A 60,948-nucleotide genomic window follows, 5' to 3' on the forward strand; every position below is an offset into this window, starting at 1 on the left:
ATCATGGCCGACCCCGCCCACCCTGGGCACAAACTCTTCAAAACACTCCCCCTCGGCAGAGACTGAGGTCTGTCAAGACCAGCACCTCCCACCACAAAACAGCTTCTTCCCAACCACCATCGGCATCACCAACAAGGCCCAAAAGCCCCTTCCACCAAGGACCCCACCAACACTCCCCACCCTACTACCTCCTCCTGAACTCAGCTGAACCCCCCGCCCCCCTCATCAAACGTCAACTTGCAGCCACAGCAGTTGGACGTCACTCACTACTACCTAAAGTATTATAGCTGCTTCCCCTACCACAACTTTACACCATTAGATTACTCATCACCATCATCGTGCACCGCTCAGACTGTAACTCATATTTAATTTATAAACAAATATAAATATACTCGGACTGTAAATTCATGTAAATTCACTGCCTATTTAACATGTCAATTCAATGTCAATTCATATTTAATGTCTACTGAACACTCCTCCACTCATGTATATATTGTACATATATTGGATTGCACTTGCAATGTTGTGATTGCCTTTGAGCTATTTTTCCTACTTCTTTATCTCGGAATATTGACATGACCGCTACGCTGCATACAGACGCTAATTTAAATTCCTTGTATGTAATTTGCATACTGTGGCCATAAAAGTGATTCTGATTGGAGTTTCAGCAGGACGGGACTGTTGAGGTTGATTTGCACAAGATCACCAGATCACGATGACAGAACAAATCCATCTTGCCAAGCTACAATCTGTTGGTTTTAATCCGAACCACCAGTGGTTCGCACCAATCAGCATCCAGAGGCAGCTACGGGGGGGGATTTAGGTGTGACGACAGCGAGAAGCGAGCCCGTGATAGACAGATAGTTCATCCAATCACCTGCCAGGTATTTTTTAAACAGTTTCGCCTAGCGTGTTCCCAGATGGTAATGGGAAACAAACCATCTGGCAGTGTCAGGTTAGGTTAAAGGGACTTTACTGGGAAGAAAAGCAGCTGAATTTGATAGTCTTCTCTGTCATTCCCAAAGAACGTAACGGCAAGACTACTCTGCAGCTGTTCTCTGCATCTCAGAGGATGGGTGGAACAGGTGACACGGCTCCTGAAGTCTCTGTGTCTTCTTGTGTTTGGGGAATATCATGAGAGGACAGCCTTCAGGACATTGCCATCCATCTCTAGACTGTAGACGTCCTCCTCTCCTCACAACTCCTGCTATCACACACTGTCTTGACACGTTGAGACTGCCTAGGTGGTGCTGGACAAGGAGAGAAGACATGGCTGTAACATTTTGTGTGTATGAGTTTGTGTGTGTGTGTATCCGTGTGTGTGTACCCGTATGTGTACATGTACTGTATGAGTGTGTGAGTGTGTGTGTGTGTATGTGTCTTTCTCTATGTGCCCAGTCGAGAGTGATTGATTTTGAAGGGTAGAATCTTGACAGAGTGTTCGACTATCCCAGGAGGCACCCGACCACAGGGCCGAAACAGACGAACAGCCTTCACTTTCTCTGCTCCTCTCTTTCTCTCTCTCTCTCTCTCTCTCTCTCTCTCTCTCTCTCTCTCTCTTCCCATTTTTCCCACCTCTGCCCTCTCCACCTATTCTGTGCTGCTCCTGTCTGTTTCTTTCAATCTACCTCCCTTTTCCCCTCCTCGCTGTGCCTCCCCTTCCCTCTGAAGGTTTTATTGATATGTAACACTGATATTTATTGCCGGCTAAAATGAGCTGCTGTCTTGCTGGTGGTGGGTGGGGATTCCTTATGTGGGTCAATAAGAGACAGCCATGCCTCGTGATTTGCTTTCAGGGAATTCACTGCTGAGATATAAAGTATAGCTCGTGTCAAACTCTCATCCATAGGAGAGACAGAAATGAATAAAAAAACAACAGAAATAGAAGGGTCTCTGGGAACGTCACAGATTTTCAATATTGCTCAAATAGAATAGCTTATATCGCACGCTGCAGTTTCTGCCCACCTATCACGTACTCGTACTAGCCAGAGCTATAAGTATTTACTGTATATAGGTACTGTAGGTGGATGGGAGTGTGGAAATAGCAAGGTTCAATTTCATGTGCGATACCGTGTGCTCCTTCTGCCGTTGAATCATATCAGTGTCAACTATTGATATATGTGTGAAAATAAGGACTTTGATTTACACGTCTCCACACAAATTAAATATTCTGTTTTTCAAGAATGTTCCCTGATATTGATTGCCGCCGATTGACAGCGTATTTCCTCAGTAAAAGGAGGATAACTGTAAAAATAAGGAACGATCACTCAAGTGAGATCGTAGCAAACTGACACCGCAGCTGTCCAAAACTTCCGATTTGAATTCTTGAATATTGTACGATATCTTCAACCTGCTTCTTGTCACAAGGAATAAGGGTAACAAAACAGAGGCAGCGCGCGCCTCTCTGCTCCGCCATTAGTGATGTGGTGTCACCCACTCCTGGGGCTGCGGCTTTGTTTTGCGATCATGCCCTCACTGCCTGCTGGTTGGTTTAAACAAGCAGTATTCTTCTTCAGCCTTTCAATTATACCATGCCCCGCAGCAGCACCCTCCCCGACGCTACACACCGAGAGGGGAGCGGAGAGAATATCGAGGGGGATTTGAATTTGGTGAATTTAATGGGGGTTTTGGTGTATCCATTTGTTGGCATTAACATGGCTTGGTTTTATAACTCCTCGTGACTTCTGTTCTGTGGTAGAGGTACTAGTGACATCCCTACACGGGAAGTGGAAAATTCGAAGGTTAACCGTGGAAGCCCTACGGTCAACATGGTCCATGTGTGGTCAAGAATGTGATTATCATTTCAACAATATGATGATGATCACAAGTAAGCTGCACTGGTAAAGTGGCAAATTACATATTTGATCAATTTCAAAATTCCCTCTGGTTCACTTGGGATTTTAACACAAATGTCACCCCCCCCTGCCCAACACCCCCCCCCCCCCAATAAGTCATTGAAAGTAATTCCAGATCTCTTCTATAAATTCCAGATCCAGATCTATAAATGCCTATAAGCTGACTTCATGTCCTGCCCCGACACCTCTCTTGCTGTCCCACTCTCTCGTCCCCGTCTCTGTGCCCCAGTCCCATGGCGGCGAGACACGGGTCAAGCTCTCCTATTCAAAGGGTGAGATGGCGGCTGAGACCCCGCAGTCACAAAAGCAGGCCGTCTAGACGTGGCCCCACAGGCCTGACCCCAGACTTAGACCCTGTCCCCCAAGGGGCCTATAACACCATTGTTTCCACGTTGATAAATTCTATTTCCTGTCTCATTGGCACCACAACAAACACGGTTACATCCAAACTTCCAAAGGACGCCCTTAAACGTGGACTGCAGGCATGCACATCACAGTGAGTGACTCAGTGACTTGGAGTAGAAGAAATTAAGGCCATGTTTGGCAGACGGACCATCACACCACTCACTGAGAAGATCGTAGGATTAGTACAATTAAAACAAAGCAAGAAAAACAGACTACAGTACATAGTGAATGTTTCTCGAATTAAATTTTACTTTAGTGTACAAGCATTTTGGAGAAGATTATCACAATGATAAATGTTGATATTGAAAAAAACAATGTGGTTAAAATGTTTTCATTTGTTCAATTATAGTCAGCTGAGTAGATTTGCCTTGATTTGGGGATGTGAACATGTCTGGCTGTGTTTTGGGGTTCTTCAGTTATGTTGTCTTGGGGTTGGGGGTTCCCATAGAAACATGTCTGGTTTTGGGGTTGGGGGGTGCAGTCTGGTGATAGGCGTGAATTATCATCTAGTCACACAGCATAAATTAACATACAGCCTTGGATGGAGTACACAGGAGTAGGCCACTTCTATTCAACAGCCCACAAGGGAACATGGTCTGCTAGCCTGCGCCTCCTCACACTGTCTGTGTTAGCACACAGCCTGCTCATGGCTAGCTGGTATGCTAATCAGGCAGCTAGTGTTTGCAGATACATGTGTGCACTGTGCTAAGACATAGCATTTTCCCATGCTTTTCACTATACAGCGCTTTGTTGTCACCGACCATACCAGCTTATCTGAGGCCCGGGATTGGGAACGAAGAGTTTAAGAAGACATGGTGAACAATAAGTTTACAGCACAAAAGCATGAGAACAAGTGGAGAGAAAAAAACGGGAGGAGTCCCAATCCACGTATTATATGCCGCACAAATAGATCAGTCTGAAACGTGTAACAAACGCGGTTCATAATAAAAAGTCTATAAACATGCATGTGACCTTTTTTCTTTGTTTCTCATAACCATCTAACCTAGTGTATGTTATCCATCTTTGTTGAAGGCAATAATGTGAACACAATCACACAATGTAGGAATCCTTGTTTTATTCTTAATGAGTAAGTCGCTCCACCCGGGTCTCCTACCGCACACCAGCCATCCCAATATATATTGCAGGCAACCCTATTAGCTCCCTGTTCCTTCTCCTCCAGCCTGCCAACACCTCTTGGCTGCGCTCGGAGCTAAAATGTACACATTGGCTAACTTGCGTACATCTCCTCATCCGCCTGCTCCATCTCTCGCCTCCCAACAGAAAGCCATGAGGAGTCTGCGTCATCCTCGATTACAGTAGTATTTATAGACAGCGGAGTCAGGACCTGGGCCCTCTGTGTGTGTGTGTGTGTGTGTGTGTGTGTTTGTGTGTGTGGGTGTTTCCGGCTAACACTGCCTAAAAAAACTAGGGCCCAGAGTCCGATGATTCACCTCATACCGGACACTGCTGTCACCAGGGGTGCTGACATCACCTGTCCTGAGCCCGAGAGTTACTGCTCACAAAGATGACATCACCCTCGTCCAGGTTAGATGACATCACCCTCGTCCAGGTTAGGGAGGGGAAAAAAACTGCCAGAGATTAGTCTGTCATGTCAGAGATCGTCCGTCATGTCAAGACAGTGCGCAGCAGAAGACACTGCCTCATTTGCGCATTTTCTGAGCACAGGTCAAAGTAATGAACGTGATCTCGTACTTGCTGGGGTAGTTGCAGTTGTCTCGGCAGCAAGATGTGCAGCAAAATTGTGCATTACTGTATCTCTCTCTCTCTCTCTCACACACACACACACACACACACACACACACACACACACACAGACACACACACACACAGACACACACACACACACACACACACACAGACACACACACACACACACACACACACGCACACACACACACACACACACACACACACACACACACACACTTCCGTTCACTTGTGCATTTGAGTGTGTTGTGTATGTGTGTGTGTGTCTAGATTTACACACGGATGAATGGTCTTTCAGGTTCAAGTTTGGAGGAAAGACAGAGAACCAGCTCACGAGCCCCCCCCCCCCCCCCCCCCCCTCCCACACACACACACACACACAACTCTGGAGGCCTCAGCGTTGTTGATGTTTGAACATTTCAATTGAGGAGGCTATAAGACCTGCAGCTGCCTGTCTCGCCTGCTTCAATAGGGGGGCCTTTTTTGGGCGGGAAGGCGAGAGGCCGGTGAATGCTTTCCCGATGAGAGATGAGGCATATTGAAAACTATATTAAATTACCCTGATTAACAATTTAGCCACGATCAGGCTAGCCGTGGGGGCACTCTATGGGGAGGCCCGGAGACTATTCATCCCCACAGCGCCAGGGTCGAAAGGTGCCCCAAGTTCACAGGCTCAGGCCCTTTGTTATGCTAACACACTATCCCAAATCAGCTGCCTGCTCCAGCGCCAGGCACAAGCACTTCCCTGAGAACTTTCAGGGAGTCGTCATTCTACTGTGTTCATCTTAACACCCCCCCCCCCCCCCAACGCACGCACGCACACACACACACACACACACACACACACACACACACACACACACACACACACACACACACACACACACACACACACACACACAGACACACACACACACACACACACACACACACTCCCTCTTACCAAAATCCATGCACTTTTTTTTAAGGTTTGTAAGTGGAAAAGAGGCGGGGTGTGGGGTCTGTGTGTCCTCAAGACAGGGCTATGATTGAAAATTTGTACCATGTCTTTTTTTTTTTTATCTCTTGCGTGCACAAAGAAAATCCACCCAGAAAATTCTCATCGTTTATTATGCTATAATGTATTATCCACGTCAAGGATGCAAAATTATGAAGGAAAGGGGGAAAATAGATCCCAGATTAAACTATTCTGTGCTAATTATTTAATGTATGCCACCCGCAAAAGTAAAACAATATTATGCATATTACACTGCTATGCAAATTGAAGGTAAATAAACGAGTGATGCTGTGAAGAATAGTCTGAATATGATGATAAACAAAAGAAACATGGAGACATTTGTCCATATTGAATTTGTCATACATACAACAATGTATTATTTTTATTCATTATTGTTTAGTGTTTGCTTCAACCTTTCTTTAGCACGTACATCTCTGAACTGAGAACGCTTCCAGCTTCCCACTTCACTCTAAGAATAATGTTCTTTTCATTCTCTCTCTCAGGGGACAGATGATCGATACACATTAACAGGCGGGTTGATAAGACAACATGTACTAGAGGTCAAGGGTCAAATGCTGGTCAAACACCCTTGACCTGAGGTCAAAGTCTTTAGTGAGAAAACGTTTGTCATTGAGCAGAATCACATGTGTGTCAATTCTTGTGACTCAGTGATGATAATAATACATTTATTTGCACAGGAATTTTGACAAACAAATGGTGAGGTTAGACTTTTATTTTTTATTTATCAACACAACTTTGTGATGTAATAGGATTAAACACATTTTGAATCAAACACGTCACATTAAATTCCTGAGAGCAATAATCATAGTTCATAGACCTATACATTTTTTAGCCCAAAAACCATAGATGGCATATTTAGTCAAAATGATATGATTTTTTTTTACTGAATTGTGTGATTAAAACAATCAGATTTAATGCAGACTTAATAGGGACACACACACACACACACACACACACACACACACACACACACACACACACACACACACGCATACACACACAAAACCGAGAACAATCATAAACAATACATACAACATAAAAATGAATAATAAGTCTCAAATAAACATGCAATATCATTATATACCACTGCCTGGAAGACACTGATTGTGTACGGCCATGGTCCTGAGTCAACAGCGCCCTCGCCCCTCACTCACTACCGCTGAGACAAAAGCTAAAAAAAAAAAAAAAAAAAAAATCCTCATCAATGCAAATTTGAACTCAGAACCTGGGGAGCCTTGCTTGACTCACCGGTTCCCCAAACCTCCAAAAGCATGCAGGCTTTCACTTCCAAATCTTGTTGTCTTACAGACGGCTACAGATGCTCCGTATGAAGACAGGAGAGTCAGTCATATCCATGGATTAGTCTGCAGTCACTTAAAAAAAACGTCCCCACACTCAGGCTGCCACAAGAGAAAATAAGGACACTTCTAATTCTGCCAGCATAATTGCCTGATTATAATGAGCCTCTCTCTCTCCCCCCTCTCTCGCTCTCTCATTTTCTTTCTTAGTGTCTCTTGCTCTGTGCGTACACACACACGCACACACACACACCCACACCCACACCCACGGCACACGCAGTAACCTAATTCTAATATACAGTAAATCAGTCTTCAATTGAATAGAAAAAAGATCTGCATTTATAATTCCTATGTGCTGCGATGCATTGCTGCCTGATGCTTTCTTGTGCGTTCAGACCGGCCAGAGTTGTAGAATGCAATGAAAAACAAAAGAAGAAAATGGAGATGCTAGGTGTCACCTGACCTGACAGCCAGAACAATCAATGTACTTTGTTTTTTAGGGAGGTGCTCACATTGCCAGAGGGATGCGACGCCAAGCCATGTGCCACCTCTGAACATGCTTCATATGCAGGGTGACTTTACTTACACCTTCTTTGTGTGAGAGGAGAGACAGATTTAGGGATAACATGTGGTGGATCTGACCCCCTGGTCCACCGCAGAACTGAGCTCAGGTCTACTGCTGCACCTGCTTTTGATGTATTCTTGAGAGGCCTAACAAGCGACATGTCAGCTGAAATAAATAAAATAAGTTTGGATGTCCCAGCTTGCAGAAATGTTACCGCAATCTGTCTTTATAGCTCATTGCATGGTGGTAGGCTACTTGCTGCAAAACCAATTGCCCGCTTCGGGGACATAATAAAGTTGACGTTGAATACAAAATATGAAAATCTTGGGACAAGTGGAAATGAGGGCCTTAACAAAGATAGAACCTTGTAATTCTGCAAAGTCAATGTGGGTCTGGTTCTATAAGGTTGTGTCTGACAGTTTCCAATAAGGAAACCTCGTTTTCAATGGGGCACAAGATTAATATGATTTAATGGTAAATCTAACTATCAAGTCAGTTTTGAAACACATTACGGCATAGACTGCAAATCAATTTTGAGATCATGTAAAATTGCATTTACTCTTCATTTTCAAGTCGTTTGTAAGCTAAATTCATGTAAAAATTATAACAATAGTATGTAGGCTATAATTTATTTTCATGGTGATTAAACAATTTCCCCTCTCACCCCTGACAAAATACTGATCCAACACTATAAGGTACGCCCATGTTGGTTAAGCCCATGTTAATTCAAGATGCAGCTGGCGAACTCAGTGTGTCCTTGGTAGGCTACATAATCACTGGACAGGAGTTAGTTGACCCATATGCATGCAGTAGATAAAGATAAATAATTTGTTAGGAAACAACAATGATTGTTCTAGGCTATCTGATATTGAGCACAGAAGCTATATTGAACCAGCTAGTGTTAGGTACCGCATCATAAAGCTAATGATTTAGTTGGTGAAGCAGCAATTAGCCTTGTTAAGCCTAAAATGCTAGCTGCTGCTGAACCATCACTGTTGCCACGACTATGTGAAATGATAACGTCACTAACTTGAAAATATATATGTATATATATATATTATATATATATATATATATATATATATATATATATATATATATATATATATATATATATATATATATATATATATATACAAAAACGTTCTTAAAAAAAGTTGATAAAAAAATGCACAAGAATAAAGTAACATTCAAAGATTAAGAATATGTGGGTAACTTTCAGGCTTGTGATTTGTCATTGTGGTAGGCAAGTTTATTATATGCTAAGTCTTTACAAAGAAAAAAAAGAAAAAAGAAAAAAAAAAGTGCACTTCCCATGAAAAAATATATAGGCCTACCATATGTTTTAGACTACAGAATATCACACACACACACACACACACACACACACACACACACACACACACACACACACACACACACACACACACACACACACACACACACACACACACACACACAAAACTTTAGGAATACTTGTTATTCTATCAGCAGTGTTTCTCTGTGATGATACAACTGCCTTGTTCCACCAGGATTTGTTCTCCCATCCCTCTAAAGCTGTCTAAGCCCAGACACTGGCTAAATGAGCATGCCCACTCATGAATGCTGTTGCTTAATTACAATCCCTGATGGAAAAACGGCTGAGGGAGAAGCCTGAACACAGCCGTGTGGTAGGATGGAACCGTGAGCTTTTTGGGGAGGGGGGAAGGGGGGGGGGGGGGGGGGGACAAACTGTATGTGTTTGAGTGTATATGAATCCCATTAATTGTAATAGGAGTAATTGTTTTGCTGGCACTAGCACAAAAGACAAAGGCGGGGTGTATTTTCTCCCATTTCAATTACAGAGATCAGATCTACGGATTGAACAAAGACGTTGTAAGGCCCGTGTTACTGTGTTGGATGCAAAGGCACAGTAGTCTATCTGAGGATGAGATCTGTAATGTCAACAGTGGTTTGGACTGACATTTACATATGTAGGAGGAATTTAAATATCAGCAGCAGTGAACATAGGAATAATTGAATGTTGAAATGAAATGATTCAACCACTGTTATAACCTACAGTAACTTCTAGCTCAAGGGAAATTCATGCAGTTCACTATTCCATCGCAATTCCAGCAGGCCAGAATAGGGCAAACCACATAACATCCTCCAGCGAAGAGCGATCATGGATGTGAAAGTAGATGCAGTGTTTTAACTAATAAGCCAAAGAAATAGCTGTTGATTGATGTGTCCAGTTCCAGTCACTGTATCAAACATTCAGCAATATGGCATACCTGCACAGTACATAGAATCCTGTATTGAAGATAATATAATTCAGACATGCAAATTGTGTATCTTGAATCCTGAATAGCTAAACTATATTCCTGCAAAGCCTGGGCTAAATAGTTGTACAAAATTTTACATAGTGAATTTCTATGGTGTATTTTTGTGGTTAACCAAATGTGTGCCCCAAATGCCACATTACTCTATTTAAGCAAAAGGCTCTTGGTGCTCTACACATAAATTATTCAATAGTATTTGCATTTGCATTGTAATTTGCATTGTTGTAGATTACAGAGAATGGAGGAGGCGCTGCACCAAAAAGAATGACATTCTGAACCATTTTCAGTCCTGCTGGTGAGAGGCTGACATGGATTTTTGTTCTATTTTTCTCCTCTGCTTCAAGGTCTACTGCTGAGATCAGTGACACACATTTCAAACTGTTGTTTGATTAATAAAAGAAGGAAACGATGTATAATGCTCACCAGCGCTCACACACCAAAAAGCCATGCCATTAAATATGAATTGTGACATTCAACAATGAGTCTATTTGATTGACTAGGCTGAGATTTCTACTGTAATATTCTCATCATCTTTATTTATATTGTAAGGCTGGTGAGTTACTTGGAACTCAAAAGAGCTAGCAGGCACTGAGGAGATGTCATATGGATTAAACACCAGGAAGGGCTGTGCAACTCTCACATACAGTACACTGAAGCTTCTGACTATTATGTTTCATCTAAAAATAAAACACGCCTCAGACAAGCATGAATAAAAAGAACAGACAACACTGAATAAAAAACGAACTCTGGAGAGAATATACAGTTCAAGCAGCAGCAGAGATAGTGCTGAGTGTGATATGGGATATGCAGAATGTACAGTACAGAATATACAGTATAAAATCCTCTTCACTGACAAATGAAAATAAAATCAGCATGGAATGTATGGAATAACCCAGATCCTGAATGAAGCCAATCTACATCTTGTCATACGATATCCTGTTTTCAAAATAGCACAAATTTTAAATGTCCTCATGATTTTTGTTGTTGTTGGTCATGTGACGTATTGCATCACTTTTACATTTAAGGTAATTGCTTTCATTGCTGACATCATCATTAGTACACAGCCATCTTTTCACAGGCCCGGGGGCAGAATAATGTGATTTTTGTTTAACAGGGAAAATATGCAGTATGCAGTAGATTGAGATGGGGTAGAAGCGCACTCCTGCAGTGTGTGTGTGTGTGTGTGTGTGTGTGTGTGTGCGTGCTTACGTGCCAACAGGGGCTGGTATGATGCATCAGGGGGGTGGGGTAGGTAGCTCTGCAATGAGAGAGGAGGGCTTATCCAACATATGCGCATGTGCAAATACACCCTGGCCCTTATATAGCCTATGTTGGTGTACACACACACACACACACACACACACACACACACACACACACACACACACGTTTACAAACAAGTAGTAGCCTACTGTGTGTTTCTTTGGGTGTAAGCTTTCTATTTCAAGTCTTCCACCATACTGCTGTCCAGTAAATAGTCTAATGCTAAAGCAGAATGCACCGGCCAGGATGTTATACTTACAGTGTGATGTTAAGAGTTGTTCCCCCTATTTCCACTTTACAATTCCCAACCAGAAGTCCTTTCCAACCCTAAAAACAGACAGACCAACAGAAAGGCCTCTCATTAGTGATCTGGAATCTGGAAGTAGTTTCTGAAGTAGCTAACACCACTGACAGTGAATTGCCAGTGAACTTTGTGGTGGATAGTCACTTTTTTAATAGGGACTATTTCAATCACCAGTTGGAGCACACAATCACTGGCCATTTAGTCAGGGCTCGCTCAGAGTTGGCATGAAGCCCCTTCTCTCTCTCCCCAGAGGGCTTTCATACTCCTAACGAATGGAGCTCTCCATGGTGCTGAACCTGTGTTCACTCATTTTAGTCAGCCCTAATGACTTATTTAAAAAATCCAGCCCTGTCTGCTCAGGACCCCTGCTCCCCGCCCGGTACCTGTGCCAAATAAATTGTGAATGCTGTCAGGCCGACGTGTCCGAGGAAAATGAAACAGAGACAGAGCTAGATACATACAGTATACAGTACATACATGGTAGGTTTGCTCAATGACATCATCACTGGGTGTGTGTGTGTGTGTGTGAGAGAGAGAGAGAGAGAGAGAATTTATGACATCACTGATGTCACCACCAGTGGGACAGACAAACAGAGCCCTAGCTCCTTTTTTATATATAGATCAGAAAAGAGAAAACATTTGCTTCTTGGATACTTACACAGGTTTTAATTACGAAGTAAAGTACATGTATACTGCAATAGTTAAACAAACAATGTACATCTTCAATAGAAAGGGGCACAAAACGCAATGCATTTCAACCTCTCTGGTCTTTGTCAGGCAGGACGAAGCTCCTTTTTTATATTTTCTGATTCACTTTTGGCCTGCTGAGCTTCCTTCTTGTGCCACATTTTTGCTTTTACCATATATATATATAGAAGATAGATTCTCACACATTTGCTACTTCAGAGCACTATGAAAAGGACCCAAACTCATGTGTGTGCGTGTGTGCGCACAAGCTTAAAAAGACAAACTACCTCCAAGTTTGAGGTTCTCTCACTGCTACTAGTTTTTGCAGGACAAACTACAGTATATGTTCCTCATTGTTTATTAAAGAGTCCAAGCTCATAAAGAACAGTGTATGTGAATTAGGTTAAGACAAGAGTGGAGTTTCACTTAGGTTTGGTATAGGTTAAAAAAGAAGAGGGTAAAAGCTCAGATTCATTGAAAGCCTCTACATTTGCCAGTGGCCATAGTCTTCTAAAATTTTTATTAGAATATTATAATCAAGAGCATTTGCTATACAATTGTCATGCATTTTCTTTTAGTTTTAGGAGACATTTGAGTCTTACACTGCACTGCTAAATGACTTATGCTTGACTGTGCTGGATTCATATGTCTGACAGCTCATCAAAAAAAAAAAAATTAAATTAAAGCAAAACAGGTTGAGTCAGAGTAGTCCAAGGTTTCTGAATAACTGTTCATCATAATTGTTTGTTGTGGCATGCATATTTGGACAAGACTCTACATGTGTCAAGTCCTACTATCAGTGACAACGATTTACATAATATATTGCAATGGCAGATTAACCTGTGGTCAACATAATTGACTGTTTTCTCCTCCTATCATATTATGCCACAACTTCGGTGCCATTTACCTTCATTTAGGGGCATCATACACTATATTGATCCGACAAAAACGTGGTTTTAAAGATTCAAAAGGAGAGAGAGACTTTCTGCACTGACTGAGATGTCCCAGCTGGTACAGGTGCCGATCTGTCGTTTGATTCTGGTGATTCCGTGGTGTCTTCTTCCTGTTCTGGCGGGTCCTACTGTTCACTTAGCGTGTTCTTGGCTGTGCCTATACAAAATTACAAAATATATATCATATTTTAACAGAATTCAAAGCAATGTTATGTAAAGGCACATTTACCTTATCGCTGAAAAGTAAGATGAGTTAAATGTATGCAATTTCGAAATACTGAAACCGTATATTTTACTCTCCCTGTGCAGGCATATCTAAGGGCGCCTGCCTACCCAGAATCTGTAGCGTGACCTCTACTGCAGTTGAAAATACTCGGGAGCCGAGGTTGAATCCATTGCAATTTCTGATGATGTAAAGCATCTTTGCCAGGCTACGGTGGCTATTTTAATGATCCATTCACTCACGTCAATTTTGTGCATCACCATCGTACGAAGGGCTTATGTGCTCCGCGCTGCTCGATCTCCGAGTCGGGGTGCTCAGTGTGACAGTTGTCGGGGTTGAGTCGGTTCCAGCTCCGCTGCATCAACATGGTGAGTGTGACAGCCGAGGAGCACCTGTGGCTAGCTAGCATTCAGAGTCATTTTCTCTGCTTCGTCGCAGTTCATTGATAATGTGTCAGTTTGTGTCAATGTGTCAAACCTGTGTGGATATTTACCAGATTTACTACACCAAATGTGTACAATCTGCATTGTATGTGTGCAGTGTAGCTTAGCTTGCTAGCCAGACAGACAGGTAACTATTAGCGTTAGCCGTCTGCTAGCTATTAGTATTACGTTAGCTAACCTAGGCTATCTAGATTTGTTGTTAAGCCACGTTAATTGTATAACATTGCAAGTGTTGCGTTCATATGCATAGTGTATGTGAATACTGAATAATAATAACGTTAGCCAGTATGCAGGGTAACGTTGGAAGATAACGTGGATTTCTGTAACTGCTAACGTTGCTAAGACATTAGCAATTAGCATACCATTCATTTGGTAGCAAGTTGTCCAAGGTGTTCTGCCTACCTGTTCTACTCCGTTTGACCTCAGAATGCCCTCAGAGGAACTGTGAACTTCATTAAAGTTCAATCATCTATCTATATATGGCATTTATTGGCCATACTTATTCATTTAAACCTCACCCAGACCCCATGTTTCCAGTATGCATTATTATCCATAAAGGATGTGCATTGGGGCAAACTGATTGAGAGTACCAGCAGCTGCACTATTGCACCTTTGTCAACACACACTTGTATTTGTAATAATCATTTTTCTTTGTTTTTAATTTGTGTTGAATAGTAGCACTAGCACTGTAAGACAGTTTGGTGAATTGGACTGTAGTGGTAGTCGACCTGCTGAAAGATCAAAAGGTACTTAACCATATCATGTTTAATTTTACCCTCTGTAAAAAGGAACATTACAATTGTTGGAGAAACTACATCAATACATTATTTGTATTAAAAAGATTTCCTTTTCAGTACAATGTCTAGCTAGAGAAGGAAACAAGCACACTCAAGGCGCACATCAAGTCTGTATTTTTCGTACGAAATTATCACATCTATAAAATAAATACGACCTCATGTTGTGTCACTCGTTTACACACTGACTCTGAAACGTTCGTCCGTCATTAAAGTTTTCGGAGCAGGTTTGGTTTTCTGCATTTTTCGCATCAGTCAAAAGCCTTTGTGTGGGTACACATACGTGTGTGTCTTTTTGGGGGAGAGAGACAGAGGAGCGCTCTGGTCTAGGCTCTAGTCCAGCTGCCTTGGTCAGAGCGTAGAGGCAGCCAGAGAGACATCGGCGGTGCTCGCTCCACTCACCGGCTCCTCTCTGGTCCCTCTCCCCGGGAAGCGCTGCTGCAGCACCCGGCCACGGTGCACCACAGCCAGCTTGGTGAGGTGAAGGTGAGCACGGAGTTCCTGTCCAGTGAGATAGGGCTACCTACCATTCCCCGACCTGCTGCCATCTGCCTTCTCCAGTCCACATCATCGCTGCAGCCACTGCTGCCTGGCACCTGTCTTGTTGTAATTTGGATACAGGAGAGGACAAATATTTGTCTCGTATTTTGAATAGAACGACGAACATAATAAAACACATCAGACTCAGTGTGCAAGGTTTCTGTGCCTAACGGTTCTTTTCGGATGACTGATAAAAAAAAAAGCATACGAAAAAGACGGACTGTGTGTGCAAAGACCTTCAACCTCCTTTTGGAAGCATGGGTCACTCAGACCTTTTTTTTTGCAGGTCCAGTTGTTTAATGGGCGAGGTTTCAGTTAGGTGATTTGAGCTCTTAGGAATAATAGTTATTATCACAGCAGCCCCGGCCCCCACAGCTTCCATTTAGTCTTTGTTTGGAGGGTGTCAAGCGGACTGGGCAAGATAAGAGAGTCCATGCTGGCTCAATTTCTCCCAAGCCTGAGATCCATGCAGGCTCCCCACAGAGGATGGCCAACATCCTCCGAACTGAGCCTGTGTGCTTTTGACCTATATAGCTAGCATGTCCGCTACTCTGTACTGGAGAAATGTTTTCTTGAGTTGGAGAGGTCATGTTTGGCCATGTGTCAAGTCTGATGGAGTGTAAATTGCCACATTAATGGGACCTACTCTCCCCTCTGTGACTCCTGAAGAGGTATTGACATTGGCTTTTGGAGTGTACACCATGCTGCGTGACACTGGGGATCCCCATGACCGTTGCAAAATCTAGGTCTAGCATTTTGGTCCAGCCACCATCATCATCATCACGTCTCCTATCAAGGCATCATATTCCACACCGCCACTAGTCTGACATACTGTAGGTGTGTAACTCATCTCTCGCAAACCCATTCTATGATGTCAGGCACTGTATTTTTTTTAGTATGATGATGATTGTTCCCGTGTTTTACTCTTTTGGAGAGACAAACTTCACATTACAACCAGAGTGGGCGTGTGGTTAGTTTAGAACTTAAGGGAGCACATTCCACCAGCTGCAATCCAATGCTATTAAATGATTAGGCTATCATTTATAAAATATGCCTAGGAGAAGATGCTTAACAGAGGATACAACCTACACGTTTAGTTATCTTTAAAGGAATCTTCAAAAACAACATACTGAAAGCTTAAAGTTGTGTAAACAACTGCATCATTGTTGTTTGACTGCATCATTGAGAACAGCTCAAGTGACCCACTTATGCTACCTTCAAGTGCTGTTGGAAATATAATTACAACAGCCCAACATTTTCACTCTTTGGTTAACTTTTGTCACACATTTCTGTGTTTAATAATACATTCCAGCATAAATTCACATGCTATTTCTGTTTTCATTCTGCTTCTTCTCAACAGTGGCTTTGTAAAAAAAAAAAAGTGTCTCTCTAATGTTTTGAGACAATACTGTTTTCTGCTGACCACTTCTACAAACTTGTACTTGTCTTTCTCTGCTGCCTGGATGTTACAGCATCTACAGCACCTAACATCAGTTGAAACTTTATTCCCATGTGATTGACACCTTCAAAACAAAATGAAAGAAAGAAAAAGATTGTTGTATGAGTAAGAAAGTTTAAAATTTGACTTGAGCTCTCAATCTGCTCTCAATCATCTCTTTATTTACTGAATAGTTCAGTGCCTGATTCAAATGAACAGTTATGTGTCTGGTACCAGCCTTTCAAAGGTGAACAAAAAAGTTAATTTTGGACACTGCCAACAACCAGGTGGTAGGTAGGTATAGGTAGGTGTTGTATTGCTAGATTTAAGATTATTTTTTGGGGCATTTTGCTTTTATTTGCTAGGATAGTAGGCAGACAGAAAAGATGGGGAGAGAGAGAGCGAATGACATTCGGCAAGCAAGGGTCAGATTCGAACCCGCGTCGGCCACGCAACAGACTAAGCCTTTGTGGTACATGCTCTACCAGGTGAGCCACCGGGATGCCCCCATATTGCTAGATTTAGCAGCAGAGTAACCAATGAGGTATGTAAAACTATGACAAGGTGAAATTAAATTATCCTCTCACAAATGCGCAGTTGAGATGGAGAGAAATAACTGACATTTCCCCCTCATCTTCTAGAATTCACTGATGGACAGTGTCTCTATTCAAGCAGTCTTTATTTAGCCTTCTCTAAATAAATCAGACTGTCCACTGTCTGCTGCATGTTTAGAAGAAAACAAAAGTGTATGCTGCTTGGTTATAGACCTTATTCGCTAACCCTGGACGGCACCATATTGTTGACATACCGTCCTGCACGCACAGTGCTGCTGCAGCTGACAACTAGTAACAGCCTTATTGTCGTTTCTGTTCCATTACAAAATAGCCAAAACAAAACCAGAGTTGTTGTTTGTATGCTGCCGTTAATGCCTGTAATAATAAACAAAAGAAAAACAAGGTGAACAGACTTTGCTGTGAGGAGCTGTCAGAAGGTTTCACCTGTCTCTCCTAAATCCACACATCTCCTGTGCTGACGTATCCTTAGTCTCGCTCCCTTCACATCTGTGGACGGTAGAGATCGAAACAAACCACATTTGCTGTCATTACTACAGCCATGTATAACGCAGGTCACCATCCGAACACAACAGGAATGATACCGGTAACGCTAACGGTGGCTAGCTTCCTATAAACGCTGCTCTTAGATAGGCTCTCACTTGAGCGCTGCAGCGCTATGTCAACAACATGGCAGCGGTGGGCATGCCCCTACGTGAGTTACATCAATCGAATAAGGTCTATAGGATAGATATTGATGATGACTTTGCAGTCACAGCTTAGACTCCTTGTTAAAGGCCCAGGTGTGAGCCCAGAATAGATATGGGACTGCTATTAGGGAGGAACAATATTTGATTGGGGATTAGTTGGCTAATTGGTTCTCCTTGTTCAAGTGTGTGCAGGCGCTGATACCAATGATTCCTACTGATTCAGGTGGAGATAGGCCAAACCGTAGACCTCACCTGCAGCTCGTGGATAAAGGAGCAGCATGACAGGAGAAATGATTCTGACCTCTTAAGCCTAAGTGAATATTGATCTAAATGTGCTGTGTTGATATTGAGCTCCCTATGTTGCTAAAGCTTAAGCTAGCTAGTACCACAGGAGTGCTGGCTGTTCATCCTCCTGGGCACTTGAAGGCTGACATTAGCCGTTTTCCCACATGCGCTTTGTACCGCTAAATGACCGGAACGTGGTCTATTGCCTGCATGTGGGAAAGTCGTCGACCCCGTCGTCGCGGAAATTTCACCAGTTTCGAGCCAGTCAGAAGAGCGGTATGCTCTTAAGGGAGACCAAGTGGGAAACGGGTCCAGTCATTTTCCGCGACAGCGGTCCTTCTCTCATGGGCGAGGTGTAGCCTACACACGTTGCTTAATGTTCCAGCGGGCATAATCTAATCATTCGCGCACATTAAAGCAAACTGGCGAAATGATCTTGTGATAATAAGAGCGGTAGCCTATGTCAGCTTCATGTGTGGGCGTGCTGATTTCCGAAGGCAAGGCAAGCCCGGACACATCAAACGAAGCCAGTCTGTAAAAAGTGCTTCAACGCGACGCAGGTGAACGGATAAACATCGAACCAGCAACTATTTCTCTCAGACACGGATCCCAACTTCTTCAAAGTGCATCATCTAATCATTCGCGCACATCAAAGCAAACTACTTCCACAATTCGCTTCGTGCATTTGCTTTCTCTACATACATACAAGCTCCCCCCTCCCCCCGCCCCCCAACATACAGGCAATTTCGCTGATAGATTCCCACATGCGCGAGCCGAAGTGTGAAGGGAAATGTCCGATATTGACTTACAGGTAATTTTCCGGTACGCATGTGGGAAAACGGCTATTGTGACATATGTTGCAGCCCCCCACCCCCCTCCCCATCCCACCAAAGGCTCAAACTACCTCATACACCTCAACAGTCATGTGACATTTCTTACCCCGGAAGTGACTTTCCCATTCATTTTCTCCATAGACATAAAAAAAAAACGTATATAACGACTTTTAAGGCTGGAACCAAGCCACCCCGTGACCTACTGAATCGTCAGTGACGATAAAACAGACGATGATGTTACTTTTTATTTTTGCTCCAACTGAAATGTTTTATGGTCACTCACGATTCAGTAGGTCATGGGTTGGCTCGGTTCCAGCCTTAAAACTCGTTATATAAGGATTTAAAAAAAATGTTCTGGAGAAAATGAATGGGAAACTCACTTACGGGGCAAAATATGTCACGTGAGTGTTGAGCTCTATTGCAGCCAGGTCTTATTAACCATTTCTGTTACTGCTATAGAAGTGTATTTTCCGCATGTTTGCGATTTTGAAAGAAATGGTTTGACACCACATCGACCGTCATTAGCATGGCTAACAAATGCTAACAGAACTCATCAATAGAAAAGTTATGTTGTTAAAATGTTCTGAACAACCTCAGGAGGAGTATGATTAGAGATAAAGAACGTGGATGGACTTGTCAAAACAATTGTGAACATTCCCTTGAAGAAACGCCCTGTAAAGGGAAAGATGGCCCCATATTATCTGTTACATGTGTTGACTGCTGCTGTCCTCTACTTTCTTTGTGCCTCTTTGCCTCTGAGAATGCACCAATGACACGTGGAAAGAGCAACGTCCGTATGAATGCCTCTGGACAGCACATTAGCCTCAGCCTTTTCACAAATATATTTCGTCCTAAAAATAAGAACCTACTGGCATAGTTTTAGAGTTTGGCCTATTTTTGGCTGCATGAGTATAGCAGAGATGATCCACTTTTAGGAACTAAAACATTTTCACTTTCAGACTAGGCGAGATGCCTACTAGTTACTTAACATCGACGGAATATGCCGACCGAAAAAAGCGTCTCTTATGCACGAGTGCAGCCCACAGCCCAGGCGCATAGACTGCGTCAAGTCAGCCAGAATGTAAGTAGGTCATCCGCTTTAGCTCTTTAAGAATAAAACCCTCGTTGTAACATTAATATTAATTTTAATTTTGAGTAATGTTTTACAGCCACAGTTTCACTATGCAATCTTAACATCACAACGAGTATTTTGATGCAATGTTTGCTGCTTCGTTTTGTTGAAACACCTTTTTCTCCTCCAACATGCATCAGTAAGGCTATTTACTTGACATTATTTTGAAAGTTTTAAACCGGACGTTTCCATTTTGTTTTGGCTGACCTGACGCTGGCCCTGGGCAGCCGTCTGAGAAGGGAGAGGGAACAGAGAGCCAGCAGCTGTGGGGAAACTTAACGTGTTGAGAGTGCAATCTAAAAGTTTAAAAGGCGATGCTGCTGTTGCTACCCCATGCTGCTTAGCTGGGTTAAAAAAAACGTGGACTAGTAGGACTTTTGATGTAAAAAAAATGTATTGGTGGTTTCTGGTTTTGTTGAATGTTGTGATGAACACCTCGGCTTCACACAGGCCTAGTCAACCCTGTGTGGAAGTGAGAAGGTGATCATTCAGTGTTTGAGCTCTGGGCCTCAAGGTTGAGGAGCCTCATCTACAGTATCAACAGTATATCCTCTTATTCACAAGGAACACCTGTTTTCCTCCAGTGTTTCATGTGAATCTTTAGAGGCAATGCTAAGAGTTTTTCATTAGACAATGCCTTACAGATATCTGCATAGTATAAGCTCGCTGTAATCCATTTTCATCCTATTCCTCCTGGTGTCATCTGAACACTGCTCTTTATGAGTGATCCCTCCCATCATTCATCATCCAGCTCAGTCAATATTATACCAGTGATTTACTTGAGTGTCTCATTGTTTGCAGTAATCTCTCCACAGCAATGTCACCTGACTGTAGTTAGGTATATCTATGTTACGAACCACCTCAACTGGCTCCTTTCTAGCCTCCCTCCTGACCCCCCCCCCCCCCCCCCTGGTCGCTTGTATCCGCAATATTGTTCTTTCGGTCATGACCCATCCCTCATAGGTGAGGGTAGGAACGAAGATCGACCGGTAGATCGAGAGAGCTTTGCCTTCTGGCTCAGCTCTCCCTTTTGTCGCAATGGTGTGGTAAAGCCAAGATAATGATAATGATGACGATAATGAGTTTAAAATCTTAAGTGAGAAGCCTAGTAGTTGTTGTCATAAGCTTTCTCACTGCGCAGTGATCTTGAAAAGTGTGTTGGGCCAGCAGCACCTGGCACCTGTGGTGCTTCATCGCTACAAAACATCTTGCACTGTGTGCATCTAGTTCAAGAGTTTTATTGAGCAAGCTGAACTCATCCGTATCATTACGGCGTGACAGCAAGACTAGCAGACTTAACAGTTTTGCCTTTCTTTTCTTTTTGGGTCACTTAAATTGTATCACTTTCATAGTATATATTTATTGAACAAAAAAAAACGTGACAGACTTCTTATACATTTAACATTGTATGGAGAAATGCCTCAAAATAACCTATGTTTATAAGCCTTTAGTGTGTATGTGCAACTGCTGTATGTCATGTCTAATTACTATTTAAATATGATTTGAACCCCCCACCTCTACCTCCCCACTTCCACAGGGTGTGATTGGTGTGCAGCTGGTGGTTACCATGGTAATGGCCAGCGTGATTTCGAAAATCATACCTCATTATTCCTTCGCAAGATGGCTACTCTGCAGTGGCAGGTAATGTGGAGTCCTGTACGTGCTGTCTCTGACAGCTTCTCTAAGCGCCACAATCACATTTTCTGTTAGTTGCCTTCTGTGCCGTTCGTTTCAAAGAGAGTCCAAAACAATGGGTTTTAACTTGGCTTGTAAACAGTTTTTTTTTTTCAGTCTGCTGAAAAGGGTTTGGACAGAAGAAGAAAAAGAATCATTAAATCAGGCTGCAAAGACCAAAGGGCATCAAAATATTGGGATGACCCGAGAGGACGGTGTTTAAAAATAAAGTGCCCGCCTCATTACCTCTAATTAGTGCCATATGTGTTTTTCAATAAACAGCTTCTTGGAAGTTGGAACATTTTTTTTTAGGGCACCGTTGAATTTTTTTTTTGAGCGGTTTTGGCCTAAGCAGGAGGCCTGGAGTGTGCCTCTAGAGTATTTTGCAATTAATTTTTCCATAATAAATACATATAAAAGGAAAAGAAAGCAAGCTGTGCTGCTACCATCCTCCTTCACCGCACACAAAGAGCCCCTCATGAAACTATGACAAGAGGGATTCCAAACGCAGTGCAGAAGGGTGCCTGAAAAATGTTCATCTTCTAAAGGATGCTCTTAAATTAGCTCTTGTTTGGAGCTCAGTCCTTAAGGAGCCTGATAACCTTGCTTTTATAAAGCCTCTTGCAAGTGCTTTTTTAGAAGGGTATTAGAGTCGTTGATGTACTGTATGCTAAAGCTTTGAGAAATGCCGCTTTCGTGCATTTGTTGTTAGGCGTTTGCTCATAAAGGTGTTGTACATTGACGCTCTTAGGCATGCTCATACAACCAAGTCTCTGCTGCCAAGAGCATTTACACTGTGATTTTGAATGATATTCCTGCTTTATGGACACACATTAAAGCTTTTCTTTCTAGTGGCAGAACTGTCCTGAGTCGCTCAGGTTGTTCTGCTATTGTCTTATGTGGGACCGCTACGGTCAGCTACTGTTATGACCATGTGATGTTTACAACCAGTTTAATTGTGTAAAATTCAAGTATACCTTCTTCTTATCTTTCTAGCAATCTATCATTTTAATTAGGGATGTTCATCAATTATCGAAAATCGATAATCGATCGTTAAGGATTGGAATCGATCCTGTGGCATTTGGATCGATTTTTTAATTATTAATTTTTTTTTTTTTTTTTTTGTGGACTAGGTTTGGGTGGAATTCGTTCCTCCTCGCCCCACTCCATTGCACAGCCGACTAACGTGAGGTGGAGCTTCATATAGTCTCTAGTTTTCTGGCTGGGCACGGGCCTTTGTGCCAACAAAACTGTTTTAAACATGGGAAATTCACACCGGCATGCGCCGGGGACAGCAGTGTTGGAGAGGAGACACATTGAAATAAAGAGTTCATTGAGGAGAACACGTTGTCTTTCGTATTTTCTGCCATAGGCATTCATTTTGTAAAAAAAAAAAAAAAAAAAAATATATATATATTGAAAATTTTCTAAGTATTAATAAAATCGATGATCGATAATTGATCGTTAATTTTCACCGATTATCGATTTTGGAAAATTTTCAAAATGAACATCCCTAATTTTAATCATTTACTTCAGATTTGTCTTCACCAGAGTCACCTGACGGCATGCTAAAATAAATAATGCAGTCACTTAAGGCAGCATTAGCAATCAATTGTCGCACGTCGCCCAAGTGCGTCGTACGGCTTTCTCTCATCAAAGTCACTTTCCTAAACTATTTGGACATTTAAATGGCCGTGTATTCATATGAAATTTGACATGTCGATTGCTAGACATATTCTACAACACGTTCACTGAAATGAATATCCTTACAAAAAGACGGGAAAGTGTGTCAGACCGGATGTGAGCGACTCAGGACAGCAGTGAATTCCATTCATTCCTACCCAAACTAGAAGTCAACACATGATGAATTATGAAAGGTATCCTAATCCTGACATAAAGTCTGTCCCCCCCCCCCCCCCCCCCCTTTCTTTCTTGCACTTACCGTTCTAGTTAACGATTTGGAATTGCCTCGTTAACTAGTGTGTCCCCTTTTCCATTCATTCCCCCTTTATCCGTCTCACTTTCTCTGCCTGATAGCATCTTTCTCTCCTTGTCTCTGTTCAGTCTGCGGTGGTATCAGCACCCTACGGAAGATGAGTTGAGGAGCTTAGCTGGGAAACAACAAAAAGGACAGAAGAAGAAAGACAGGTAGGAAGGTTGGGGGGGGGGGGGTGGTGGAGAGGGGTTATTGGTGGGGGTGGGGGAAACGCAACTGCACAGAGGAGGTACGACTGGCACCTCTTTCATCAGGCAGGAGTGAAGAGGCACGGCAGACGTTTGAGATGGATGGAGAACACAGGCATGTCGGCGGAGAGATGAAGCTGATGTGTTTATGTGGCTCGTTTAAGGCCTGTTTGAAGTCAGAAGACAGAAGTCTGTTTTTGTTGTTTTCTTCTTTATGGCGTTTCATCGGGGCTCAGAGCAGCTCGGCTTAGAAATGGCCCTGTCTTCTGTCTTGTGTATGTGAAGAAAGTTAGTCCTGTTTTTTGGGAGCCATTACCGTTTAGGCTATTTTAGGGTATGGCAGTTTAAAAAGGATTGCATCCATTCCAAAATCAAAGTTTCCCAAACTGCATTATACCGGCTTCAAAGTAGTCAAATGTCAAACTTTGATTCGGAAAGACGATTCTCCTTCCAGACTACTTTGCAATTCAAAAGAAACTACTACTCAATATTTCAAGGCTGCAGGTGGAAGATTGAACCATATGTTGCACACATGAATTTAGTGCCGTTTCTTTTGTACTGTCCTTTTTTTTTTACGTGAATTTGAATTGAAGTCACAAAATGAAAGCTAATCTCTTACTGTGTCACATGGTCTCCAGGTTCTAACTTATGGCGGTTTTGTAGCGCGGTCCATTCTCTGGGGCTGTGTGAGGCAGGCTGGAGCTCAGCAACGCCACATGTTGGCTAATCCCTCCAAGCAAAAGACAGACCACTGTCCTTTTGCCAGCTCGTGCCATGCGGCTCCGCTCCTTTTGTCAGTGGGCTGACTCCCTCAGTGAGGGGCCACGCTGAGCCCCTTTTCTGCAGTCAGGTGCCTCAGAGATGAAATCTGTCCGGGGCATGTTTGGCCCTAGTGTCTTACAGTGGCATTGTCCTGTGAATCCAGCGCACACAGGGCTGAACAAACAAAGCCCAGCACTGGGGAGGCCCACCAGACTGTTCTTCAAGCCGAACAGCAGCTGGCCAAGCTCCTGATGTTGGTGTTGCAACACAACCTGTGTATCGCCCCCTGTAGGCCTGGAGGAGTATAAGTAGTAATAATAATACGCGAGTAAGTGTGAGCATTGGTGACGCTGTTGCCAAGTGGTAGTTGGGGAAGACGCAACAAAGATCACCTCCAAATATATTGCCATTATTATTATGGCATTATTATTGCCAAAATTACTTGAAGTACATGGAATAAGGATAGTCTTTTTTTTTATTATAATGAAAACATGGAAATAAAGTTGCAAAAGATAAAAGAATCTGAAGACATTGTAAAGTTGTGGTTAAAGTCATATCGCAATCTTAATCTACGTTGAAAGTACAGAAAGAGGTGGATAAAGCCTGCACATCTTAATCGTTCTGAACACTTGGGTAGGGGATGTCACAATATATCGTCCCACGATATATCGCGATATCAAAACGTGACAATATGTATCGTTGAGATGAAATCTCATATCGCGAGAAAAATAAGCTGAACATGGTGGCACTGATCTGCATCGGATTGCATGCTCACTCTCCTTTTCATTGCTTTGTTTGAACAGACGAGGGACGTTACAGACACGGAGGATGAAAATGGTGAAATTACTCAAATTAGCGTGGAGGATGCCCCCTCAACTTACAAATCGATCGCAAAAAAAATTGTTAAAATATCGTATCGTTATCGTGAACCCAATATTGTGTATCGTATCGTATCGTATCGTGAACTGAGTGTATTGTGACACCCCTACTATTGGGTGCTACTTCACCGATAATAGGTACTCACTGAGCAGTTTATTAGGAACACCTGTACGCACACCTGCTTATTCAGCAATTATCTATTCAGCCAATCATGTGGCAGCAATGCATAAGATCAATCATGCAGATACAGGTCAGCAGCTTCAGTTCATGTTCACATCAAACATCAGAAAGGGGGAAAAATGTGATCTCAGTGACGTTGACCGTGGCATGGCTGTTGGTGCCAGACAGACATGGGCTGCTTTGAATAGTTTCTGAAACTGCTGATCTCCTGGGATTTTCACACACAGCGGTCTCTAGTTTACACAGAATGATGCGAAAAACAAAAAAAACATCCAGTGAGCACTGAGCAGCGCTTCTGTGGACAGAAACACTGTTGATGAGAGAAGTGAGAGGAGAATGGCCAGACTGGTTGGAGCCGACAGAGAAAGGCAACAGTAAACTCTAATAACCTCGTTATAACTGTGGTGAGCAGAAAAGCATCTCAGAATGCAGATGCACAACACATCAAAGTTTGCGGCAGATGTCACTTTGGTAGCAGTTGACTTGACACTGAGCTGATACCTACCCGGTATTAGTGTTCCTAATAGAGTGCTCGCTCGGTGAGTGTATCATGCCCAGGTAGTCGGGCAGCGTCTCGACAGGCCAGTGGGTAACCCACCACAGGTTCACCCACACGAGAGTTAAAGTGTTCGACAGGGCCTTCAGCTGCCTTCTAAAGATGACTACCGCAGCCAATTCAAACATGCAGTTTCACAAGGACTTGCTCAGAATACATTCACGTACCCGACATTGGAATATGTAGTGCTGCTGCTAGCATAATAATAACATTCCTGCAGGGAAATTATCTTTTCATTTACCATTCTTCATAGGGAGGTCACCTACAGAATAGCACACATGGGGCTGGTAGGGATGCAGTGTCTTGCTCAGGGACACTTCAGCAGAGTGGATGATTGGCAACACGGGGCGTTGTGCTCCGTCCGTCTGGTTGAAGGACAGTCTCCCAACACACTCCATCTGGCTACATCTGTATTGGCCTTATCTTACTTCTCAGCCCAACCCCAGCTCTCTCACTCATATAGAGCTAGGTATCCAACTTTGGTACTTTTATGGTATCGATCGAATTACATCAATAGAGTATCGATTCACGTGCCAAATTTCAATACCTACGGGCGCATCTCGTTTTGTCCAAGTTGTCCTTGAATGCAGCAAATGAGCACAAGATTACGAAATAATGTACTAAATAAATAACAATGAATTGAGAGGTTTGGACTTTTTTTTTTACAACTCATTTTATTTATTTATTATTACACAAAAAAAAGTATTGTTCAGGAACCGGTATCGAAGTCAAGGTACCGGTATCAATATTTTTTAGATTACAATTTTCTAACGATACCCAGCCCTACTCTCATAGTTGTGTACTGCACAGAGAGATATTGAAAACGGTGTGGAAGCGTGTTAAATGGCTATGCTTCTGTACCAATACTATAGAAAAACAGGTAGGATTTAATGGCTATTTGTGTGACAAAAACTAAACTAAAAACTCTGCCAGAACATACATTGGTATGTGCGTGCTGTTCAATATTTTACGTCTATCTGCACAAAGGTAAAAAAAAAAAAAGTGTGTGTGTGTGTGTGTGTGAAAAGTTTAATCAGTTGCATAATGGAATTGTTTGTGTCTGCTCTACTCAACCTTGATTTGTCCTCTTTCCCCCAGGAAGTACAATGGTCACATAGACAACAAGCCGCTAACAATTCCCAAGGACATCGACCTACAGCTGGAGACCAAGTGCGTCACAGAGGAGGACACATTAGGTATACATCTGAGATATGTTTGCCAAACATTATATTCACTCCTCACTTCACTCAATCACTCACACACACTTATGCATCTTGTTTAATGAGCAATTCAATTAAAGAAATACTCTTTTACACCCTCCAGCATTGCACTACTTCCCAGAGTTCCAGTGGCTGGTGGATTTCACGGTGGCGGCGACAGTAGTGTATCTGATAACGGAGCTCTACTACAGTGTGGCTCAGCCCTCAGGAGAGATGAACATCAGTGTGGTCTGGTGCCTGCTGGTACTCGCCTTTGTCATGTATCCTTACATCAGTCGCTCTTTATATACAATATGTCCAACAGGCCTGCGTTCTGATCAGTCTGTCAATGAATCACATCCCCGTCTCGTAGTGTAAACTGTTCTTGAAATTGTCCAGGTATAGATCATGGGTATTGGGTAAGTACTGGGTAGGCAGCGTTGCGCTGAATAATTTTGGTTAATTCCATCCAACATTATTTTGTTACAGTTGCTGCAGGTGTCTGGATCTTCTATCCTCTGCACCCTCTCGTTCCCATTGTTTTCTTCGCCCTTCTCCCTTATCTGTGGTAGGTTAACATTTCCTTTTCTATAATGGAGACCAAATCAGATCCATCTTGGTTGTGTGGAAGCGGTGGTGGGCAGAGACTTGGCTGTAAAGTGACGGACGGTCTGGACGGAAAGCTCCTACCGGCTTGACTGCCAGCACCTTCATGCTCCACGGCTACCTGCTACTTTGCGCCGCTGAATGACAGTTTAAATGATATGCATTATCCTTGCAACCGTCCACGGGGATCAATCTTTCCCACGCTCCCGGGCGGGCCTGGCTCGGCGCGGTCAGATGCTGTGTCATTTCCTGCCCACATCGGAGAGATTGGAGGCCCAATTTTCACAGCCCAGCGCACTGATTTGCTTTGGGGGAGGGGGGAGGGAGAGGTGGAGGATAGGAATGAAATGGGACTAAAGGGGCCCTCACCTGAATGAGTGATGAAGATGAAGATGATGATAGAGGAATATGTTGACTCAATGTGTGTGTTAATGGGACACTTGATTTCAGGTTTCCCATCTCAACCCCGATGGCATGTTAAAGGGTCTGGGGGGCTGAAGAGCAACCACTGCTGTGCCCAGCACCTTTGATATCACTACTAGAGCAATGTCATCTTCAAGCAGCTGCATCTGAGGTTACTGCATAACCTGCATCAGAACCCCCCCCCCCCTCCTCCTCCTCCTCCTTCACTAAACTTTCCCAAATGTTCCTGAATGTCCCAAGCCTTCCAGCTCACGGGGGGCACATTAATTGCGGTGACGGCTGCTTTCGTCTTTTCAGACTCACGCAAGTGTCTTCACTGGACTGAATCATCAGGGCCACAGGAAGGAAAGAGACTCCATTGGATTGATTACCATTCATGAAATGGATTGAAACAGAGTGAAAATTTGGCATGATGTCACCTGGATTGTTGAAGAAAGGCGAGTTTCCGTCTCCGCGGAGACCAGAGTCAGCTTTAGGAACATGCTGTGTCCTCAGCCCTCTGGCTCAGCGTCGGCAGGAGCAGCAGCATAAAAGACCATTATTGCCACGGTGGCGAGCATGCCTGCCAAATTAATGTACCTACACATTCTGTGTAGGGGGTTTGTTGAGTTGATGGCTTCCAGAGGGCCTGTGTCTATGCACAAACCCCTTAGTGGGATTGTATACAGATGAATAACAGTGTTTGGTGTGTTGCTGTGTTCTCCCTTTTTGTATTCGGTTGATTGTGGAGACTACTCTCTGTTGGCCTCGATCCTGGCCATGGCCATTGAAAATACGTCGGCATTATAATCCACTGTGTTTGGACCCATTTTGTGTGACTGTGTTCCAGCAGATTTTTTCCCTTGACCCTGTCCCCACAGTAAGACCCTTTTCTCTCTCACGGCCCATTACTTTAAGCTGGAAGAAGGAGGCGAGCGCTCACTCTGCATCACTTTTGCTTTCTTCTTTTTTGTCAAAGCCATGGCCATTCTCATAGTCACTGAAAATTATCTGGAGTTTGGCCTGGAGACTGGTGAGTCTTCCTTTTATTATTTTCTGTCTTTATTCATCTGTTAACATGACTCATTTTCTGACTAAATCACTGTTAAAATCTTCTTTCTAGGTTTTGCAGATTTCTCTGACCGTGCTCTACAGTTTTTGGAGCACCAGGGCCTTGACTCCCAGTAAGTACAATATCATCGTTCTATTATGTTTTCATGAATGCTTTATGGCTATATAGAAACTTCACTATTAAATATGTCCTCTCTCTTCCACAGGGGTCCCATATCTAAACTCACCTTCAAGCTAATCCTGGCCCTACTCTGCTCCCTGATTGGAGCATTTCTAACTTTCCCTGGTCTACGATTGGCCCAGATGCATCTAGATGCACTCAATCTGACCACAGCCAAAGTTACACAGTGAGTCCATGCCAGTATATTTCTCCTGTTCTCTTCTGTGCTTAGTCATTTGTTTGTTATCACGATCTATTCAAACCTGGGAATTTGACATAATATTTTTGGAAAGTAGATTGAGGAAGAGGTTTGATTCTATTGATATCCAGAGGGATAATTACGGTAGTCAAAGAGCAATAGTTAAATTTCCACATTAATAATTAGATTTGTGTTGTCATTGCACTGCACTCGAACTTTAAGATGGATTTATGGAAGTATTTTTATCATATGTAAATTAAACCTAAAACACAATCAAATCAAATGTGTGATAGAAAATATGCAAAATATCTAAATATTGACTTTTCATATAATCTTAGATTGTTCAAATTAAATATACCTACCGTAGTTGTATTGCTATTGGAAAATTCTGTATAGTGGTATCTTGTCTCTCTCCCGGTCTAGGCTTTTGTTAATAGATGATGTCCTCAAATTCACCAAAAACATAGTGCTCAAATAGATCCTACGTATCTTTGAGTAGAGTACCATAATGACAAGGACGGTGCAGTTGCACTTGTCCCCTGCTATCCAGAGTAGGTCTGATAGGATAAGAGCACTCCGTGAGTCAGATGAAGACTTCTCAGTTGGGGCAGATATCTATTTCAGAACTCACTGGGTGGCATGTCTCCGACCATGATGGAGGGTTCGGAGCAGAGAGCACGTTGCACCCAGATAATCCACTTTGGCATAGCACACTCTCCAAAATGACCTCCTCTTCCATCCCCCTCTCAACTGTCATGAGCTTACATCTCACACCCTGTCTCTGGCAGGGATTATCTCCAAACCCTTCAAAAACTATGCCCAGGCTGTCTTTTCGCTCCTCTGGAAAAAATGCATTGATAATATGGGCTTTCTTTCTCTTTGCGTGCAAACTTATATTTCAGTAAGCTGTGTGGACTGGTAGTTGTTCCAAACGCCTGTGAGTAGACTTTGGCCGATATTAATCGAATAACTCAATCTTAAAGGATCACTTGTCAGGTTTCCTTGACTGGCCAGGCTTTCTGCAATTACGCTATTCAGAGACACTTGATACAAGTTGTTGGATGCTTTTGAGCACCCAGCCTCGGTATCTGTTTACTGAATTGGCCGTCTCTCGCTCTCTCTCTCTCCCTCCCACCTCCCCTCTCTCTCCCGCCTCCCCTCTTCTTTAGGACTCTGCTCCATATCAACTTCCTGTCCCCTCTTATCATGGTCCTGCTGTGGGTGAAGCCCATTACCAAGGACTACATCATGAACCCCACTCTGGGGAAGGAAAGTGTGCCTTTGTAAGTAAGACCTAAGTTATCATCTCGCTCCACCAATCCTTCCAACTGCCTGTTCCAGTGGTGCAGTACAGTGCCAGTTCTGGAGCCAGTTTGGCACACTACTTGTTCTTATGGTTATCTAAAAACAAAAAAACTACAGTTCATTTTTTTTTTTTTTTCCCTACTCTCAATTAAAGTTAATTCTCAATACAATGGCTGAGAGTATGACAGCTAAACATTTTGAAGCTGTGAATTGCTTTGTATTTGTGTTTTCACACATTGGAACAAAAATAAATTACTTTCCATGAGCATGTCCTATCCTTCAACAATCGGTGTATTGTATAGCCGTACCTAATATGCTGAAAAACACAAGGGGGGGAAAAGAAAAATGTGGGCTTAGACCGATTATGAATAGGAAAAGTGAACTACTGTATGTTCAAGTTATACCTGAAGATTTACAATTATATTTTTTGCCACTACTTGAGGAAATCGAGAAAAAAGGGGACACAAGTAAAATGCATCCGGCATGTGTGTGAGGATAAAAACGTTCCATTCCATGAGCACAATGGTGCTCATAGTGTACGAGTCCTCATGTGTTTTGTTTATGGATCTAAACTTGGGGAGGCGAGCGAGTTGGACTCCCCTCTGAATCTGACAAGCTAATTACCTGCCACTCAAACAAGAGGGAGAGTACAACTTTGCCGAGCTGTGAAAATTAAAGTAATTGTGGCTTTTGTGCTGGCAAATGGATGTAAACAATGCAACAGCAATCGTGAAAAGGGAATTTGCGCAGGTTCTGGGAGATAAGAAATGTATTCAGCTTGTAGATGAAGCAACAACAATACACATGATGTCTATTTGGGTTAAAATTATACTGTAAACAAATTTAGCCATACCGCAGGGTAAGTTCTTCATTATATCTCTAACCTCTGTCATTTGTTAGCTGCTTATTCATTCCAAGGTAACGTCTCCCTTTTGTTGCTCAGGCTTGAATTCTGTCATGTGTCTAACTTTCTTCTGCTGCTGACAGTGACTGTGATACCATCAAGGTCAAACCTGATAAGAAACCCCTCCAAGTGTTTGTTGTTTTTGGGAATCAGTTGCATCATGTTACATTACCTCTCCTTCCACCTTTTGATCTCTCACTTTCACCCACTTTTATTTCTCTCCCTGTTTTCTCCTCTGCTATGAGTTGCTTTTCATTTCTTTGCTCTTCCTATCTCCTTCCTCTCTGTCTCGTCGTCTCTCCCTTCCATCCAGATGATGGAGCAGACACATGATGTGTTGTTGAGTTCACAGCCTAGCACAGCTCTCATCTCTCTCGCTCACTCACACTCCTCTCTCTGCCTCTCTCTCTCTCTCTCTCTCTGTATATCAGAATGACTGAGCAGACGTATGATACGCTGCGGTTATGGGCCATCCTGCTGCTGTGTGTGCTCCGCCTGGCTATGATGAGGCACCACCTGCAGGCCTACCTCAACCTGGCCCAGAAGGGGGTGGAGCAGATGAAGAAGGAGGCAGGACGTATCAGCACTGTTGACCTGCAGAAGATGGTGAGGGAGGAGGGGGGGGTACCTGCCATCCTGTATCAAAGCCCACAATGAAAATAAATTCCACCTTTTTAAAGCAGTACCCTTTAACATTACTAGAAATATCAGGCGCTCCTGTGTAGCGTGCCTCAACCCTCCGCATTATTATAGTAGTGACATATGGTGCAATGTTGAAAAAAAGAACAGTTGTGACGCACTGGAAGTCTGGGCATTGTTTACATTATGAATTAGTAGTATTAGTAGGAGAATGATGAGTAAGTCAGCTTCTCCTTGATGAAAGCAAACATGTGGACACCTTTCAGTTTGTATGAGATTCAAGAGGGGAAAACATGTTTGATATATTTATTTATTTGAGAAATAGTCAAATGTGTTGCAAGCTCTGCCACACAAAGGTGAAGTATATCTTGTATGGAAGAACCTGACTTCAAACTGTACAAAAATCTAGCAGGTTAATGTTTCCTTATATATTATTGCATACTATTGGCAACGTACGTAGGCAGAATAGGATCAATACCTTTTCCAAATCATTAGGAGCCACTGGTAAAAATGGCATGCAAGTGAACCACACAGAACTCTGTTCAATAAAAATGTCAACTTTGTGATTGCCGCTACCCACTCCACTCCGTCACGACTGCAGAGAAGGGTGAGGCACATCGCTGCCTCCTTTATCCACAGGAACCCACTCTTTAATTCCTATCCAACTTATGTCTAGCTGCCATGATGCCTATGGGTGCTTCTTCCGGTGTAATAGATGATTTTAACTTGACAAAAAAAACAACGTCTGAGGGTTTTACAGCAGAGCCGTTCTGCTCTACAGCCGTAAGGGTTAATATGTCACTTTTATAAGTTTAGAAAAAAATGTAGACGGTCAAAGTAACCATTTAGATTACTCTTGTGTGGTCAGTTTATCAAAATAACGGCTATTTAGAAATCTGGTTTTCGTTTTCAGCTTTATTTTATGCATTAAATGTCGTTCGGGTGCTGGGATAACATAATGCATTATGGGTAGTCGGCTACTGTGGCTAATGCTAGCGGCTAACGTTAGTTACTTTACATATCGGTAAAACGCCACTGAATTACCAAATTGATTTAACTTTTAACCATTTTGAGTAACACTGTTTCCATACGGACCCCCAGCGTTGGTTAGTTGTTTATAACGTGACTATATTTATAACGTTTATAACATACTCCGGTTTCCGGTTTATAATTCGCGTCTGAATACAGCCAAAAAGTATAACAAAGGAAATGGCAAGCTGCAACAATCAAGTCACGTTAAACCGGACCTTGTACCCATAATTATTTTACAGTGGGGCAATTCAAAAATAAGGTGGATAGGCCTATTTGTGTGTCGGAACTATTGTGATTTTACAAACAAAAGTTTGGTGTTTTTCGTGCGCGCTCGCAAATAATTATTTATTTTCCCTGAGGTTGCTGCTGTTCTCATCATCTATCATTTCATTCTTATTTAAGGGCTTCCTTACTCTAAATTTGGTAAAAAAAAATATATATATGAGGAAATCTTGATTACCAATTATTGAATGGAGGACTGTTCGTCAAAATATCACGTTACATACACCGCAGTCTACAACAATCGGATGATAATGCATTGTAGGCTTCATATAACGGGTGCATTTCATTCCATGGTTATGATTGCAATTGATATTGATTTATACAATAAAAATGAATGTGGTTTATCTTTCACATCATGAAGTATTGTTTAAGTATATTATGTGGGGGGGAAATAGCTATGTATTTAACTGAAAATCATGAGACATCAAGAATCCTTTATAGTCAAATAATGGCCTGTGAATTGAAATTGATTGTATAGTAAGATCTGTGAATGAATCCCACCCTTAACTCATTCTCCGCCATTGGCGTCATAGAACGTCATTTAAGACGTCATTGCTGACGTCATAAGCCAGCAATACGTCTTTTCACCGTCATGTGATAGATGACTCTCTTACTCACCTTGTGAAATAGTACAGCACGTCCAAAGGTGTACAGGATCAACCGCGATTGTCTCACAAACCCAGGAAGCAGAAAAAGGCAACAATCTCCCGTCAGAAAAGGTCCATAACACAGCTCCATGGCACAGCTCAAAGCGTGATCCAGCAGCTTTTGCCGATACGGTCCGCACTCCATTACAGCGGGGGGGGGGACGAGCCTCTCACTCAAACGTGAAGGATTTTCTTTTCACCACGCTGCAGGCGTCCACTTGTCCTCAGGAATTAGTAGTCCAGTTCCTAAACTCTTGACAGTGTGTAAATTTCAGCCGGTAGACTCCTGACATACAGTACACAGACAACCCCCCCCCCCCTCTCGGAACGCGCGAGGCTGGCCTCTATCAAAAGCGGGTTGAATCTTCTTTCTCACACCGGTGTTACAGTGAAAGCTGTGCCACCACGGGCGAGTTTGACCGGAAGGGGAAACCAAATCATTATGGGCATTGGGGATCATAGTTGAGTGTAACACTGGCCAGTATCCGCCATCAAAGGCATTTATTCGAGTCAGGAGCCGTGAAAAATGACTTCATTTACAAAAATGCCATTTCCTCCGCTTTCTGGTCACAGAGTGGTGTTTTTGGTGAAAACGACCTACATTCAGGTGTCAGAACGGATGAAGGTAGAATCAAACTTTTTTTTTTTCTATGAAAGTCGAGGCTCTCTTCTTTCTTTTGAGATATTCAGTCTTTACGTAGTCATAGAAGAAAATATTCTGTGGGTCTTGGAAAATTAATGAAAATGATCAAAAACCCTGGCGGTGGCCAGTGAGTTTTTCTGAAAAACTGTGGCGGAGAATGAGTTAAAGGTGAGCGGTTGCCTGTCAGTCAGCCACTCACAGGAGTTGATGATGGAATTCACCAGGAATTCAGGCTTTTAGACATTTCCTACTACTACAGTATCCTACTTTTTTCTTCTTCAGAGAAACAATAAGGTTGTAAAAGTTATGATAGTTTTGTGTTCTAATACCTCCAAGTCTTGTAAGATGCTCCGTTTAGGAACCAACGGGATTGTAATGGTACATTACGATGACATTTCTTTTCTTATTGCACCCAGGTTGCGCGTGTTTTTTACTACTTGTGTGTAATTGCACTACAGTATGTGGCACCACTGGTGATGTTGCTACATACAACTTTGCTGCTAAAAACCTTAGGTGAGTCATGCACTGTCCAGTGATTTTACCAGTACACAATATCTCATTGGCCCCAGGAATTCTTACCCTTTTCCTCTCATTGGCCCATTTGCTACAGGTGGACACTCCTGGGGGGTCTATCCTGAAGATGACCTGCCTTGCACCCATGAAATGAACTCTGACGCCGCAATGGGGTCAGTGCCAATAGCAGCCCCAACAGCAGCTCCAGTGGTGGAAGCAGGAGCCCGGGCGTCGGTAGCCCAGCTGTCAGTGGCCCTTGGAGGCCTGCGGACTGTATTCACGCCCTTGTTTTTCCAGGGGCTCCTCTCCTTCCTTACTTGGTGGGTTGCTGCCTGCCTCTTCTCCACCTCTCTGTTCGGCCTCTTTTACCATCAGTATCTCATGGCGGCATAGCATCACTGATCACTGACCCAGCGGTGGCAGGCAGTGTCCCACAGGGCTACATTCTAGGCCCGATCAGAAAGGACTGTGTGGGGCTACAGAGACCTATTGATGACTCCACAATTCCTCAACTCCTCCTTTCCCTCCCTCTCTCCGACCACCTCATAAAAAACCTGACCATATCATCAGAGCTCCTGGTTCAACTTCCAGTGCTTCCTCCACAGACGACTCTGTGAACTCTTGTCATTGTTTTTTTACACTACAGTACTACGACTACTACCTTTTTATTTGGAGAGCAGGATTCACAAACTTTAACAAAGAGACTACATTTTGCGTTGATCATTTTAATAAGCAGTCAGTGGTGTAGAGATGGTAATGTGAAAATGGTCCAGTTTAGTATATATGACAATTGAATAATACAAATTAAAATTACTGACTCTCATACTACTGATTCAAACTATTTGCAGAGATGTTAAAATGTTATACAGCAGTTGTGGTCAAATGACCAATTGGGACAAATTAATAAGAAATAAATTAATCTTCTCGACAATACTTCAGAATTGTTCACATGCAATAATTATGTGAGATTTCTGGTCCATCAACACCACCAGACTTCTGATATCTTGATGTGAGACACTCCAGCAAGCCCTGAGTGCAGCCTTTTACAAATTCATGCACGTCAGTAGAATTCAAATTTCAGACTATTACCCTCCCATCCCGATTCCTTGAGTTATGCGGGGTCACCTCAGCGGTAGGTGCTCCTTGAAACTAGTATTGCCATTGAATTGCATCAGAAAATTATCCAGGGAGAACCACCCCGGAGGAGTTACCCTGCATGATTGAAGGCACAGTGCTAGGAGGGCAATGTTTTCTGGTTGGTACACAAGCACAGGCCCCAGACATTGAGTCATGGAGCCATCCGTATTCCAGCCTGTCTCGCAGCAGGGCAGAGTCCGTGCCACTGCTAACCCCATGGAGACACATTGTCACAGAAGAGGCTATATTTGGGGGGAGTGTGCCACAAGGTTTCATTGAATCTGGAGATGTTCATGGGGTTCATGCAGTCATTATACTGTAATTGTTACGGGACTTATTTTTTCCCTATGTTTACCTCAATTTTGGGACTACTGATAATGTGTATCTTTTTTTTTTATCAGAAATATACATTTTGACCAGGCACAATTCCCTATTTTTCCTCAAACATCCCAATACTGTTGCCACCGATCCGAAGTATGTATGTAAAAGTCTTAAAGTGGAGGTGCAGGGACCAGTGTGTCTGCAATGCCAGAGGAGGAGGGAGGGGCAGCCTGTGGATGTGTCCAAAAGGACTGGTGAGGAACAGCTTGCCAGTAGATGGTCACAGCGGTCACCCATGGCTGGAGAAGGGACAGGCCAAGGAGAGAGTCCTACCTGCAGAGGAGCAAGAAGAGGAGACGATAAACTCATTGGGACACTTCCCGATAACTTGAAACTGATATATTTAAACATGTCTAAGTGAACTTGCCATGAAGGACAAACCTCGGTTTTTTGAATGAAATGCGCTCCGATTCATTTGTGACGTTTAATTTCCGTTTTATTCTCCCTCGTTTTAAACTGAGCCATATTGGAAGAGATGAGAGACTTTTAAGCTCCTTTTGAGCAGTAAAGGGAAGGACAGGCACATAGGGCTTAGCTAAGGTATGTGTGCCTGCGTGTTTGTCTGTGTGCATGAGACAGATTGTGCTGTCGGTCGCCTGTAATCTGAAAGGGCATTGTGATCAAGAGGAGAGGATGTCAACTACTGCTGATAAGCTCAAGCCTTTATGTCGTCTTTTCCTCCATCACTTTTAGAGCCAGTTGAGAACTAACTTTTATCTCCCGTTTTTATTTTGTTTTTTTCTATGGTCAAAGTTACTTTGATTTCAAAATGGTGCCAAGTGAGCCTGTCCCAATGGCTGTGGATTTGGTGTCTGCTAGTGTTTCGAACTACAACTGGACTACAACCCGTGGCCTTCTGTACTGTCGGGAACATGAGGGAATCGATAGCTGTAGGACATTCATACTTGTATTTACAATCCCTTTGCATACTGTAACTCACTCGCAGGTGTACTGTACGTGTGTGTGTGTGCATACACACATTGTGCTGATGAAACACAGGGCCAATATGATTGTCCAACCTCTTCAGGAATGTAGGGCACATGGCGCCAGACTGATCGCACATCACCCAAACTTGTTCTCTGGCATTTTATTTCACAATCTGCTATCAATACATTGATTATATATCGTATAACTATAATTCATGAATTCCAGTTCTATCAATTTTGTACAGAATACATTTTGGAAAGTCAAGCAGCACCAAAATGTGTACCTTTCTTTTTTTTAACACCTTACCTTGATGTGTAAAGTCTCATCTTCACTGTTTGTCTCTTTTGAAATATGGGGAGTATGCACCTAATGAATGTATCAATCCTGCCTGATTGTTAGATTTCCATGAAAATGATTGGTATGGTGAGTTGATTTTAGCCCCCTCCAGTTGTTAAAATGCACTTCCTAAACTCTTAAGGCTTTTGCACACCAAGTCCGTATTTTTCATCCGAAATTGTCACACGTTTAAAAATAAATACGACCTTATGTTTTGTCATTCACGTTTACACACTGACTCCGAAACTTTCGTCCGTCATTAAAGCTTTCAGAAACGGTTTGATTTTCTGCTGAAAACACCCGTCTGTGTTTTCAGATGTTGGATTTAAAAAAAGCATAAAACAATCGGACTGTGTGTGCAAAGACCTTTAACCTGTCTACTACCATCCCTGAAACAGCCTTACCTTGTGTTGGTTAGGTCACAAACAACTAATTTCTCCTAATCATTTGAGTTGATTTATATATTTTTTGTATTTATTATACATGTTGAGGCCTGTAAACATTTGTTATTAACAGCACTCTTATTTTGTTATTGGCGTGCATAATGACTTAAATCAAATTTTGAAAATGTGTTCTAGACAAATCAATTCCAAATTAACTTTGTTGAGAAGTAGCTGGGATACTTTCAGAATTAATTGGCCTGATGAGGCATTGTTTGTTCTGTTTGATACCACTCAAGTGTTTATTTTTCATTGTTGGGTTCACAAATTACACACGTTGTCTCATGTATTTATTTCTGGTTTAGATCATCTTTAATAAATTATGTTCTTTACTATGTCTTTTTTTTAAGTTGGATTTACAAAAGGATCTTAGAGGTTTTCATTTGACCATCAGATTCAAATCACGTCATGCCAAGACTATTCCACTGGCTTCACGACCTTAGCAGCTTGACAGGGAGATGGGTTCAATTACTTCAATGCTTTACATGCTGATTATTAGAACTCCCTCTTGATTGGCAGACTCCAGAGCAGTTGGTTCCAAAATATTGAAACATTGACAGGTTGGCACTTTAGCTATGGATTATATTGAAACATTGATAAGGTGGGCACTTTAGCTATGGATTTGCTGTGAACTGCTGGGAAACTTGGTGAGCTGTGTTATCAGTGCTGGTAGAGCATCTTATGTGTCAGCCTACAGTCCTAACAAATAGAGACACCTGCAGAATCTTTGTTAACAGATTCTAGTTGTTCCCAGGTGACCAAAGAGAGAGAAATGAGTTTGAACACTGAATACAAGTTCATTTTGATGGATATTGTAAGTGAATATACAGTAATGGCACTATTGCGGTTGGATGATACTCTGGTCAGTGCAGCAACAGAACGATTGACAACTCCAGAAACAATGCCACCAAAGACCCATTTGTAAAATTGTCAGTTCACTGACTCGATCTGTCTTTCCTTGTCCAACTCTGTGTGCTCCTCTCTCATTCCTTCCAAATCATGCTAACAGGAGCACCAGTCCTTGTTTAGATATGCTTGAGAACAATAAGCAAAAATAAAAATGGCATGCTGTGTGTTGTGAAATGGTTCCCTTGTTTTAACTAGTTCTGTGTAAACGCTATAACAGGCAAATAATGACTTCTTTTTTACGGAGATTAAGAAAATTGACTGATTTTATACCCAGTCTGACTCTGGAAAATGACTGTCAAATGACTTGAATAAAGTGGAATTGTTTTATATATACATATCCTTTTCTTTGGGCTTTTACTGCACATCTGCCTTTGGTAACACGCGCTTGGGGCTGGAACCCTAGTCTAAAACAATCTTAATAAGACTGCATGATTCTCAGTTTCTAAATTCAAAGCTACTGCAATCATTTGGACCTTGATTTATCTTACATTGTTTCATGTAGGCTAATGGTAACAGAATCCATGGGCATTTTTCCATGTGTTTGCATCAAGGTCCAATTTGTAAGATTCTTCCACAATAATAACAACACAAAGCCACAAACCTTTGGTACAACTGTTGCTCAAAGATTGTTTAAATAATCTGACTGCATCCATCTTTAAGTCAGCGGGCCAGACTTTATAGAATAACACTGTTTATCTCTATGGGATTTAGGTTGCATAGAGATGAGCACTGTGCGTAGAGATGAACGGATGGTTATGATGTAACCCAGGTTTCCTGAAGGGAGACTTCTCTCCCTCATCAATTCCATTACCTAATCCAGTGCAGCTGTTGTGGATTTCCACTTTAATACACTTAATTAGCACCACCTGGGTGTGATTGTTCAGGTGTGGCTGGTTGAACTTTTCACAGTGCACTATGAAAAGTTTGACCTGTCTGGTTTAACTTTTTACAGTGGACTATTCAACAAAACCTCTCTCTCTCTTTATCACTCAATGTCTCTCACCCAATTTAAGCTCTCTTACCCAATTTCAGCTGTAAAAAAAAGCAACATACATCTGTCAAAAAAGTATACAATGGCTGAAAATATATTTTATAACTTATGGATGAAAGACAAAAAAGCACAAGTTAAAGGAAAATAAAGAATGTGATGAAAGCACCTGACTTTAGTGTAAATATAATTTAACTTAATGTATTATTTAGTGTTATTTAAAAAAAAACTACGATTATCTGCACTGTCAATTTATTATTTTTATTATTATTACTCTTAATTAGAAGTGCAATAAAAACTAAAAGAAGATTGTTACGCCTATTTCCACGTTTATTGAAATACAAATAACTTTCCTGCCTCAAAAAGCACAGACAAAACTTCAATCTGTGCACATCCCAGATTAGAACTCACAACCTCTCTCTCTGAAGGCAGCTGACATACACAGTGAACCACAAAGGCACTGCCACTGATGCTGTATTTCTCTCTGTATGACTTTTGAAGTGGCTGGCTATAGGTCAAAAGGATATATTTTAGCTTTTAGTCAATTTAGAAATAGTTAAGTAGCTAATCTGTGGGCACTTTCTTCTCTTTCCTCTGGCTGTCCATTCAAAACTGACTGAGACTCGAACCCACGACCTCAAAAGCCATTGAGGGCTCAATACTGCTGGGCATTCAAAAGTGACTGAGGGGTGGGCTGACTGTCTGGTGGAGGCGCTCTGTCAGCCAGTGTGTTTCCAGCCATGTTAAAGAGATGGGAGACCGGTTTGCGGAACAACATTTCTCCTCCATCGAGAACCGACACTCAGCACTTCATGCAGAGACAGAGAAACAGCTGCTCATCCCGCTGAGCTGTTCCTCAGTGTGGGTGTTAGCATCTGATTTCTCCAAGTTTTCATACTGTTGTGTCAATAAACTCAATTAAGAGGCATATTTTAGCTGGCATTGCGCTTTTTTGTAGGCTTTTATATTTTATCATACATGTACATTGTCAATTTAATGCTTTATTTTACAAAGTAGTTTGAACTACTTTTTCTGCGTAGCTTGTAGTTTCCTAAACTACATTTCTCCCAGGGTAGCTTTGCTGTAGTTTCAACTACTTCAATGGTGAAGTAGTTGGTAGCTTCCTAAGCTATGCTTTCAAAGTAGCTTCCCCAACGCTGGTTTAATGGGTACTGAATCATTACTTAATTATTACCTGGTCATTAGTTACTCTTAGTAACTTACTAACTAGTAAGTAGTTAATGAATACTGAATCATTACTTATTTATTACCTGACCATTAGTTACTCTTTTTGTGTACCCTATTGTAAAGTGGTACATCATACTCAGTAGTTTATGAGTACTTAATTATTACCTGTCTATTAGTTAGTCTTTTTGTGTACCCTATTGTAAAGTGGTGCATCATACTCAGTAGTTTATGAGTACTTAATTATTACCTGTCTATTAGTTAGTCTTTTTGTGTACCCTATTGTAAAGTGGTGCATCATACTCAGTAGTTTATGTGTACTGAATCATTACTTAATTATTACCTGTCCATTTGTTAGTGAAAGTGAAAGATCATATCATTAACAAATAAACACTCACTCCAGGCTCAGCCCCAAGATTGTTAAATTGTAAGTCCTGTTCTCTACCATCTGACCTAACCAGCCTGTTGGTAGAGCCATACTATGCATCTGTAGAGCCGGAGACTAAGTATTATGTTCTATCCACAATCCACATACTACTTTCTGTTCAAGTACTTATCGTTTTGAAGATATATTCCACCCAAATACTACTTTCTGTCCAAATACTTGGTTTTAAAGGTATATTCCATCCAAATACGACTTCATGTCCAAGTAATTAGGTATGTTTCAGCCAAATACTACTTCTGTCTAAGTACTTGTGTTTTAAAGCACAGAATATACCTTCAAAACTATAAGTACTTGGACAGAAAGTAGTATTTGGGTGGAATATACCTTCAAAACTATAATACTTGGTCTCCGGCTCTACAGGTCCATAGTATGGCTCTACCGACTAAGCTGTTTGGTTAGTGATTAGTTTAGTAGAACTACGGTACTACATTATTTGTGTACGTTATTGTAAAGTGTTACCCTGCCTTTTTGTGTGTTCTGAATTGTCTTGATGGTTTGGCCTTTTTGCGAGTGTGTGTGTGGGTAACAATGTGGCTACCCAGCATCATCACCAAAGTGGAAGCACCCCATTATTATTATTACATCCGCCAAGGAGGTTGTTTGCCGTTTGTCTGTTAGCAGGATTATGGAAAAACTACTGCCCCGGTTTTCATGAAACTTCGGGGAAGGATGTAGCATGGGCCAAGGAAGAACCCATTACATTTTGGAGTGGATCAGGATCGACTCATGAATGAGTAATAATAGCATGAACCTTGGTTAGAGTGCTCTTCTAATTTGAAGTGGAAATGTTAGCTGCCTTTCTGTATTTCAAATGATGTGTATGTTAGACCAAATACATTGAGTTCATGAGTTTGACAAAATAATGCCATGTCCCTTTCTACAGCCCCTCTCCACATGCCTGACACTATTGTATCTGTTTTTGCAGACGAGAAGCAAATACACAATAGTAGCATCGCCCAGAAAAACAGCCTTTCCCTGTAAATGACTACTGGAGTTGCTTTAGGGTCAAGGTCTCAGGCAACATTTGAAATTATGTCGTCTTTACTATATTGTCTTTTTAGAATGATGCTCAATAATACTCCTTTGTCCTGCACTTTATTTCAGTGTTCAAACATCACTGCCGTTCTAAAATACATCGTTCCTGCGCAAGCCTCCATTGATTTTGGCAGTCAATGGCCATCGATTTGCTTTTCCTGAGTTTGGCGTCACTATTCTTGCAGGAGAGGTTAGTGGAGTAGGCTGAGGGATGAAATGACAAACATATCTCAACTCCCCATAATGCAAGCTATCCCATGGATATAACAATCAGGCCAATAGTACAGGCTTTAAGTGCCATTGTCCCCACGAGCGGTAAAACTGGGCCAATGCATTCATTCATAGGTAGACAGATCAATAAGACAGCTCCCAAAACAAACCAGTGGAGAGGTTCCTTTCTCCCTCCTGAGTGGGGCCTATTCACCAAGGTCCCTACTCCATAGAGGGGCAGGGAGCGGCCCTTTAGGAAGGGATGGGAGGACACCCCCCCCCCCCCCCCCCCCCCCCCCCCCCCACACACACACACACACACACAGCAAGACAAACTGAGAATCTAGTGGAGTGCTGGCCCTATAATAGTGTTCTTTCTGTCTGACGGAGAATGGGAGCTCCACCCTTGTGCTGGTTTTGAGAAGCAGCAGCCACAAAGGGATCTACTCCATGATCGACCTGACCTTGTACACTGAAAGGCCCCGACGAGAACACTTTATTTTGCTTGAACTCCCCTGACCTGTTTTTATACATTTTCTTTTCTCTTTTTTTTTACAAAGCTATGTCCAAATTAGGACAAAGATGAGAGAAAGAGAAAACTTTCTCAGATGAACTGAATGTCAATTATAGATTGGTCGAAAGAGATCAGCAAGTTCTGACTACTTTAATTTCACTACATTTCAAAACATAAAAGCTTCTCTCTCTCTCTCTGTGGAATTAAACATTCTATTATAAAACATGTTACAAAAAAGAAGTAGCACAAAACATTAAGCAGAAGGAGGAAGCACCCATAGGCAGAGATGGGAAAAGTACACACTTGTGTAAAAAAGACTCTGGTAAAACTAGAAGTACTGATTCAACTTAATTACTCAAAAGTAAAAAGTACAGGCTCTGAAATGTACTCAAGTATAAAAGTAAAAAGTATTTTCTGTGCCAGGCAAATAGATATTATATATCATATTAATTTAATTAAAATACTATTAAACTTAAAAGATCCCTTCAAAACATATTTTAAGATGCATAAAGACTATAATTTGATTAATAATTTGTGTATGTTTTCTTCCACAAAAAAGATGCATATAATGCGTGAAAGCTAAGAGCATGAGACGAGAGAGACAGACAACATGAGTTATTCGAGCCCAAGTCAGTTTTGAACAGCAAAAGCCAGAGGAAAGAGTGGAAACCCCCTGGTGGCACAGAGCGTTGGCTTGCTCCCCGCCATTATTGAGGCCTCAGTCACTTTTGAGGTTGTGGTTTCGATCCTCGGTCAGTTTTGAATGGCGACAGCCAGAAGAAAGAGTGAAAAGCTTTTAGAAAACCTCTTTTATGAAGTCTGACCTGTTGGCAGAGATAGTTGGCTTGCTGCCCTGCATTATTGAGGCCTCAGTCACTTTTGAGGTTGTCGGTTCGATCCTTGGTCAGTTTTGAATGGCGACAGCCAGAGGAAAGAGTGATTTAAAGCCCTGAGAAAACTTGTTTTAAGAAGTCTGGCCTGGTGGCACAGAGAGTTGGCTTGCTACCTACATTATTGAGGCCTCAGTCACTTCTGAGGTTGTGGGTTCGAGCCTCGGTCTTGAATGGCGACAGCCAGACGAAAGAGACAATAGCACCCAGAGAAGAGCATGAGTGTGAAGGGGAGCTGATGGTGTGAAGGAATAATCGACCACAGTGACGCGGTGGCTAGAGGTTGGCTGGTTCGATTCCTGCTCCACTGCCACTACCTAGAGCTAGGGGAGGCCTCTTCTCTGCAGAGACATGAGCGGGTGGTTACGAGACAGAAAATCACAGAGAGCTGAGCTTTTACTGACATTGGAAGCTGGTTCCCTTTCTCTGCTGCCGCTAGGCGTAGAGGATAACTTTGCAAAACAGCTCTAGACTCAGTATCTGTATATGACATGTCTGCTCTGGATCCCTTTGCAGTCTCTCCACAGTGTCCATGTCTGCGGATCCACTGTGTCGCTCTGTGTATCTGCCTGTAGGAGGTGCTCCGCTGCTCTGTCAACTGGTGATGTTAACTCATTGAGTGCCAATGACGTCGATCGGCGTCAAACCAAATAGTAACGTAGAGTGCCAATGACGTCGATCGGCGTCAAATGCGTTTTTTGACGGTGGGACGTGGATCAAAGCCTCATGCATCTCCTGTAAAAATATTGTAGCTATTGAAGGTGTATAACCTATTTTACGGATCCATTAGGTGGTGACAGTGCTCTCCAGATTAGAGAAAGGTGAGGAAAAACAGCAGAAGAAGCCCCGTGATGAAACGGAAACCGATGCTGGAGCCAGAGCCGTATAGATTGCTCTGGCTGGAGCTAACGTTAGCTGCGAACAGCAGTCAATCCGCTCCCACAACTGAGCCCCTCTGTCTCTGCTGCATAGTTTCTCGACACGATTAGCCGCCAGAAAAGCAGCGCCCGACGCCGAAGGGCCAAACCATTCTCAGCAGTCCGGTTTGGCTTTTCGGTGTCGCGCTGGGAGCCGGCGCACAAAAACGGAGCGCTCCGAAAATAGACGCTGGGTACGTGTTAGGCTGTGTGTTAGTGTGGGGAGGAGTTTGTAGCTGAGGGGGGGGAGAGGGGGGTGGGGCACGCAGGGCACCACACAACTACACCACGTCACTACATCAGAAAATATTAGCTTCAGAGTCAGTGAATGTGCTTGAAATGCTTCATTTCACAAAAGGCTGATTATCTCAGCTTCTAATTTGAAACGTTTGTTTTTGGTGAAAACAACCTATCTTCTCCGGCTGATAACTAAAGAACGGAAAATGGTATCAATAAACTTTTTTTTGCTGATGATACAATAGAGTCTCCTCGTTCTTTGTGCGTGTTCGGTGTTTACATAGTAATATCACACAATATTCTGTGGGCCTCGAGAAATCACTGAAAACGCTCTGAAAGGGCTGGCACTGGGAGCATCCGTTTTCCAAAAGTGACTGGCACTCAATGAGTTAAAGACAGTGGGCATAATGCTAGTCTCAACGCCAGACCCATGAGAGTTCTTACGCTGATACACCACGTTACTGCATGCTGCACAGCTCTCTCTAGGTCTGGGACACTTTCCCTCAGAGGGCTGGTTATGGGAGGGAACCGTTCACTTGGCCAGTCATATGCCAGTGATGGCTTCAGTCCTCTCCAATCAGTAATGACTTTGCGATCAGACAACACGGGAGGCGCAGCCCATTTTTCGAACCGCTCTCTCATCGGTGCTACGACCTGTCACTCATTCAATTTCAACCCGCCTTCAAAACCAGCAGTGGCTGTTAACTGGCACAGACTTACTTATGTAGTATGCGGAGCGCAGCGATTCAACGTAATATTTGAGTCTGGGGAGAGACTAGCATAATGCATAAAAGCTGGGGGAGCGTGAGATAAGAGAGACAAACAATGTTACATCATATTTGTCTGTCATGCATTAAAATTAAAGTAATTAGCCTGTTTTGAAAATGTAAGGAGTAGAAAGTACAGATATTTGTGTTCAATTGTAGGGAGTAAAAGTAAAAAGTTGTCAGAAAAATAACTACCGGTACTCAGTAAAGTACAGATACCTGAAAATCCTACTCAAGTACAGTAATGAAGTATTTGTACTTAGTTACTTACCATCTCTGCCCATATCAGATGTTGGTTTTAGAAAACTAGTTTATATATTTTTTTTTTATTATATCATTTAATTAATTTAATTAGTAGTAGCCTAATAAACTATTTATTTAGCATCTAAAAGCAGTTTACAATGTACTTTTACAAAAAGGCATACAAATAGGAAAATATACAGATATTGCATTTAAGAAACAGGACAAACTATAACAATTTACTAATAGATGATTATTTGAAATGGATGATTATTTGAAATGAGAACACATTTATTATTTTGGTGACAGATGAGATACAGTACGTGCACAGGAATGTGCTGTATTGTGTTTGAGAGAAGATTTTTGAGACTGTCCAACAAGACAATAAACTAAATGTCTTGAGCCAGGCCAGAGAGGGCTGGGTCAGATGGTTGATAATGTACAACAGAGAGGGAGAGGAAGAAATGAATGCTAGTATACTGGCCACACAAGAGATTACAAGTCATAGCATTACAATTCATAGCTTACAGTATAGTCTTGTTTGATTCATGCTTGGAGGAAGAAGAAACAATCTGGGTCAAGTGTATCATTCTGTAGGCTACTTACTGTATGAAGCTGTGGTGAAGTTCCTCTGTAGCCACAGAGCATAAAAGCCATGATCCACAATATCGATAGTAAGCATTTTACCAACAGCATTTTTTTACATTTTTTATTTTCATGCATTTCATTACAATGTCCTACATGGCGATTCTGACCCATTTGATCATCCCCTATCCATGCATAAAGCAATTTTGCTGTTCTATATTGCCTCAAAATACTGTCTGTTTTATGGCCTAATCGAGTTAAACTTGCACTAGTTACCAGTGCAAAACAGGAAGAAGAAAGCGGGGGGGGGGGGGGGGGGGGGGTCAGAGATAAGCTTCTCGCCAAGCAAAGTAAATTTAAATCTAGTCATGACTAAAATGTGAGGGCCACTGACTCGTGGTAGAAATATGAAATGGCTGACTGGCCATGTGGTAATCACCATGCTCTTACATTAATTCATATTGAGATGAACATTGTTCCTTTGGGGTTACCGCATTTATTCTTGCAGGCCTTTAATTAGCAGCCTCCTGATAGACACTACTTCCTCATACAGCCGCACAGCTCGACAGTAGGCTATAGCTGGTGTGTGTGTGTGTGTGTGTGCATTTGCATGTATCCATGTATTTAGTGTTTAAAAATGAATGTATTATGCCTATGCTTGCTGATGCTTACGGTTTATCAAGTGTGATGTTTTGCCTTTTTATTTTATTATTCCTAATACACCATGGCCTTGTTCAATAATGTTGAGAATTAAACTCAATGTGTTGTTGTGAGAATCCTGTCAGGCATCATAAGCAAACCTCACACAGTGACTGAAGGTCTATCATTTCTCCATACAGAAACACTGGCCCCGTCCATTAACAGTTTCTGTGTCATCCTTTTGAACAATGACGCTAACTGACACTAACAATCAGATTTGTTAGTGTTGGTGAATTATCGCGTATGACTGAGATGCCGACGACTTCAGCTTTATTCCTATGAGCTCCTCTGGAGTGGAGAGGTACCTGCACCCACCAAGGCAGTCAATTGCATTATTCTGCGTCTTGTATATCTAATCTCTGACTTAGCACCTGTGCTTTATCACCTGTGATAGAAAATGCACCAATACAAATTCATTTAACTTATTAATGGCATGCTCCAAATGAATTAGCAAAAGCAGCACTGCATGGCCAAATGGCTTTCTCATAACTTTGATGTTGATAAAGGCAAAACCTTCAAATCAGAGACGGGTAATTGAATTATTGAAAAGTCAAACATGAATGAATAAATGGATGTACTTTTTTTTTTTTTACGTTGCTCTGCCCCATTTTCTATTGATGAAACTGTGATATCCTTGATGCCTCCTCAACAATAAGAACCAACAGAGTGGACTGCCCCCTAGTGCCATCAACTGAGAGTGTAACGGTGTGTGAAGGGGGAGGGGGCCAGCCTGTTTGCTTGCTTTGAGCATCAGTAGAATGCCAGGTTTTCCTGCACCGTCCAATCAGAGAGCAGCTCAGTAACGTGTTCATACATCCCGTGGAACTAGGTGGCGAATGCAAATCTATATTCATTCCAAGATCAAGGTTTCTCCTTGGCAATGGTGCAGCACTCCTTTCTCCTTTCATGTCCCAATGATGATGGCGATAATAAGAGGAGAGGACAGGCCTGGCATGGAGCCAGGGGGACGAGCATCGACCACATCTTTGATATGGAATGCTGCGTCATGTGATATTAGTGTCATTCACATGGCAGATTGATTGACAGTTTATTAGAAAAATTGTGAGAAATGCGCCATTGTCTTCATCCATTTTTCATCGTTGAATTGCTGACACGTTGATGCACTTTGGCGAGCGTGACGCTCAAACTGGGACAAAGGAGTTATAACCTATATAGCATGCTCTTCTCTCCTCTTCTCTTTTTTGAATCATATCCACACACCCATGGCTGAAACCTGCATCATTTTGCTGCAGGGCCCTGTTGTTCTGCGTGCCTGGGGTCCAACAAACGTCATTTTCAGCGTTAGATTTCATTAGGCTGATGATGCATATTGCATTCACACAGCACTTCAACCCCCAGGTCCTCTCACACATGCTTTAAAGCCAGCCTGTGTCCCTAATTAAGACAAAGTAACTCTGCACTGTTTTCAGGAAATGTCAAACTTATTGGAATGAAGAGAATACATTCTAAGCATTACATTGGCTATAGGGGGAAATGTGTTTCATGCCCTTAATTAGCTTGTACCTGAAACACAGTGAGGGATTTCTGTCTGATTATGAATGCAGTCCTCAGAGATAATTTCTGAGGACACTGTATACTGTACATATACAGTACATCTGGTGTGGTGATATTACAGGAAGTGTGTGTGTGTGTGTGTGTGTGTGTGTGTGTGTGGGGGGGGGGGGGGGGGGGGGGGGTAGAAAAGGTGTGAAAATATTTTAAAAACCATGTTCCATCACATTGCCTTGTCTTTGTGTTTCACTGCCTCTTTCTGAAGGCATATGCTGTGATATTAAAGGGGCATTTCAACCACAGATCACAACTCCTTTTAGGCCCGACCGGTTTATTTGTTCACTTTAATTGTTGATTTCCTCATATGGTTTTCAGTTTGATGGATTTGAATAAGAAATATATAATATAAATAGCATTACTTTTTTTTTTACAAACTGTTTTCTAAACATGCCTCTGAGTTTAAATTGAGCAACAATCAAAATATTTGGGATATATATGTGAGATGATATACAACACATCAGCTTCAAGCACCCCTTTAGGCATTTCATGTCATTGAACATCTAAATAACCATGCATAATTGTATTTGAGGAAATCTGGGTAAACCCGGTAATCCTGGTAGTCTCTCTCAGCCAAAAGACAATTCAAATGGTGACCTTGTTCAGCGAGTTAATTTGCTGTTATCCTGTTTGATCCTGTGTGTGAGAAGGTCACATATTGACACCCTGTTGCTCTGAGTGACCCCTGACCTCTCCTGTGACCCGCCGGGCGCAGGCCGGCCGCCGGGGAGGGCAGCGGCTCGTTAGAGGCACTCAGAGCGCTCCCAGGGGAAACGGGCCTCTGGACACTGCATGGTCTCCCTGCCTCTCTCCTGCAGACACACACGTAGCTGCAGTCCCTGCAGGGAACACGATATGGAGTGTGGAGGTAAAAGAGAAATAGGCTAGCTGTTTGAGACTGGAAACCCCCAATACATATTTATACTGTTACTGTATATGCATCAAGTGTGGATGTTTCTGCCAAAGCGCTTGTACAATTATTTGTGTGTGTGTGTGTGTGTGTGTGTGTGTGTGTGTGTGTGTGTGTGTGTGTGTGTGTGTGTCTGAACCTTTCTCAATGTTTTTTTTTAAGCCAGTATCATATAGCTACACTCAGGAGACCAACAAACAAAAGAAAGACTGCTCCACACCTATGGGGACAGAAACTGAAAAGCTTTTTTTTCCCCCCACCATGCAATATTTTACTCAATATGAAAAAGGAACAGCTATAGAAAAAAAAAAGTGCCACACTTTCATCACTATCAATTTTGTGTCTTACGAAAGACTGGGAATTATATATCACTTTTAGCACATTAGAGAGAGAATATAACATAAAAATGCTCAATTCCTTTTGAAGGTATTTCTTTTATTCTTCCTACAAAAATACTTATCTGGTCATGGTGAACGCATATTAAGTAAGAAAAGCAACCATCATTCATCTTCTACAATGCACAGCTGTAAATTATAGCATTATCTCTGCAGGCACAGAGGAAAGGAGGGACAGCGGAGAGTAAGGAGGGAGGGAGAGTAAGGAGGGAGGGAGAGTAAGGAGGGAGGGAGTTTACAATAAAGAAAAGGGTGCAGAAAAAGGACAAAACAGCCCCTTCAGCCTGGAGTCACTGAGGAAGCCTTATATCCAGTTGGGCCTGTCAGATTTATTTGCAACATCAAGGGACTCTCTGCCGTCTCTAGCCCCATCCATCAGCACTGTGTCTGGGCTTCTGTGGCCAGAGCCCTGGACAGAGGCTGGAGAGGCATGGAGGAAGGCTGGAGGAGGTGTGTGTGTGTGTGGGGGGGGGGGGGGGGGGGGTGGGGAGGTTGCCAGGGTACACAGGCCCATGGCATTCTCCATCGTCTGGCATCCCAGGGTGCAATGGGAGCACTAGTAAGTCACGGGTGGAGGTGAAAAGCACTGTCACAGACAGAGATGAAAGGGGGCTTCCCCCCTTCCTCTGATCTGTGAGAGAAAAACGACAAAAAAGACAATGAGGAATAGAGGGAGAGAGAGAGAGGGAGAGAGAGTTTTATAGAGCGCGTAAAATCACTCTCACTGTATTTCATGTCAATATGTCTCACATTTTAAATCCTTATTATAGATTGGGTGTGTAAAAAGGGATGTGCCTTCATTGTTCAGAGACATGTCCCCTCAGACACACATGCACACGCATGCGCACGCACGCACGCACGCACGCACGCACGCACGCACGCACGCACGCACGCACGCACACACACACACACACACACACACACACACACACACACACACACACACACACACACACACACACCATTCCCTTCACCAGGCGCCTGTGCCACGCCACCCACCCCTGTCGTTTTGCACCGTGTAACCTAGCAACTATTTAATTAAAATAGCATCAGCAAGGATAGAGGCTTTTTCCCTCCCTTGCAAGGATTTCCTCCAATCTCAGGGCTGTTCAGAACACCATGAATCCAAACTGACGCCATGTCTGCCGCTGTATTGTTACCCTCACACATGCCCTTCTTTTTACGCCTTTGTTTCTACATTTGGTATTTCAACAAAATCCTCTCTCACTTGCATCATCAATTGATGACAACTGTGGTTGGGAGGATACAGATGATGTCACAGATGCACACCTGGGTGCTTTGACAATCATGGCTATAAGCTTGAAGTGCCCAGAGGTTTAATGCAGGACATTATTACGCCACAGAGTTGTACAAACAAGGCCATCACCTCTCTGTCCTTCAGAGTAGTCTACCAGGAATAACAGAGCACCTTCTCTTCAAGCCTTCTCCTCCCCCACTGCCTCCTTTTCTCTTTGTATGCCAAATCACAGCACCCTCTGTTTGGACCTAAAAAGAGGTGCCTTTGACCATGTTGCCATGCTCTACATGTGTGCCAAGCTCTGGCAATGCAGAGCAATTAGAGGGAACGTAAAGCAGCTCCACATGTCAGCGTACATCGGACGCACTGTCACTCAAAGCACATCCCTGACTCCTCTGCCCAAACACAAACAAACAATGGAGCAAGATTCTGGTTCAGGGCTGTCAAAATAGAAGACCTATCTCTCTCTCTCTCTCTCTCTCTCTCTCTCTCTCTCTCTCTCTCTCTCTCTCTCTCTCTCTCTCTCTCTCTCTCTCTCTCTCTCTCTCTCTCTCTCTGTCACTCTTTCTCTGGCTAACGTTAATGGATACCCCCATGTATCATAGAAGGGTGGAATTTATGATTGATTGATTGAAAGTCTTTATTGACAACATAAAAATATATGACATGTATAGAATAAATAACATTATGCGCAGCCTCACCAGGAGGTATCACGTCTTTGTACAGTAGATTGTCAAAAACGCAACAAAGCCCAAAGAGTGCATTTCCATTGTGGTCCTCCGTAGGTGTGTTCAACTGTTAGTGTTTGAATGAGTATGTTAACACAATAAGCATACATTAATGAATGTGTGAGAGCACGTGTATGCCCGCGTGAAGTGGGCTGGGAAAGGTGGGGAAGGGGGGCGGGGGGAACAGCTCTCTCTCTCTGTCACTCTTTCTCTAGCTCAGTAGTTCCCGAACTGGGGTACCTGTAGTGTATTGTATTGTATTGTATTGTATTGTATTATATTGCATCGTATTGTACCCCTAGGGGTACAATATGATAATACCTTTATTGTCAGAAGTCTGAAATTTGTCTTGCATCACAGCCGCCCCATTTACAACATCACAAACATACGTGGAGGTATTACAGTAGCCTGGGTGAACCCAGCCTTCAACGTGACGTCACAGACTATGCCTGTAACTGATGGTACATAGAGGTCACGTGGAGGCTGGGTTTACCCAGGCTAGCACTACAGGAGGTACTACAGCAGGTACTACAGGAGGTACTACAGTGGGTACTACAGGAGGTACTACAGCGGGTACTACAGAAGGTACTACAGAGGGTACTACAGCGGGTACTACAGAAGGTACTACAGAGGGTACTACAGGAGGTACTACAGCAGGTACTACAGAAGGTGTAATGGAAAATATTGCTGAAATGCCTTGTTGATCCATCAATAATGAGATGCCCGTTTAAATGTATATCGGAGGATTTTATTCCATATGTTTACATCTGCACAGAGTCTCCCCTGACAGTCCAAACGCTTAGTCAAGAGAGCCACGAGTCAAAGTCTCTTCCCATCATATACTGAAACTATGAGCACCCGCCCCCCATCTTGGAGGCCAAAAAGTTCCATCTAACCCAATACGTTTCCATTAGGCCAGTAGCTTCATCTGACATTCACAAAATACACAATAACCTTGGTCTGATCACACAAGACAAAATACATGTTATCTCCCTTCATAAGCAATCAATCAATAATTTTACTATAACAAAGGTACTACAGAAGGTACTACAGAGGGTACTACAGGAGGTACTACAGCAGGTACTACAGAGGGTACTACATGGGGTACTACAGCAGGTACTACAGAAGGTACTACAGGGGGTACTACAGAGGGTACTACAGCAGGTACTACAGAGGGTACTACAGGAGGTACTACAGCACGTACTACAGAGGGTACTACAGGGGGTACTACAGGAGGTACTACAGCAGGTACTACAGGGGGTACTACAGGAGGTACTACAGCAGGTACTACAGAGGGTACTACAGGGGGTACTACAGAAGGTACTACAGAGGGTACTACAGCAGGTACTACAGAGGGTACTACAGGGGGTACTACAGGGGGTACTACAGAGGGTACTACAGCAGGTACTACAGAGGGTACTACAGGGGGTACTACAGGAGGTACTACAGAGGGTACTACAGCAGGTACTACAGCAGGTACTACAGAAGGTACTACAGGAGGTACTACAGGAGGTACTACAGGGGGTACTACAGGAGGTACTACAGGGGGGTACTTGAGAGAAAGGGGAAATGGAAAAATGTAAGAATAAATCCTGAAAATAAATGAGACATTAAAATAAATCTGCTCAGGAGGCACAACTCTTTCACTCCATTTCTTATTATATCATTCATTCATTGCATCACATGCTATCGTTTTCTCTTGCAGTTTTCTAAGCAAAATGTTGTAGTCGGGTAAAGGGGGCACTGATAGGCACAAAAGATTGAGAAGCACTGCTCTAGCTAATGGATACCCATGTATCATAGAACGCTGGAAGTGATCTGTCCTTTCTCGGTTTTCTGTAATGCACCATACTGTATTGTACAGGTGCTGAAGAGAGAGAGAGACACACACGCACGCACGCGCGCACACACACACACACACGCACGCACGCACGCACGCACGCACGCACGCACACACACACACACACACACACACACGCACGCACGCACGCACGCACACACACACACACACACACACACACCTCTTTACTCTTGCTCTTGAGACGGGGGACCTCGTGTTATTACTTAGGAAGCAATGTAGTGAAAGTCATGGTAAATGGCTTTAATGACGCTCCTTCCAAATGGGCACATTATAGGGTTGACCTCCACTTCAGGTACACTCGTGCCTTCCACCAAGAAAGACTTATTTCCACCTCTCATGTCCCTCTTACATTTCCTCACACACTATTTCCATTTCTGTAGCACCTCCAAACCACTTCAGACACTGCAATTCAAACACAGACATTTAAGACCAGTGAAAGGGGGAAGAGTTAAGAAATGTAAAAGGATAAAATCACACGTGCACTTCTATCTAATAGTCCCTGAGAAAATCGTTTTAAACCCAATTTGTGGAGGTTAAGATTATGCTGCTGGGGAAGCATTTGGTATGATCTTGGCAAGAGAAAGTATCAATGGAGAGAAATCCTCTTAACTTGAAGAATATATTCAAATTTTAGCGTGCGTCTGACTGACTTGAATAGGACTGTAGCTTTGATGGTACACAAATTTGTTTCAAATCCTGATTTAAAAAAAGTGAATGATAAGATGATGATAAGAATATTCTAATTTACTTGACTTGCTAAACTGTAGGTTAAATCATGCTGGAGAATATTGAACTCACAGCTTACATTTGTGCTGCTTCATAGATTAATTAGCCTATGTAGGCTAAAAGGTCTAAAAAAAACAATGTTCTTGGAAAAAATCTATATGATTCACTTCATATAGTAAAAAAGATCATGATACAAGCATTTTAACCTTCAAGGAGAAATGAGAAATATTCCTCAAATTTCATAAATACAGACATATGTATCTCCAGGATTAATTCTGTAATTCTGAATTCTCCACTGCCTGTAGCCTATAGCCTATGTAAATCTTCGAGAGTGTATGTTCACAAAGCGATTTGCATAATGGCACATGATTTTGACAGGCAGGACGAGAGAAAGGGACCCCTTGACATTTTTATAATGGCACTTTACAGGGTGGACAAGGTGGGGGCAGGGTGGATATAGGAGGGAGAAGTGGTGGAACAAAATATAAAGACCTCCAGTGTGTCTCCATCACCCATGAAGAGAGACAGAGACCTGCTTCCTCTGGTTCTATACGTAGCATTTGTCTGTCACAGATTTGCTGATGACATCGAGGTGACTGTCTTTACGACGGACAGAACAAAAAAGCACGCAGGAACTCGCTACCAACTATATTTATTTTACAACAATAATTAATTTGTGTGTCCCAAATATAAGTATTACCCATAGCCCATCCAAACCTCAATAGTATTTTGTTGTGGTTTTTGTGCAAATGTGTGATGGAGTCAAAAAAATTAGAACATAAAACTGCGCATATCATATTCCTCACTAAGTGCATCACTAACATGATTGATGGGCTAAGTAGAGCACATTTCATTAGTGTACCACATCGGTACTGGGTCACATCCTCTGAGATATTCCTCTTGATGTAAGATTTGGAAAAATAATTTGAATTTTTCCAAGATGGCAATTTCACATTTCAGGCATAGTGGTATGTCTCCTGCAACCTCAGAGCATTTAACCTATTTTACTCAACCGCCATTATGGAAATAATATTTTCATACGTGTCAGGAAAGCAGGTTATAACAAACCATCTACTTGTGGATTTTCCTCCTGGGTTACATCAGTCAAACTGAATCATGTTCCTTGTCAATACCATTGAGACTGATTATAGATCCTCAAATCCTAGAAGGGGGCGTGTCCGGTTGACAGAGAGGTCTGTGGGAGAGGCCACTGGCAGTTCAGGGGGTCGTGGCCCTGACAGCTCTCCCTTTTACCCCGACACACGCCCCTATGTCTTGTCTGGGTGACACGTGCAACAATGGCGTTCTTCCGACTAACCCGAACAGGCCAGACAAAGCTGCGGCCTAAGGCCATATGCTGTGCCTATGGCCATCCAGCGGTCCCCCGCCCACGCGTCCGTGGGAACGTGGGGTAGACACCGAGGGTTGGCTGCGGTGACACCCTCAACCGAGCTCCAAGGGTAATTTTTTCTCATAGTCTCAGACATGACAGACATAAGAGCACTGATGAAGCGCAGACAGTCAACATGCGATAGCCAGGCGTGAGAAAGTGGCTCCGACAGGACAGTTTCCTGCTGCCATGATTAAAACAGTCTGGGATGGAGCAGAGAGTCTCCGGGGCCAAGTCAGATTTAGATCCTTTGCATGAATAAAAACTGCTGTTAATACTAGTACTAATAAGGACGAATTGCCATTTTCGGATCACTATTTTAATTCACGATACAAATTAGCATCGTTATCGAACTATCGTGTCTAGTACGCCGCTAAACGAAGTGTAGAGATAGTCTGGCCAAGCGAGACTAATTCACAAGCATAGCGTGTGTGTCCATCTGTACTGTGAAGCTGGAAAACATCTTATTAGAGCAGTTACATGTTATTGGAGGCAGGCTGTGTCTCCACTTGACGTAATTTATATACATACATATATATATATATATATATATATGGAATATTATTTGCTGTGTTCTGTACACTTGAATACACACACACACACACGCACATATGCATGCACACACACACATGGACGCACGCACATACGCATGCACACACCCACCCAGCCACCCCCCACTTCCCCCCCCCCCCCCCACACACACCTCATTAAAATTCATAAAGCCCTGGCATACACCCCCCCCCCCCCCCCCGCTGCATGCATTAATTAGCACGCTGGTAACAAGCTAGCTTCTCCATTCACACCCTGAGCCTCTTTCATTAGCATGACAGTGGCTAGCAGCGGCCACGGGCCCATCGGCTGCAAGGCTCTCTCCTCGGGGCCCCTGATTAAAGGGGGAACCCCTAGGATGCTAAGCTCTCCATTCCTTTCATCAGAGCACCCACGCGGTGTCTCTGGGACCATCCCCGGTCCACAAACTGTCAAGTATACCTGTTTCTATGGGCCCGGGCCCCTTTCCATCCCTTTGGCTCTCCTCTCCATCTCTCCACACTCCATCCTTCCCCGGCTCGCTCCGACCCACTCCAGTGCTCTTTCCTCCGCCTCAATCTAATTGTCACCTCCTTTCCTCCTCCAGACCCTTATGGGCTTCCTTTTCATTATATGCCCTAATACATGTATGCAACAGGGGGAGGCCTGGCTGGTGCAGATAGATGCAGATCGCACTGTTTCAGGTGGGCTCTTGGATTCACAATGGCAGCCCCAGGTGACCCAGCAAAGGGTGCTCAGTCTATAAAGGCCCGTCCTTATTTCTCACTCCTATAGGAACCACCTTTCGCCTTCTCAGTGGTAAGTGATCCGGACAGCCGTACACCTGACTTACAAGGTGGCTATCATCTCCAGGCCTCGCCCATCAGGGTCTACCCCCATCCGGCCTGGATTTCAAGGCAAAACGTCTCATTAGCTGTGGTCCTTGAAAGAAGGGCACTCCATTTCAAATTCAGTTACACATTCCCTTTGAATGGAACGAGGAGGCAAAGGAGAGGAGAGAGGGAGACGGAGGAGAGAAAGAAAGCATGGGAGATGGTCTCAGTCGAAGGCTGAGGCCTTGGACCCAGAGGGAGGGAGAGCAGAGAGGGGAATCAGGTCTGCTGAGGCAGCCAGAATTTCATGCCATCATTACCTCTATGGGCTGGAGATTTATGCTAATGCCATTTCAGTGAAGAACCGCTGGACAAAACAGGTTTAGAGGCTCAGAACCGTGCAGTCACTTGCCCATGGCACAGGCCTGCAGATTTGTTCAGCACTGAACGTATGAGTGTAACATGTCAAGGTGTGGTTTTAGATTTGCTCAATTTGTATTATAGATTTGTATTGTAATAGATGTAATAGATTTGTATTATAGATTTGAAAGTCACAGTTGATTGTGGCTATTTATATCTTTGTCTACCTCTACCTCTAAGCTGTGTGATTTGTGATTATGGACGCTGAAGTGTGGGGGAAAGATGTTGGGGCTGGTAGTATATCCACTCTTCATTCAACATGTTCAGCAGTAGGTATCACCACCCCTATCAAGGACTCATGTCAGGTTTTTAACATGGATGATGGCTGCACTCTGAGATTTAGCTCTTTACCAAGGTTGACTTGTGACATCCATTGCCACGCCATGACACTGCATTCCTCAAGCCAGTCAAAACTCCATCATCGCTTCACACCGGTCCAGACAGAGGTGAAAATCAGATTTCGCTCAACCCAGTGACCCTGTCTTCCCCTAGAGCTAAGACCCCAGGCAGATGTATTGTCTTTAAGCTCTATATAGCAATCTGGGAACCCAGAGTCTATCAGTCTGACGATTAATAAGATGCTGGGACAGACGGCCGATATTTTGGGGTTTCCGGGGTTGAGCGGATACGTCCGCTCCAAGAGTTCCGCTTCCGTCATCGTTTAGTCCGATGACCTCTCATATGCAGCTATATATTATTATTATTAGCCAAAATGCTGTCCGGACCTAAAACACCTAATCTCGCTTGCCAGACTCTCTCTCTGCAGCGGGAGAGAGTCTGGCTGGTAATAGCGCCACTGTGGACTAGCGGGGAAAAAGGTACTGTTTAATACCTTTACAGCCATCCACCGAAAGTACCATGCAGGCTGGCTTCGTTGCACAATCCACATTAATCGTTTTCAGCATGTAGCAACGAGGTAGCGGCTAGCGCTGCTGTTTTTATTGTTTCAAAGGCAGCGGCGCAGACATTTGAGATCGGCAGATTCGACACAGGGGGAGCAGAAAGGAAATCCATATGGTCGCAGCTGCAGTCAGAGGGGGTCGGAGCCAATTGCAGAGCTCACAGGGAGCAGAATGGGATTTTCATCCGGCACCGACTGGAATGGTCAGCACCAATGGGAGAGCTAAGTCCACCAGGCTGCTTCAAGCCAGTCAGACTATAAAACACCTACAATCGATCAGCTCCAACTCCATTCTCGCGTCAATCGGACTGTAAACAGTGACCGCAGCAGCGCACGGAAGCAGAAGTCTTGGCGCGGACATATCCGCTCAACACCGGAAACCCCAAAATATCGGCAGTCTATCC

The 60,948-nt window shown here is 42.9% G+C and overlaps 1 protein-coding gene across 1 annotated transcript; it reads left to right on the forward strand.

Annotated features, from left to right (window-relative positions):
• Positions 1–13,853: 13,853 nt before the first annotated feature.
• tmem161b (transmembrane protein 161B) lies at positions 13,854–39,736 on the forward strand. The gene is made up of 12 exons (XM_083645125.1): positions 13,854–13,988; positions 21,884–21,987; positions 24,085–24,168; positions 27,680–27,777; positions 27,905–28,061; positions 29,670–29,821; positions 29,912–29,972; positions 30,066–30,206; positions 31,388–31,501; positions 32,859–33,033; positions 36,087–36,183; positions 36,281–39,736. Exons 1-12 carry the CDS (start codon positions 13,986–13,988, stop codon positions 36,574–36,576), a joined length of 1,482 nt encoding a protein of 493 aa, XP_083501251.1. The 5' UTR covers positions 13,854–13,985; the 3' UTR covers positions 36,577–39,736.
• Positions 39,737–60,948: the final 21,212 nt, after the last annotated feature.

This window comes from Poromitra crassiceps (assembly GCF_964638095.1).
Source record: "Poromitra crassiceps genome assembly, chromosome: 10".
Taxonomy (NCBI): domain Eukaryota; kingdom Metazoa; phylum Chordata; class Actinopteri; order Beryciformes; family Melamphaidae; genus Poromitra; species Poromitra crassiceps.

Excerpts from the sequence above, each read along its gene's own strand:
- tmem161b (XM_083645125.1), top strand. Across the intron at positions 24,169-27,679 it reads GGACAGAAGAAGAAAGACAG|GAAGTACAATGGTCACATAG; the intron begins GTAGGAAGGTTG and ends TCTTTCCCCCAG. Across the intron at positions 27,778-27,904 it reads CACAGAGGAGGACACATTAG|CATTGCACTACTTCCCAGAG; the intron begins GTATACATCTGA and ends TACACCCTCCAG.